The following is a 72,089-nucleotide window of genomic DNA, read 5'->3' as shown; positions in this document are numbered from 1 at the left end:
CAAACCATCAGTGGGATAATTACTGAGATGATGTCATTGTTAACACACGATGACATCACTGTGTGTATTATCCCTGTACTGTGACATCACTGTGTGTATTATCCCTGTACTGTGACATCACTGTGTGTATTATCTCTGTACTGTGACATGACTGTGTATTATCCCTGTACTGTGACATCACTGTGTGTATTATCCCTGTACTGTGACATCACTGTGTGTATTACCCCTGTACTGTGACATCACTGTGTATATTATCCCTGTACTGTGACGTCACTGTGTGTATTATCCCTGTACTGTGACGTCACTGTGTGTAGTATCCCTGTACTGTGACATCACTGTGTGTATTATCCCTGTACTGTGACATCACTGTGTATTATCCCTGTACTGTGACATCACTGTGTATTATCCCTGTACTGTGACATCACTGTGTGTATTATCCCTGTACTGTGACATCACTGTGTGTATTATCCCTGTACTGTGACATCACTGTATATTATCCCTGTACTGTGACATCACTGTGTATTATCCCTGTACTGTGACATCACTGTGTGTATTTTACCTGTACTGTGACATCACTGTGTGTATTATCCCCCCTGTACTGTGACATCACTGTGTGTATTATCCCCCCTGTACTGTGACATCACTGTATATTATCCCTGTACTGTGACATCACTGTGTATTATCCCTGTACTGCGACATCACTGTGTGTAGTATCCACCATGTACTGTGACATCACTGTGTGTATTATCCCTGTACTGGGACATCACTGTGTATTATCCCTGTACTGTGACATCACTGTGTGTAGTATCCACCATGTACTGTGACATCACTGTGTGTAGTATCCCTGTACTGTGACATCACTGTGTGTAGTATCCACCATGTACTGTGACATCACTGTGTGTATTATCCCTGTACTGTGATATCACTGTGTATTATCCCTGTACTGTGACATCACTGTATATTATCCCTGTCCTGTGACATCACTGTGTATTATCCCCCCTGTACTGTGACATCACTGTGTGTATTATCCCTGTACTGTGACATCATTGTGTATTATCCCCCCTGTACTGTGACATCACTGTGTGTATTATCCCCCCTGTACTGTGACATCACTGTGTGTATTATCCCCCCTGTACTGTGACATCACTGTGTGTATTATCCCTGTACTGTGACATCACTGTGTGTATTATCCCTGTACTGTGACATCACTGTGTGTATTATCCCCCCTGTACTGTGACATCACTGTGTGTATTATCCCTGTACTGTGACATCACTGTGTGTATTATCCCTGTACTGTGACATCACTGTGTGTATTATCCCCCCTGTACTGTGACATCACTGTGTGTATTATCCCTGTACTGTGACATCACTGTGTGTAGTATCCCTGTACTGTGACATCACTGTGTGTAGTATCCCTGTACTGTGACATCACTGTGTGTATTATCCCCCCTGTACTGTGACATCACTGTGTGTATTATCCCCCCTGTACTGTGACATCACTGTGTGTATTATCCCTGTACTGTGACATCACTGTGTATTATTATGTGGTTACTTCTCATACTCCGGGCCCCATGGTTACTTCTCATACTCTATAGAATGTAAGCCCTCGCGGGCAGGGTCCTCTCTCCCTATGTAAGGCCTGGTGGGCAGGGTCCTCTCTCCCTATGTAAGACCTCCCGGGCAGGGTCCTCTTCCCCATGTACCAGTCTGTCTTTTGCCTTCATGTAATGTTTTCTGATCTGGTATTGTTCCTGCCTGTTACCTATCTATTGTATAGCGCTCTGGAATTAAGGGCGCTTTATAAATAAATAATAATAATAATAATAATACTCCGGGCCCCATGGTTCCTTTTGATGCTGTGCACCAGGTAGAGCTCTTACTATCGATCTTCACTAATAGTAACCACAGACGTCTCGATGGGTCGTTCCTATATTGAGGTTAAAATGGGAAAGTAGAAGTGGTTGATGGTCACCTGGGGGCACATCCAGGCCAATGGTCCATTCTGGTGTAAGTGCGTTGATCCATAGCCATGCAATCACAGGAAACCCCCGTCCTCTCCTCTCTATAAACCACATCAAACCTCGTCTTCCTCCCGTCCCGTCACTACAGAGACAGCAGATGAATGGGATCACATTGGCGGATTCACGGCGTTCTCCATTAATTATAACATTTACGTTATGTAATTACTCTCCTTTGTCTCTTATGAGGAGCCCCCCCCCCCCCCCATCCCTCCACCCCCACAGCCGCTAGTCCCCGTATCGAGGGGGGTTGGATTCTCCTATTAAAGATGTCTTAATCAATTTAAAAATATACATTTTATACATTGCACTAAATGGAGATCAGATCCCGAGGGGACGACGTTCTCCTTCTATCTCTAAGGCAACCGCAGCGTTTAAAGGGAAAACAGGCTCGCATGGAAAACGGTGGATGTTTGCACCATGACGGCCGCGCCGCTTATGTTATTACTCTCAGGTCAGGTCATTGGACCCATAGGGCTCCTCTTCTATCTGCTTATACAGTACTGACGGAGATGCTGGTGGAGCAGCCATTGGTTTACATTATGTGGGATTCTAGGAAGCCCTTACAGCACATTATACGCTCAGCGGCTAGGAGGGGGTATATATATATATATATATATATATATATATCTACACTACCGTTCAAAAGTTTAGGGTCACCCAAACAATTTAGTGTTTTCCATGAAAAGTCACACTTCTTCACCACCATACGTTGTGAAATGAATAGAAAATAGAGACAAGCTCCCACAAGTTGGATTGGTTGGATGGGCACTTCTGGCGTACCATACGGTCCAGCTGCTCCCACAATGGGGTGGTGATCTGGTGACTGCGCTGGCCACTCCATTACCTATGATAGAATACCAGCTGCTGCTTCTGCTGGAAATAGTTCTTGCACAATTTGGAGGTGTTTAGGGTCATTGTCCTGTTGTAGGATGAAATTGGCTCCAACCAAGCGCTGCCCACTGGGTATGGCATGGCGGTGCAGAGTGATAGCCTTCCTTATTCACAATCCCTTTTACCCTGTACAAATCTCCCACCTTACCAGCACCAACCCCAGACCATCACATCACCTCCACCATGTATAACAGATGGCGTCAGGCATTCTTCCAGCATCTTCTCATTTCTTCTGCGTCTCACAAACCTTCTTCTTTGTCATCCAAACACCTCAAACTTGGATTCATCCGTGCACAACCCTTTTTTCCAGTCTTCCTCTGTCCAATGTCTGTGTTCTTTTGCCCATCTTAATCTTTTTCTTTTATTGGCCAGTCTCAGATACAGCTTTTTCTTTGCCACTCTGCCCTGAAGCCCAAAATCCGGCAGCCGCCTCTTCACTGTAGATGGTGACACTGGTGTTTTGCGGGTACTATTTAATGAAGATGCCAGTTGGGGACCTGTGAGGCCTCTGTTTCTCAAACTAGAGACTCTAATGTGCTTATCTTCTTGCTTAGTTGTGCACTGCGGCCTCCCACTTCTTTTTCTACTCTGGTTAGAGCCTGTTTGTGCTGTCCTCTGAAGGGAGTAGTACACACCATTGTAGGAAATCTTCAATTTCTTAGCAATTTCTCGCATGGAATAGCCTTCATTTCTAAGAACAAGAATAGACTGTCGAATTTCAGATGAAAGTTCTCTTTTTCTGGCCATTTTGAACGTTTAATTGACCCCACAAATGTGATGCTCCAGAAACACAATCTGCTCAAAGGAAGGTCAGTTTTGTAGCTTCTGTAACGAGCTAGACTGTTTTCAGATGTGTGAACATGATTGCACAAGGGTTTTCTAATCATCAATTAGCCTTCTGAGCCAATGAGCAAACACATTGTACCATTAGAAGACTGGAGTGATAGTTGCTGGAAATGGGCCTCTATACACCTATGTAGATATTGCACCAAAAACCAGACATTTGCAGCTAGAATAGTCATTTACCACATTAGCAATGTATAGAGTGTATTTGTTTAAAGTTAGGACTAGTTTAAAGTTATGTTCATTGAAAAGTACGGTGCTTTTCCTTCAAAAATAAGGACATTTCAATGTGACCCCAAACTTTTGAACGGTAGTGTATATACGTTGCTGCATGCCCTGACATACAACACCTGGGGACCACAGGTAAGAAACCGCAGCAATAAAACATGGTAAAAAGTAGCCGTATTGGCAAATGACCAGCAGGCCCAGTTACAGATGAGCCAACCGAGAGCGTCCGTGCACACTAGACCGGATATTCTGCATGCCGGACTAGCAACGTACTAAACATACATTATCTACATGCTAAGGTCGCACTGATCATGATCTGCAATGTGTCAATATATGTCAAGGATATGGTACGGATCTCCCCCATGGAAATCAATAGTGAAGGTAAAATCTGCACCAAATTTAAAGGGGCACTCTGGCAAATTTTTTTCTTCTGTCAAATCAACTGGTTTCAGAAAGTTATACAGATTTGTAATTTACTTTCATTTAAAAATCTGCAGTCTTCCAGTAATTATCAGCTGCTGTATGTCCGGCAGGAAGTGGTGTATTCCCTCCAGTCTGACACAGTGCTCTCTGCTGCCATCTCTGTCCATATCAGGAACTGTCCAGAGTAGGAGAGGTTTCCTATGGGGATTTGCTGCTGCTCTGGACAGTTCCTGACATGGACAGAGGTGGCAGCAGAGAGCACTGTGTCAGACTGGAGAGAATACACCACTTCCTGCAGGACATACAAAAGCTGATAAGTACTGGAAGATTGGAGATTTTTAAACAGAAGTAAATTATAAATCTATAAATCAACTGGCACCAGTTGATTTGAAAGGGGAAAAAAATGATGAACTACCCCTTTAATTGCAAACCACCCTGAACTGGAGACAAGAGCGGTGTTGTCTCTGGAAGAAAGTGACCATGTTTTGTAACACTCGAGAACTAAAACTCTGTACCAGAGCGATAATACTAGCACTGACAACCTATAGGGGAGGAAGTTGCATCCCAGGCCTGAAGCTTGACGGGATCCAAGGGCCACATAGGGAGAACCAGTATATATATATATATATATATATATATATATATATATATATATATATAATATGTGTGTGTCAGTCAGGGTGGGGGGAGGGATGGAACTGTTTTGGGGCTCTAAGGCTAAGAATTACATAACGCCACCAGGTCGCCGTTGTCAGGGCCATAAAACAGATTCTCGACTCAAGGTGGTTTACCGTATTGGTAGTAGTGAATATCGCTTTACAGCACTGCTGCAATATATTCTACCCGGCCCATAAATATTACAAGTGATCCATTCCCCTCTTATTGCCTTCACACAGTAACCATAAAGGGACACACGTTGCCTTCCATTTCCTCGTGGCTTTGAAGACGTCTCCTCCCCGTGAGGCCTGATACATATGTATTCCTCATATACATTTTATTGACATAAGACTTTTGCTGTACAAGGACGGCGGCGGCAGCGGCAGCGGAGTCGTCCGGGGAGATCGGCAGGTGTTCTTGCCTAGTTAATATTGTATGATACACAGGATGGCGTCTTGCTGACAGCTTCCTCCATTGTTCTAAGTATCAGTTTGTCGGCGTGTATCAGCGGTGAAGCCTTTGTTGGCGGCTCTGGTAGGTGTCGCCGCGCTGACGGTACGCGCGCACGGTGCATTCGCCGACATAAGCGATGCGATTATCAGACTTTGATAAGGCGACGTTATTATTTTATAACCCCATTAATAAATAACGTGCGACGCATCATCAAAGAGAATCCCTGACAATGAATCCGCCACCTCCGCGCCATCCGTCACTTTATATTGTCAAAAATGGGATTTTTATAAAAACCGATAGAGAAAGATCCCCGGTATGTGAGCGCATTAAAGATTCATAGGCATTGGAGGCGATACATCTGTCTTTTACGTCGGTAACACGGTTATAGCGGCGGTGTTAGATTAGCGCGGTAATATTATGACAGCTAGGGCTCTTATTGTCTGATATATGCTAATGGGAAAATCATTGAATTACTGTAATGGACTGATAGTGCCGCAGAATGGGAGAGAAAACACACTTTTGAATGACCTTTTAGGGAAATGTAAGTCAATAAAGGGGACCTCCCCTTAAAGGGGTACTCCACTCACACATAACTTGTGATATGTTGCTGCCCATGGTGAGACTAACAATTTCTTCCATACTTGTTATTATTTGTTCAGTCTCCTTCCCCCAGTTCTCAGCTGCTGCTTTCTGCTGAAGACACAAAAATCTATATGTGAGCTTTTCTCTCTGTCTCCCCCTCCTCCGACCTCATTCTGAGACAGCTGATGTAAACAAGTCCCTGGCTGGCTGTATCTGCAACATTGTAGCTTTTTGTAATGCCGGGAGAATTAATCACAGTGAGTTAACCTCAAAATAATCCTCCCAGCATTACAGAGAATCTACAATGTTGCAGATTAAGCCTGCCACGGACTTGTTTACATCAGCTGTCTCAGAAGGGAGGGGGAGGAGGGGGAGACAGAGAGAAAGGCTGACACACAGATTTGTGTCTTCAGCAGAAAACAGCAGCTGAGAACTGGGGGAAGGAGACTGAATAGATAATAACAAGTATGGAAGGAATTGTTAGTCTAACCATGGGCAGTAACATATCAAAAGTTATGTTTGAGTGGAATACCCCTTTAAGTGTCTCCAGCTCTATCCAGACTGTCTCTGTTTCTGAAGGACCCAGCATTAAATAGCTATAGTGGTGGTGCTGTTGGTGCAGCGACTAATCTGGATGAGTGAGTGTAAGCGAGTGGGTGGTCTAGCTGAGAAACTTGTACCAGTGGTGATACTGGGCCTTGTGGTGCCCACTATTGCTGGGCCATGACTCAACCCGGCTAATGATGTTAGGGTTCCCCCAATATTGAATGGTAGCTGTGCGTTCTGGACTGAAGCCTGTGCAGGCCCCAGACTTATAGATGTACTTGTGTAATGTCCACTCTCACTGGCCCTTCCCTTTGAAGGTAGCAAACTTTAAAAAAAAAAGTTTGAAACTATGAAGCCCCTGGGCTCAAGTCATATAGACCCCAACCTTGCTGGGTCATAAGGAGTGGAGCTAAGCCGCTCCTATAGTAGTCTGGAATATGGAGGTATTCACACCTAGCAGCATCGGATGCCTGCACCATCAGTGTATTATAGTGATGCCCCCATGACATCACCCTATTATAGCTATGACCCCATGACATCATCCTATTATAGCGATGACCCCATGGACATCATTTTATTATAGCGATGACCCCATAACATCATCCTATTATAGCGATGACCCCATGACATCATCCTATTATAGCGATGACCCCATGATATCATCCTATTATAGCGATGACCCCATGGACATCATTTTATTATAGCAATGACCCCATGACATCACCCTATTATGGTGGTGCCCCTATCACTTCACCCTATTATAGCGATGACCCCATGACATCACCCTATTATAGCGATGACCCCATGACATCATCCTATTATAGCGATGACCCCATGACATCATCCTATTATAGCGATGACCCCATGACATCATGATAGATAGATAGATAGGAGATAGATAGGAGATAGATAGATAGATAGATAGATAGATAGGAGATAGATAGATAGATAAGAGATAGATAGATAGGAGATAGATAGGAGATAGATAGATAGATAGATAGATAGATAGATAGATAGGAGATAGATAGATAGATAGATAGATAGGAGATAGATAGATAGATAGATAGATAGGAGATAGATAGATAGATAGATAGGAGATAGATAGATAGATAAGAGATAGATAGATAGATAGATAGATAGATAGATAGATAAGAGATAGATAGATAGATAGATAGATAGATAGATAGGAGATAGATAGATAGGAGACAGATAGATAGATAGATAGGAGATAGATAGATAGATAGATAGATAGATAGATAGATAGGAGATAGATAGATAGATAGATAGATAGGAGATAGATAAGAGATAGATAGATAGATAGATAGATAGGAGATAGATAAGAGATAGATAGATAGATAGATAGATAGATAGATAGATAGGAGATAGATAGGAGATAGATAGATAGATAGATAGATAGGAGATAGATAGGAGATAGATAGGAGATAGATAGATAGGAGATAGATAGATAGGAGATAGATAGATAGATAGGAGATAGATAGATAGATAGGAGATAGATAGATAGATAGATAGGAGATAGATAGATAGGAGATAGATAGATAGGAGATAGATAGATAGGAGATAGATAGATAGGAGATAGATAGATAGGAGATAGATAGATAGATAGATAGATAGGAGATAGATAGATAGATAGATAGATAGATAGATAGACGGAATACTCGCACATTATATGCGTTTAGTAAAGGTAACTTCTTCTTGACTGTTTTTTTTTTGTTTTGTTTTTTGTAAATTCTACCATCTGAAAGGAATAAAAAAAAAAAAGCGGAAGTGAAATCGCTTATGGAAATGGCCATTATAATGGAAACAGAATGCTCGGAAAATCAGAGGAGTGTAATCAGAAATTAATTTATATCTATAGCTTCAGGCGGCCGGGAGGCAGCGGGCATTAATTTAAATGTCACAAGTTGTCTTTGTCCTTAGGTAGACATTAGAGAGGCTGCCGAATGGGAGATAGCGCCAGGACTGACTGCGAGGAAGCCGCGATAAAACTTACAGGAATAGAGCCGACGTGTCTGACAAAGGTTACAGAATGGGCTTCACTGGGACCCACTTACCCTGGACGATGGCGGCCGGCGCCCTCCCAGCCCCCACCCTCACTCACAGCTGGATCTAAGTGAAAATATTTTTTTAAAAAATACAAAATACAAAAAACTGATTAACAAAATAACAATCTTCTTTCCTTGGCATACAGCACCTCTCTCTCAGCTCTGAATAAGACTAAGCTGCAATACCAGGCACAGACTGTGGAGGAGAGTGGCGCTGTTTCTGAAATCCTTTTTTTTTCCCCTTGTCTCATTGTTTTTTTTTTTTTTTTTACCCTGATATTATTAAAGGTCAAACATCAGGTCATACATCAGGTCATACATCAGGTCATATATCAGGTCATACATCAGGTCATACATCAGGTCTACATTGTCCTCAGATTGAGGAATATACGACATATGAAGCCAAATCACTATAGGCAACAGACTCCAGCAGAAACTGGCAGGTGATGACTAGTCATGTTTCAAAGGGATTATCCAGAATTAAAATCAGGTGGTATTACAATTTAGTTCCTTTCACTTCAGTGAAACTGAGATGCAAACCCCTCAGCCAACCTGAGGACAGGAGAGGCGCTGTTTCTGAAATAAAGTGGCCATGTTTTTCTAAGCCTGGATAATCCCTTTTAGGGTTCAAACACACACGGCATATACGCTGCGTATTTACTGCTGCGACACGCAGCAGATATGCAGCAGATTAGATCTAAATAACTGAACACAGTATTAAATCTGCTGCGTATCTGCTGTGTGTGTTTGTACCCTAAAAGGGTAATTCATAAAAAAAAATCAAATCATCTGGTGAAAGTGTCAAAGGTGTGTGATTCACTTCTGTTATTAAAAAAGAATAGAAAATCTCCAGTCTTCCAGTACTTATCAGCTGCTGTATGTCCTGCAGGAAGTGGTGTATTCTCTCCAGTGTGACACAGTGCTCTCTGCTGCCACCTCTGTCCATGTCAGGAACTGTCCAGTGCAGCATCAAATCTTCATAAGGCTGGGTTCACACTACGTATATTTCAGTCAGTATTGTGGTCCTAATATTGCAACCAAAACCAGGAGTGGATTAAAAACACAGAAAGGATCTGTTCACACAATGTTGAAATTGCGTGGATTGCCATTAAATGGCGGCCATCCACTCAATTTCAATATTGTGTGGACAGATCCTTTCTGTGTTTTCAATCCACTCCTGGTTTTGGTTGCAATATGAGGACCACAATACTGACTGAAATATACATAGTGTGAACCCAGCCCCAAACAAAAAACATCTCCTGCTTTCCAGACTTTTTAACAGGAGTGAATTACAAATCTCTGGCATTTTCAGGCACCAGTTGATTTAAAAGTTTTTTCTCTTTAATAATAACCAATAGAACAACCGGAGAATCCCTTTGTCCCCCTCCACCCCTTGTTTCCCTTGTAACACCAGTGGCTACAGGAAAGGTGTCTGGCCGTAAGCAACGTCCCCCCGGCATATAAGCTCCGGGCTGGAAATGCAAATATTATCAATCAAGCGATGACCCTGAAAGTGGAAGCTTCCTGAGGAGACCCCCTTTAATCCCCCCCTTTATGTATGCGGCGTGTCGGCCATTGCAGACTCTTCCCGCTTACTGATCGCACTTTTTACAGAAAATAGTTCATCAGAAGAATTTCCATTATGATCAGATTTGCTTCGCCTTCAGTTCATAAGGAGGCAGCCGCTTGGAGAGACTCTCATTATATTTCCCAGTCAGCTGAGGCTGAGAACACCTAATGACTATACGATGATATAGAGCGCACATTTACCGAGCGGGTGATCACTGGTTAATGTCACCGTCTGGGCACCGGGGTCCTGGCACACAACCTGCAGGATAGTCACTCCCCACCTTCCTCTGTCTTATATACCCAGACTGGAGCAATATACTGTATGTTTAAGGTAGAAACCAAGGTACTTGTATCAGATGCGGACGTTGTACAGTATAGCATGTATACAACCAAGGTACTTGTATCAGAGGTGGACGTTGTACAGTATAGCATGTATACAACCAAGGTACTTGTATCAGATGCGGATGTTGTACAGTATAGCATGTATACAACCAAGGTACTTGTATCAGAGGCGGACGTTGTATAGTATAGCATGTATACAACCAAGGTACTTGTATCAGATGCGGATGTTGTACAGTATAGCATGTATACAACCAAGGTACTTGTATCAGAGGCGAACGTTGTACAGTATAGCATGTATACAACCAAGGTACTTGTATCAGAGGTGGACGTTGTATAGTATAGCGTATATACAACCGAAGTACTTGTATCAGAGGCGGACGTTGTACAGTATAGAGTATATACAACCAAAGGGCTTCACTAACAACCTAAAACCAGCCTCCTACTGTCTCGTTAGATCACCTATCCAGCGTCCATTACAGCAGTCTCTATGCCGCTGCACTATCCTCTCTCCCATGTTTACTTTTGTTCTAAGATTCCGAGCAGTCCTACGATGGTCAGTGCTGCAAACTGGATGCTATACGTGTATGTTGCTGTGCTGCAATACCAGGTATGTCCACCGCCAAGTATGGCGCTGTTTCTAAAAAAAATCCCCTTATATGACCAATTGCTGCTACTACAGGCTCCTGTTGAGCATCTGTCAGGGGAAATGTAGTGTCCACTATTATCTTATCTCTAAACTAAAATATCTAGGGGTCCATGTTGTCCCTTTCACAACTGGAGGACATGACCTTCTTTTATTAAAGGGGTTGTCCAGGATTATAAAAACAGTTACCTTCTTCCAGAAATGGAGCCTCTTTTGTCTTCAGTTTGGGTTTTGCAAATCAGTTCCATTGAAGTTAATGGGGCTGAATTGTTATACTTCACAAAACCTGAGGATAGGGGTGGGGCTGTTGTCTCCATTAAAAGGAAATTATTATGTAATTGAAGGCTTTGATAACATGTTAGGATATTGTGGTGGAAGGCTGACATGGAAAAAAAAATTAACTTGTCTAAGGGAAAGGTGAGGATGGACACATCTGTAGGTGGAGGAATAGGAGAGACAAGAAGGACACAATGCATATGCGTGTACTGCCTGACACATGTACTTCACAGGGAGTAAAAGAGACAATCCTGCCCTCTTCAGGCCACCCTGTTCCTTTCAATTATCACTTGTTCTATCTCATATATATATATATATATATATATATATATATATATATATATATATACTGTATATATATATATTTGACATAAAGTGGAGAAAGGTTATCACAATTACCACATATGAGGCCCAATTCAGTCATCATGTTAAGGCCCATACTTAGATCACCATAGAACATTTGTTTGATTCAGGAAGTCTGAGACTTGAGGCCATAAAATCACTGTGAGGTCTAACACAGGGAGATTACAGTGTGGTGATTGGGGGGGGGGGGAGATTACAGTGTGGACTCCGGTGATGGGGGGAGATTACAGTTTAGACTGCAGTGATGGGGGGATATTACAGTGTGGGCTCCGGTGATGGGGGGAGATTACAGTGTGGACTCCGGTGATGGGGGGAGATTACAGTGTGGACTCCGGTGATGGGGGGAGATTACAGTGTGGACTCCGGTGATGGGGGGAGATTACAGTGTGGACTCTGGTGATGGGGGGAGATTACAGTGTGGGCTCCGGTGATGTGGGGAGATTACAGTGTGGACTCCGGTGATGGGGGGAGATTACAGAGTAGACTCTGGTGATGGGGGGAGATTACAGAGTAGACTCTGGTGATGGGGGGAGATTACAGTGTGGACTCTGGTGATGGGGGGAGATTACAGTGTGGATTCTGGTGATGGGGGGAGATTACAGTGTGGGCTCCGGTGATGGGGGGAGATTACAGAGTAGACTCTGGTGATGGGGGGAGATTACAGTGTGGACTCCGGTGATGGGGGGAGATTACAGAGTAGACTCTGGTGATGGGGGGAGATTACAGAGTAGACTCTGGTGATGGGGGGGATTACAGTGTGGATTCTGGTGATGGGGGGAGATTACAGTGTGGGCTCTGGTGATGGGGGGAGATTACAGTGTGGACTCCGGTGATGGGGGGAGATTACAGTGTGGACTCCGGTGATGGGGGGAGATTACAGTGTGGACTCCGCAGATGGGGGGATATTACAGTGTGGACTCCGGAGATGGGGGGAGATTACAGAGTAGACTCTGGTGATGGGGGGAGATTACAGTGTGGACTCCGGTGAGGCTTCACGGAATACAATTGATGTAATATTAGTTTTATTTACTTTTTTGTTGTAATTATAAAGAAACAAAACCCCCGGCACTTGCTGTATATTTCTCTTGGTAATCTGGCTAATTGAGAATCGCTTGAATTATAGGTCATCCTTGGCTGCGGTCCTGATCGGAGTTAAAAATAAGAATTGCATGAAGCATACTGAGTCCCTTCTGCCAGATCGCTGTGTTTGTCTTTGTGCCGGTGACCAGAGGTTACACATAGACAAGGACAATGGGGAGGGAAGCGAAGGTCGGGATAAGGTAATCTCCTCCAAGGAGCTTTCCGACACCCAAATCCACGAGCAATACCAGCAATCCAGCACAGAGCATTGACTTAAAAACAAAGGATTAGGTGGGAAAAATACAAAGTCTCGAGCAGATTGTCTTCGGCTTTTGATGAAACGGCCATTTTTCCTGCCAGTGATACTTTTAAAAGCTTCTGAAGAGATCAGGGGATCAGAAATTTCCTTCCTCCGTTAATAAACAGAGCGGCTCCTTTATCTCAGTGTGTTAGTCCGAGCGCTCTCAGATAAGAAGCAGAATTGGGAAGGAACTGAAAGTCAAGTGTCTTATTCCAGGATCTTTCTGTACGGGACATGACGGGGGAATTGTAATTCAGCTAATTCTTCCTGTGTGGAGCTATCTCCTAAAGCGTAACCCAGGCGACCTCGGCTCTATCACCACTGCCCGAGGAGGTTCCTGTGCTCTGACTCCTTTGCTCCAACACTCATCCTGTCCAACAATTAGTATAGGCATTCAGCCGTGTAACCTTTTTGATATTCAGGGTTTATTTTATCTTCCGAGCCAGTGGCACATATATAGCTCGCAACAAACTCGCTGCTTAGATGGGGGGGGGGGGGGGGGGGGGGAGGGTGGAGAATGTCAAAAAGAAAAAAATTAAGTTATTTTGGACTGTTTGGACAGGGCATATGCAAGCGGGTGATAAGCCGGTCAAATTCTAAGCTTCCCACCATGTTACTCAGTTTCCATAGAGATGGTGAAATAATTTTGCCACTTTCTGTTTTAGGGGCGAGCATTTGGGGCTAAGTCCTGAGTAGGTGAAAAGAATGAAGAGCTCAGAAATGTAACCTTTCCTCACAGTATAACGTGATATTGTATAGGAAGGAACTATTGTTCCTCCATGCTATTCATCAGGCTATTAAAAAAAATTGGTGGAGGGGCAATTGCTTTGCAATAGTATTGCGTAGTTTGTATCCACGTTTTCCAGGACTCCTTAGGATGGCATCCACCTGTCGTAGGCAGTCAGATGCCAAATGTTTGGGTTCGGAGAACATTGCTGAATCCAAATACTTTGCACCTTTAGTAACGTTTTGTAGACTGGTTGCAAATTAGAATTACTGAATTTTTAGAATAACAATGACCATCACCAAGTGATGACTGGGTGAGAGTCAAATTGACAAGGTATAGACACTGGAGGAAAGTCCTGAAGTAGGAGACATTCATATCTTGGTCTTCTTCAAAACATCAATCTGCTGGGTTAAAAAAAAAAAAAATTGTCAGATGCCATACGATAAAGGAGGGACCTGGCAGGGGGAAGAACCTGGTCCTCAGTACCTAAGATCTGATTTATCACTCTTGATCTTGGTTCTTAGGTCTCCATATATTTTGGTGAAATGTTGGCCAAACCTGACGACTTCAGCAGAACCTGCCAACTGTGTTAAGTGTATGGTAGCTTTTGACTGTTCTCCAATGGATGATGTAAGAGTAGAGAAGAAGAGGCCATGTTAGATTTCTCTCCATAGAGAACACATGAGCGTTTGGTCATGCCATATGCTCACGTGTATCGGGAGATCAAGAAACATACCTGTCGGGCGATCAGTCAGCTGAAAGTTCTCAAAAGTGTATAGTCACCCGTAGGTCTGGTGGGATTTCATACCATGAGATATGATGGGCCTTTTTAATCCTAATGCGGGTAATGGTTACATAATGGGATGGAGCTCCTCTTAGGGGACAGACATCGCAAAACCAAAAACTTTCACATTATGATTCTCCGAGGAATCGTCACAGGCAAGTGATCAATATCCCTGTGAACCAAGAATGAGCGATAGATCCTAAGAAAGAGTTGTCCTTGTAGATTATGAATTATTCGTGACGTTAACTATTTCAGCTTCCCCGTCACCTGTTCATTGTTGAGGGATTCGGCAGAACGCGGCATTGATCTTAAAAGCAATTCATTTGTGAGCGCATTCCTAAACGAAGTACATAAACTTAGTCTATATCCTCAAGAACATACACAGACAGCTTCAAGGGTTTCAAGGGCTTCTCGTTCCTCCAAGAACAAGGACTTCAATTCAGGTTTAAACCATTTGACTGGTTCAAGGTAAAACTGTTAAACAGGAGAAATGACAGGAGCGCCTCGCACTTGATGGAGCCGTGAAGTTTTTAAAACTCTAGACGGTTATCTAAATGCATGAAAAGCAAATGGATATGAAAGTGGGAACTGGTAATGGATAAAAAAAAAACATATAAATGAGCATTAGGAGCAACTACTGAAGTTTTTATTTTATTTTTCTTAACGTTAAACATGGAGACAGGATTAAGGATAATGTTGTCCTCCTTGTGGTTGAGCGTTTGTGCTATTACTGCACTGTGCTGTGGTCGGGTAACGTATTGTTTCATAGATATATATATATATATATATATATATATATGTGTGTGTGTGTGTGTTGCTACTTACTATGCTTGGAGTGTGACTCAAGTGGAGGGAGTTTACCATCTAAAAGGGGTAAAAAATTGCCTCTCCCAAGCAGGATTAGTCGACCCATCTTATGGCTTTGAATGATCAGGTCTTGTGGCCGAGTCTCTTGAAGGTGGAGTTTACCTTTGAAGGGAAGAGTATTGCTGTACATGAAGAGTAATGGGATTTTCCAGCATTCTTTATTGGTGATCGATCTTAATCACCATCGGTGGTGTCTGATATCTATGTCTGAGGGAAAAGGGCTGAGCTGCTGCACCGTTCACAGCCAACTCACCACATCTTCTCCACAACCATCCTACATGCACGGATACATCCGAGACAGACTGGTCCAGTCCATGTTGGGATTATACGGGGGATGAAAATTGTACTGAACCATCACAGTGATGGACTTTACTGGTAGGTTTAGGCTTCAGCCCTGAAGTCCTGTGTCCCTGAAGTGAAATCCCCGCCTTACGTATAGGTTAGGTTATCTGGGGATAAAAACTGTATTTACCTACCTCCACCCCTGCAGTACCCACACTCCTGGTGCCCGGTCCTCTCTGTTCCTTCCTGGTTGCTGTGTTGCCATCCCCTCTGAAACTGGAATAATCTCTAAGGACCATATAAGTCGAGCCAAGTTTCTCCGTAAAGCACACTCTTCTTGGAGATCGGCACTCATCTTGGAGATCGGCACTCATCTTGGAGATCAGCACTCATTTATCGAGACTTCAGAAGGCTTTTTAACCTTGTCAGACAACAAAGTCCTATTACACAGGGTGATATCAGCCCGTTTGGCTAATAACTACACCAAGTAATAGCCCTAAGGCGGGAACCACTGTGGGGCAGTTCTTAAAGAGGGTCCCGGGATGGAGAACCCACCTAGAACAAATGGTCATCAGCCTTATAATCTCCAATCCTGGGATTCTCCATTAAACACTAAAACCCAATTTTAAAAAAAATCCACCTTCACGTCGCCAATTGTGTAGCCTCATCTGTAATGTTTTTACGCCCTCGTATGGAAATAAAGTCATATTGCCTATGTAGTGGGAGAAATATTTGATGTGAAATTCCCGATACATTTGTGAAGATCTTTTTTCAGCCCCTTTAGTTTTACACATGTTTGTTTTATAGTCGCTCGTAGTAAGAAACCAAGTTGCCTAGCAACCACAAAGCGTGGGTCTTACAACATCAACAAGTGCTCTGGGGAGTACAATTAAAAGGTTGCCTAGCAACCAACAATCAGGGACCCGAGTGGAGTGCGCGATTAATCTGCCGCCTTCCGCTATTACCTTTACTATTACACTCTATTATTTTATCTCTTCGCCGAGATATGGAGAGGAGGCAGATGCCCCTATTAATGAATCCACATTTGTCCGGATATTTCCAGCCTGACACCTTCCGTACATAAATTATCCCCATCCCATTAATGGTTGCAGACAGTTTATAAATTTTAGGACTCGCAGGATTATTATTGGACTAATGTTTGCAGTTTGGGCTATTGTGGATCCTTCAAAATAAGTGTTTGAAATTTGCATGCGGCTGTCAGCGGGAATGAGCGGGAGCGGCCTTTATATCAGATGTTTCGTATGGAAAACGACAATATAATTGTCAGTTCTGGGGAAAGTAAATGCGAGATTGTTTCAATGCGTTTCTAAAATATAAAGCTTATATAATGCGAACGCTTTATAAAATAATAGCCCTTGTTTTTTACTTAAAAAGAAAGCGCAGACTGTGGGTGTTCCTTAAAGGGGAAATTTTTATTAAAGTATTGTATTGCCCCCCAAAAGTTATACAAATCACCAATATACACTTATTAGGGAAAATCACATATAGTGCTTTTTTTCCCTGCACTTACTACTGCATCAAGGCTTCACTTCCTGGGTAATATGGTGATGTCACTTCCTGGATAACATGGCGATGTCACTTCCTGGATAACATGGTGATGTCACTTCCTGGATAAAATGGTGATGTCCCCTGCCATCATCCTCTCCAGCCCACACAGCTCTAGAAGTCGTGACATCACCATGTTATCCAGGAAGTGACATCATCATGTTATCCAGAAAGTGACATCACCATGTTATCCAGGAAGTGACATCACTATGTTATCCAGGAAGTGACATCACCATGTTATCCAGGAAGTGACATCACCATGTTACTCAGGAAGTGACACCACCATGTTATCCAGGAAGTGACATCACCATGTTACTCAGGAAGTGACACCACCATGTTATCCAGGAAGTGACATCACTATGTTATCCAGGAAGTGACATCACCATGTTATCCAGGAAGTGACATCACCATGTTATCCAGGAAGTGACATCACCATGTTATCCAGGAAGTGACATCACCATGTTACTCAGGAAGTGACACCACCATGTTATCCAGGAAGTTACTTCACTATGTTATCCAGGAAGTGACATCACCATGTTATCCAGGAAGTGACATCACCATGTTATCCAGGAAGTGACAACACCATGTTATCCAGGAATCACCAATATATAATTATTACGGGAAATGCTTATAAAGTGCTTTTTTCCCTGCACTTAATACTGCATTAAAGCTTCACTTCCTGGATAACATGGTGATGTCACTTTATGGATAACATGGTGATGTCATCCAGGAAGTGACATCACCATGTTATCCAGGAAGTGAAGCTTTGATGCAGTATTACGTGCAGGGAAAAAAGCACTTTATAAGCATTTCCCGTAATAAGTATATATTGGGGATTTGTATAACTTTTGGGGGGGGGGGGCAATACAATACTTAAATACTTATATATAAAAAAGTATATATATGGTCTATAAAATGATGCTAGGAGATCAGACAGTAAGTACAATGCCACAGGTTCCCTTGGGTAAGAGTTATGGAAAATCAGTGGTCTTCTGAGCGGCCAATCAGTAGGCATAGCTCAAAGCACCTAGATCTCCTTACCAAATCTGTTACAAATTTACCCCCAGATTCGCTCATAGTATCTCTTTTTTTGTAATATTTGGGCTTTGCACACACTTAAAGGGGGCTTGTGGTCTCATTGACCTGTCTGTTTTAGCGAACACATGTATCCGCTCTGTAATTCTGGAACATCTTTCCTTACAGATCTGTATGGTGCAATTCCTCTCTTATTCTTACTCATATAGGAGTAAAAAGCTGGGGGGGGGGGGGGGGTCTCTACACGGTCAGCTATGATTGGATATTCTCTGACATTGGAAGGACACGCCCCCATTAGTCATAGTCAAACATAGGAAGAAACAGCACAACATAGAGCTATAAGAAAAGAGGCTCCGGAACTGTTATTTACCAGGGAATACAAATATTTAGTGACTCCCCCAGGTCAGGAGAGGTGACGGGTCCCCTTTAAATAATCCGACATGGAGAGAGAGGAGCGGCTGCACATCACACCTATGGCTGATACTAATGCTGCTAAGCCTATAAAAAAACTAAAAAACCAACTTCAGGATGTTGGAATATGAATTGATCAATCCATATCGCCTCATGTACCAACGTGCAGGTCTCCTGGTTCACACGGGTTCAATACTAATCATGTTGAATATGCAGGATATCTAATATGCAGGCACCATGTTTTAGAACATGTTTCTATTCATTCTGAGCTTAGGAGTCCAGTGGGCGGTCCTAACCAGTTATTTACAGCTATAGATATGTATTATTCTGCTCAGCTCTTTCTCCTCTATAACATGATTAATCTGCATTGATGGGTTTTCTTTAAGGCCAAACATTTCAAGGTTACTCTCTTTTCGCTGCACCCCAATAATTTCCACTAACATGTACAGAAGCGCAATGGTCATAGAAACTGTTCGCGTCCTGGATGATATTAGAGTCCATTGTGATAGCGAATTACCATTTATTATTGCGGGGAAAACATGGTGGTGGCTTTCTGTGCTGTGGCCTCAGTAGCGGCCTCTTGTGAAAAAATGAAGTATTACATGGCACCCATTGATGTTAGGCGTCCGCCAGAGTAAAAGCCACTTACACTGAGGTTCTGGGCTCCATTTTATTCTCAGAGTATTCTCCCTCTGTGAGGTCATATGCATAAGAGGGTTGTCTTCATACGGGAGGTAAAGGACCAGGCTCGACGTTAGGCAGCGGAATATTTAATGGCGATAGTTTTACAGATGTAACATTTAGTGAAGTATACAGTCGTTCCTTATTGAAATCTCCCAGAAAGGCCAATGTTTTTACTCAATGTTTACTAGCAGTAATGACTTTGCCCGTGGAGCAGTCACACAAAGACTCTTTATCTTAAGTTTAAATCAATGGTTCGTTGCAGGGCGATCATTAATCAGCGGGGGAAGCATTAATTCTTGTGTATGCCGCATAACGCTCGGATTATGGAAAACTTATTAATAAAGCCGACTAGCTAAGCTGATTTAATAGCGGAAAGAAATACATCTTCCTATGGCAAATTAACCCTATACCAAAGAAATCACCATGACCGCCAAATACAATGATGGGCGCCGTTGACCAATCTATGGGCTGCATACTGGAGTGTAGACATGTACAGGGATTAAGCTGGACTGAGACCACTGGGCATTGACTGGGACTAGGTCTGTGCATTGACTGGGACTAGGTCTGTGCATTGACTGGGACTAGGTCTGTGCATTGACTGGGACTAGGTCTGTGCATTGACTGGGACTAGGTCTGTGCATTGACTGGGACTAGGTCTGTGCATTGACTGGGACTAGGTTTGTGCATTGACTTGGACTAGGTCTTTGCATTGACTGGGACAAGGTCTGTGCATTGACTGGGACAAGGTCTGTGCATTGACTGGGACTAGGCCTGTGCATTGACTGGGACCAGGTCTGTGCATTGACTGGGACCAGGTCTGTGCATTGACTCGGGACCAGGTCTGTGCATTGACTGGGACCAGGTCTGTGCATTGACTCGGGACCAGGTCTGTGCACTGACTCGGGACTAGGTCTTTGCATTGACTAGGACTAGGTCTGTGCATTGACTAGGACTAGGTCTGTGCATTGACTGGGACCAGGTCTGTGCATTGACTGGGACTAGGTCTGTGCATTGACTGGGACCAGGTCTGTGCATTGACTGGGACTAGGTCTGTGCATTGACTGGGACTAAGTCTGTGCATTGGCTCGGGCAAAGCTTTGTTGTGTCCATTGTCATTGATAATGATTGAGCGGACCTGTCAAACATTCTCTAAACCGGAACATTCGGCATTGGATTCCCCATAGCTCGAGAAGCTGGATGCTGCTCTAGGGAGTCCTGAAAAACATGGATCCATATTATCCTGGAAGCCTTGGGGCTGTATCTAACTTCTTGAGCCCCCCGCAAATCCAATGTCATATGTTTGGGTTTAAAGAACGTTGCAGAACCCAAACAGTTTGACGGGTCTGCTCAACACTACATATGATCCAATAAGAGCCGCACATCACTTCCTTTCTATTGATGAATGAAGTGATTGAGCAGGAATTAATTTGGAATGTCACAAAAAATTGGATTTCTTACAATGCAAACTTTTTGTGACTTTTGTGATAAGAGGGTTGCCCTTGACAGGCGTCCCTGCTCCTGTAATTCTTTGTGTGTACAGTCTTACGGCTATGGGGCACTCACCAATCAGGTACCGAATCCTAAATGAATCTGACAATCAGATATACTGACTCAGACCTGAAATGAATCTTATGAGTGCCCCTTTTCTCTAATCCTTACACAGTGTATATACAGAGCTCATAAATGTGGGATTTCCTGCACTCCTATATCCAGGGCACATTGGGATTGACACATATACTTACTTTACTTGCATTTTATTTTAGGCTTTCTGAAGATTGTTTTCTGTTTAAAGAAGTATTCCGCTCAAGCATAATTTTTGATATGTTGCTGGCAGCTGCCCATGGTGACACTAACAGTTAATTCCATACTTGTTATTATCTTTTCAGTTTCCTTCCCCCAGTTCTGAGCTGCTGCTTTCTGCTGAAGACACAAAAAACTGTGTCTGAGCCTCCATTCCCTGAAGGCTCATGTAAACAAGTCACTTTCTGCCACTTTGTAGCTTCTATGTAATGCTGGGAGGATTAATCATAGTGAGATCAACAGCATTACAGAGAAGCTACAATGTTGCAGATACAGCCTGCCAGGGACTTGTTTCCAACAGCTGTCTCAGAAGGGAGGGGGAGGAGGGGAGGGAGACAGAGAGAAAAGGTTACACACAGATTTTTGTGACTTCAGCAGAAAGCAGCAGCTGAGAACTAGGGGAAGGAGACTGAATAGATAATAACAAGTATGGAAGGAATAGTTAGTCTCACCATGGGCAGCAACATATCAAAAGTTATGTTTGAGTGGAATACCCCTATTATGTACTTTCCCTTGAAGGGCCTTTTCAAGATCATAAAAAATCCCCCCCCCCCTTACATAGTTGCAGATATTTACCAATATACCTGGCACTCCCAGGTTTCATCATGGTGTCCGTCACTGCGCCACATAACACTCTATTATTTCTGTTACACGTAACAGAGGCTCCAACGTGGATATAAAAAAAATATTCATGGTTTTTCTGTATTTGTAGCATTGTGAGCAAGTAAAAAAAAAAAAGCACAAGTGTTAACCTGATCCGTCAACCTCAGAGAGAACCACATATCCGGCACAGGCGGCGCACCGGACAAGACCGGAAAGGTTTTATAAATGTCGCCTAAACCCAAGAAGCCCTCACTCCCCCAGGAACAATTCATCTTTTAGTTTCAATTTTTTCTAAAGACATTTGAAAACTTTTGTCGGCTTTTTGGTCAATTTAGTGGCAGGAGTCGGATTTGCTTGTGCATAAGCAAGACGTATGCTAATTGCGTTTTACAAGCGCTCGGAATGTTATTATTTCATCGACTCACAAAAGTTCCCTTTGCCTGCAGTAATATTTATGACCTTTATCACAAATGTATAGGAATAACTAAGCACTGCCCTTGACAAAGTCAGATTAATGTTCTTCTCTCCCTAAAGGGTTTCATGGCTGGGAAAAAAAAACAAAAACGCAAGTGTTTGAAAACGAGATAATTTGTATGGAGATTGCAAGTTAACAAAAGCAGTTTGTTGTTTCTCGGCGTAATTTCATGTGTTTCTTTGCAATAACTTGTAACAAAATGAGAAAATAATGTACATTCAAAGCACTCTGAAACAATATAAAAGAAGGATGCAGCGAATGGAAAGTACAACATCCATCTCCCAGCCGGCGCCACTCATCATGGATGGGGCTTCACCAGCGCCGCTGATATTTGACTGACTGTTCATCCGAAGGGTTAGAAAGCAATTTGCCATCTCTGGCTCCCTTATGTCTTAACATTTATTATGGTCAACAATGTGAATATCCTAATCCTTATTATTTCTGCAGATTTATTTTCTTTAAATTTAAAAGAATATTAAATAAAATTAAAAAAAATTAAAGGGGTATTTCACTTAAACATAACTTTGCATATGTTGCTGCCCATGGTGAGACTAACAATTCCTTCCATACTTGTTAAGATCTATTCAGTCTCCTTCCCCCAGTTCTCAGCTGCTGCTTTCTGCTGAAGACACAAAAATCTGTGTGTGAGCTTTTCTCTCTGTCTCCCTTTCCTCCCCCCTCCATTCTGAGACGGCTGATGTAAACAAGTCCCTGACTGGCTGTATCTGCTACATTGTAGCTTCTTTGTAATGTCGGGAGAGTTATTCTGAGGTCAAGTTACTAATGAACTCGCTGTGATTATCCCTCCCATCATTACAAAGAAGCTGCAATGTTACAGATACAGCCAGGCAGGGACTTGTTTACATCAGGCATCTCAGAAGGGAGGGGGGAGGAGGGGGAGACAGAGATAAAAGCTCACACACAGATTTTTATGTCTTCAGCAGAAAGCAGCAGCTGAGAACTAGGGGAAGGAGACTGAATAGATCATAACAAGTATGAAAGGAATTGTTAGTCTCACCATGGGCAGCAACATATCAAAAGTTACGTTTGAGTGGAATACCAGACAGTGCTTTGATATGTATTAGCACAAATTCCGCCTGGTTTGCCAATTGTGAATAGTCTATAGTGAGAGTTGGAGGGTTTTTTGTTGTTGTTGTTGTTGTTGTTGTTATTTGTAACTTAAATATTTTGGTCTTTATTTCAACATGAGTATTACTAGACTGCACAATGAGTGTGTATACATATATCATAGGAGACCTTACAATAACAATGGGTCACATTCCTTATTGAGGGTCTTTCCAAATGTTCTACATCTCCAATCATTTTGTTACTATACCTGTATTAGGGGGGGGGGGGTGTCTAGATTTCTTGAAATCTTCTTAATCATATAATTCTGGCTGCAGGAATCCACCACTAGGGGGAGCTAAATGTTTATGGATGAATACATCTGGCAAAGGAGCAGTAAAAAAACCTCTGTAATTGTGTTTGTTACATAGGCAACATTTAGATACGTTCACATGTATTGTATGGGTCATGGATTTTATAGATGGACACAGGTCTAAAAACATAAACTGGGCACCATCAGTCTGTAGCATAAAGTCTACAACTCGTATAGAACATACTCAAAGTAATAGCGCCCCTTCTTAAGAAAGATAGTAACAGGTGTAATGCAAGTCATACTCTCTATATACAGATGTCCGGGCTTATTATCTGCCGCTAGTTGTCAATTCTAGCTGACATATATTATCCTTCGTTGAAAGTTTGGTCTGGACACTTCGCCATCCCAGAAATCCTGCCCATGAGCACAGAGATCTAAGCGTGCGGTCATCAATCACAGTGTCATGTATAGATTAGGTTACGTCTAGAGAACAACTTCCCTGGGGACATCTATGTCGAAAAATAGTTCTATAATAAAAGTCAATGGAGAATTGATGTTTATGTAAGATGTGTATATGGTGCGCTGTGCTGTCCTTACCGGCCACTTATAGGAGTAAGTGACAGCTGTATAGCCGCTATACTGAGCCATAGAAAAAGAATGATATTTAACTAAGGGGCATAGATGAAAGCAAGAGGGTGGTCTTATCCAGGTTGGTTTTAATAAACAAAAATATTGTTTTCCAAAAACAGCGCCCCCCTTATCTCATGGCTGTGTCTGGTATTGCAGTCCAGTCTCAGGTGGCACAGAGGCTGGGGAAGTGGTGCTAGTGATAATATAGTATAGCCTAGTATCTATAGGTCTAGTATTATTGCTTCTCTGGAACCTTCCCACTCATAGGTAGCACAGCTAGATGGCACAGATGATCCTATGGAGATTGTGCACTGAAGCCTGACTAAGGAATCAGCAGTCAGGTGACACGGATGGCGTTGTATTGTTTTGTAAAATAATCACACAGTAAAAAACAATTATCCTTCATTTATTCAAGTCGAGTGTAAAGTCTGAAAAATGAGTCCTGATGAGGCATGAAAGCGCACGCCATTATAGCGGTGCCGAGGGAGCGCCTGAGCCATGTGACGCATAAGCAGGTGTCAGTATATATTCCCGAGGGCTGTCAGGAAGCCTTTGGGGTGCAAAATGATGTATAGGCCTGTCAAGTGGTCAATGTCAAGGGGCTAGGGGTCACTATAAAGTGGTTAGTGGTCAATGTGAAGTGGCTAGGGGTCAATGTGAAGAGGCTAGTGGTCACTATGAAGTGGTTAGTGGTCAATGTGAAGAGGCTAGTGGTCACTATGAAGTGGTTAGTGGTCAATATGAAGTGGTTAGTGGTCAATGTGAAGAGGCTAGTGGTCAATGTGAAGGGGCTAGGGGTCATTATGAAGTGGCTAGTGGTCAATGTGAAGGGGCTAGTGGTCAATGTGAAGGGGCTAGGGGTCACTATAAAGGGGCTAGTGGTCAATGTGAAGGAGCTCTGTGGTCACTATGAAGTGGTTAGTGGTCAATGTGAAGAGGCTAGTGGTTAATGTGAAGGGGCTAGGGGTCATTATGAAGTGGCTAGTGGTCAATGTGAAGGGGCTAGTGGTCAATGTGAAGGGGATAGGGGTCACTATAAAGGGGCTAGTGGTCTATGTGAAGAGGCTAGCAGTCATTATGAAGTGGTTAGTGGTCAATGTGAAGGGGCTAGTGGTCAATGTGAAGGGGACTAGGGGTCACTATGAAGGGGCTAGTGGTCAATGTAAAGGGGCTATGGGTCACTATGAAGTGGCTAGTGGTCAATGTAAAGAGGCTAGTGGTCAATGTGAAGGGGCTAGGGGTCACTATGAAGTGGTTGTGAAGAGGTTACTATAAAGTGGCTTATGGTCAGAGTGAAGAGGCTAGTGGTCAATGTAAAGAGGCTAATAGTGAATTTGAATAGGCTAGTGGTCACTATGAAGTGGCTAGTGGTCAATGTGAAGTGGCTGGTGGTCACTATGAAGTTGTTAATAGTCAGTGTGAACAGGCTGGTGGTCATTGTGAAGGGGCTATGGGTCACTATGAAGTGGCTAATGTCAGTATAAGGTGGCTAATGGTCAGTGTGAGGTGGCTAATGGTCAGTGTCAGGTGGCTAATGGTCAGTGTCAGGTGGCTAATGGTCAATTAAAAGTGATTATATTTAAAGAGAAACCACCCTAATACTGAGGCACCTATAACATGTGTCCAAATATTCTAAAATATTGGACATTATTACATTCTTCTTTGAAAAAAAGCCTCTGGTTTGATTGACAGGCTGAGACTGACATACAGTAGCTGCATATAGACCTTCATATAAATACATCGGTGAAGCAGAATATCCGCATTCTGGACAGAACAATTCCTTATTCCTGTTTTCTTAAGAAACAACTTATTTGTCAGCGACATTATTGATTGATTTGGATTGGACGTCATTGATCTTTGAATAATATCGATAATACTAATGTCAGTAGTGGTGAGGGCCTGGATAGGCTGTACGCCGGTGGATGCCAGTCAGTAAGGAGTGCCGTCCTTCAGATCCAGCACTGATGCCGCCCCGACATGGTAGATCTGGTGCTTTGAGAAACCCCATAACTAGAAGTCACAAGAGGTAAGACCGAGGAGCCACGATGGGAGACGTCCACTGATCCCCGAGCAGATACTGTGACTGATCCAGCACCATCTGCAGTTCTCATCGACTGTTGGGTCATGGACCCTATTGGAAGCAACTATTAAGCGTATACTTTCCCGGCAAATAAATTCACCGGAAGCCATTCCATGTGTATAAAGAGCCTAACGCTCCCCGCCCCTTACCTCTTACCTTGTTCACAATCCTTTACATCAATTATGTGCATAAATGTAGATGTAAGCCGAACCATGAGGATTAAACCAAGTCAGACATCTCCAACCACAAGCTGCAATATTTTATGGAAGTCAGTGCCACATCCCAATTCACTGAGCAATATATCCTGGAGCAGACACTGACTTGACATTTTGTTCATCTCGCATGCTACAGAATTTCCATCAATTCAGTGCGCGGTTAAAGGAACACAGCATGCAATTCACACATTGTGTTATACCTAGTGCAGGCCTCAAGGGGGCAGTGCAGAGCACAGGGATTCAAGGGTTTTTTAGTGCAGAATCTTTGTGCCATGCTCCATCCCCGGGGTAAGCGCTACAAACTCTAATTTCTGGACAGCGCAATCTTAGATGGACAGTCACCAAATAAGAAACGCTCATGTCTCCTTCCTCATCTTGGCTCGACAGATCCCAGCATAACCATAGGAGTCTTCTCATTGATTCTTTTCGCTTTTGTCTTCTGGTTCTGGTCGGAATTAACTTAGAGTTCTGGTCTGGGGTCTGATACAATGTTGAGATCCGATCAGAGATCTGCATTCATTTTGGGGTCTGGTCTAGAGATTTAATTTATTTGGGGGTCTAGGTTGGGGTCCAAATTAATTTCAGGGCACAGAATTTTGCAAATATCATAGTTATTTAAAGAAACTTTTGACCTCTGGGGTTTTAGGGAAAAGGGATAAGAAAATTTCTTGAAACTCTCCGTCTCTATCTCATAAACCTGGTCGACATAAAATTAGGAAAGTTCTCCAAATACCATCTAACATGTCGGACAACAATATTGTTGGGGTGCTGGTTGGTTTTGTGACTCTGGTCATGCTTAAAGGGATTGTTCAGTGCTACACAACTGTAGAGTACAGGCTTGGGCTGAGATCATCCACCATGTAAATCCCAACAGTCCCCGGTCCCAGCAACTGTCCTTCCTGCCTTCCTATGTGACTGCTAAAATATTCACTGGCTAAGCTAGGTCATTGCTATGGCCAGACAGTACATTGAGGTAAGGCAAGATGCACTGCTCAGCTAGTGATGGTGGTGGTCATATCCAATGATGGTCATTCCTAATGGAGGACGTTACCAATGATGGTCAGTCCTGATGGTGGTGATTTCTGATGATGGTCATTCCTAATGGTAGTTGTTCGCAATGATGGTCATTCCTGATAGTAGGGATTTCTGATAATGGTCATTCCTGACGGTGGTGATTTCTGATGATCATTCCTGATGGTAGTTGTTTGCAATGATGGTCATTTCTGATGGTAGTCATTCGAGATGGGGGTCATTCCTGATGGTAGTTGTTCACAATTATGGTAATTCCTGATGGGGGTTATTTCAGATGGTAGTCATTCGTGATGGTGGTCATTCCTGATGAAGAACGTTCATGATGTTCATTCCTGATGGTGGGCTCCACAGTTCTGCTACTGGATCCTTTATTTAATAGTTAACCACATTCATGGCAAATACACTAAAAAAACATGGGCCATGTAGAAAGGCTGTGCTAGAAGATGACATTGACGTGGTACCACATGCTCTGCCCTCCACTGATTCCAAACATGAAGGAACTACAGAACTTTCTAGAGCACCCAAGCCTCCCTGGTGCTGCTCCGAGACTTTCCACCCCAGGAAATCTTCAATACAATCTTCTCAACAGGCAACCATTGTCAAGCCAATGACTTCAAAAGTCCTTTGTTCTATTCCCTCCCTTAGCTTTTTCACATCTTCACTTAGAACAAAGACGAAAGTTCTAAAGTTCTGTAATTGTCGTAGAAGTCGCCTTGGAGTTTCCTATAAATGTATTTTGTTGAATCCATGTTAGCAAGTAATAAGTCTGCGCTGTAATGAATGGTATGTGCATAAATAACAGCTGGGGGATGTGCGTTAGATCTTTGTCATCTCACATTCGGGTTCGGTGTAGAATTAATTGATGCTCTATCATACTAAATGGGAATCATTTGCTTTCTCCCTCTGCTCCCAATCAATGGAAGCTGCAGAACGTGATGTTTGACAGCTTGTATCTTATACCTCCCCTGTTCCTGCAAAAGAAAAAGTTATGTATCCACAAGATGGAAGCGCGTGTTCTACATAGTTTATAGTCAGTGAAGCCGAAAACAGACAAGAGTGACAAGAGCTTCCTGCGTGACGATGGCAAGTTTTAGCTGGATGTTAATATGAAGCTCAGGGCCACCTTCATTACTACACTTTATACTTTCTACGGATGGGAAAATTTAATTAGATTTAGAAAAAAAAATTATACAAGTAAACAAAAAAATTACTACAATTATTAGCAATAAGAATACGTTAAAAAAATAACAACTCAAGACTATAATATTAGCACTAAAATTAAAGGGGTATTCCAACTTAAAACTCTTATCCCCTACGTAATGGATAAGAGGGTAAGAGTTTGATCATAGGGGGTCTGACTTCTAGAAACATGGGGGAGAGTATCCCATAAGAATGGAGTGTCAGGTCGCACATGTGTGAGGTCCCTCCATTGATCGTCTATGGCAGTGGCAGCGATAGGTGAAATGAATGGAGCAGTGGCGGCAGCGGCAAATGTTACCCATCTGGGGCTCAGTTACAGCTGTAACCCCTATAGCTATGCTAATGAGTATAGACCCACAGACTTTTATTAGACCTGCATACAACTATTTATACTAAGCTTTTAAGTGTCCATTCCTCAAATGTCCCCTGAGAAAGCCATGGGGGGGGGCATGTTGGGAATATATGTAAGTGTAGTATTGGGATATATGTAGGTTTAGTTTTGGGATATATGTAGGTTTAGTTTTGGGGTATATGTAAGTATGGTAATGGGTATATGTACTGTAGGTGTAGTAATGGGATATATGTAGGTTTAGTATTGGGGTATATGTAAGTGCAGTAATGAATTATACAGTATGTCAGCATAGGTATGGGGTATATGTAAACATAGTAATAGGTATATATAGGTGCAGATATGTGGTATACGGTATGTAGGTGTAGGTATGGGGTATATGTAAACATAGTAATGGGGTATAAGTAGGTGTAGTTATATGGTATACAGTATGTCGGTGTAGTTATATGGTGTATATATAGGTTTAGCAATGGGTATATTTAGGCTTGTGATTGATGTTTTATTGATAACTACCTGCTGTGATTGTAGGTGTTAATAGTGTCCATTGAGCGCACTCAGCAGGATGGCGGCCAGGCGCTCTCTACCTGACTACTTTATATTACAGTCATTAGGCCGTCCATATGTAGCAACCAAGCTTCTCACCATCTATCTAAATGAACTAAATATTTCCAAGAGCGGCTCTAAGAGAAGAAACCCTTTAAGTAAAAGTCAAATGCCCTTAAACCATGTCAGGGCTCTCCTCCTTGTTTATTATTCTGTCGAGTTATTAGCTCTTCCCGTCATAGTCAAATAGGCAAGAAGTAGGGCGTCCTCGGATGGGATCCATCCAAGGTAAGATTGTACAGCTGTTCCCAGACGCTGTAAATATCAGAAGTCTGCTGTCTATGCTGAGAGATAGAATATCAGCACTTCACAGCCAGGTAGGCAAGAGAGAGAGAGAGAGAGGGGGGGAGAGAGAGAGGGAGAGGGGGAGAGGGGGGGGGGGGAGAGAGAGAGGGAGGGGGGGAGAGAGAGAGGGAGGGGGGGAGAGAGGGGGGGAGAGAGAGAGGGAGGGGGGGAGGGGGAGAGAGGGAGAGAGAGAGGGAGGGAGGGAGAGGGGGGAGGGGAGAGAGAGAGAGGGGGGTGACAGGAAGAGTGAGAGAGGGAGAGAGAGAGGGGGGAGAGGGAGAGAGAGAGAGGGAGGGGGGGAGGGAGAGGGAGGGAGAGGGAGAGGGAGAGATAGAAAGGGAGAGAGAGAGAGAGGGAGAGATAGAAAGGGAGAGAGAGAGAGAGAGAGAGAGAGAGAGAGGGAGGGGGAGAGAGAGAGGGGGTAGGGAGAGAGAAAGAGAGAGAGAGAGGGAGGGAGGGAGAGGGGGGGAGAGAGAGAGAGGGAGGGAGAGAGAAGGAGAACGAGAGAAAGGGAGAGAGGGAGGGGAGAGAGAGAGAGGGAGAGAGAGGGAGGGGAAGAGAGAGAGGTAGAGGGAGAGAGGGAGGAAGAGAGGTAGGGAGGGGGGAGAGAGAGAGGGGGGAGGGAGAGAGAGAGAGGGAGAGAGAGAGGGGGGAGAGAGAAAGGGAGAGAGAGGGAGAGAGAGAGAGAGAGAAAGAGAGAGAGGGAGAGAGAGGGAGGGGGAGAGAGAGATAGAGAGAGAGAGAAAGAGAGGGAGGGAGATAGAGAGAGGGAGGGGGGAGAGAGGGAGAGAGAGACAGGGAGGGAGGGAGAGGGAGGGAGGGAGGGAGAGAGGGAAGGGGAGAGGGGGAGAGGGAGAGAGGGAAGGGGAGAGGGGGGGAGAGGGAGAGACAGGGAGGGAGGGAGAGAGAGGGAGGGAGAGAGGGAAGGGGAGAGGGAGAGAGGGGGGGAGAGGGGTGGAGAGAGAGAAAGGGAGAGAAAGGTTTCGGCATTCTCAATATCTAATAGAAGCGTTGCATTTGTATGTGTTATTGGTTTGTACAATTACAGGCTCATTACATGGACAGCCGACCTATTGCACTTATGTAAATATTTTTGATGAAGTCGGCAGACATTGCGCGGGCTGTCCCCAGTACACCAGTCAGCCTGTAAAACGCCAGCCTTGCTCTGTCACAGCTCTTTCTTGCTTATTGGACCAATAAATGAATTCACATTTGCAAGCTAGATAAATCCTTCAAATGTATTATTGATGCAAATAAATGAGGGTGCAGACTCTAGACAATACCTAATGGAGCTGACTCAAAGCCGACTGCTTCTCCTGGAACATGCCAGGTCTGCCTGCAAGAAAACTGATGCTGCTCTCATCCCCTTAATAACCTCGCTCTTTGGATCAGGCTATAGGAAGAGCATCAATTAGTTATTAGACTGTTGCTAATGATATCTTGCAGTGGATTTGTGCTGCGTCCACTGGGGGCATTTATAATGCAGAAACAAGGCTTTGGGTTATATATGCAATGGGCCTGTATTTGGCGATGCTAACAGATGGGTAAAGACAATATGGGCAGCCAAGTATCTGCTTATGGGGTTACAGGCGATGGACAACTTTAAAACGCAATTAGAGATTAAAATGTTTATAAAGTCATCAACCTTTATTCCAGCCTTCATTACATGGCATGTTCTCTCTGTAACACATGCTGCATGTGAGATCTATGTGTTGTCATCTCTACATCCTGTGTGAGCTGCCCTTCATATATACTCTCCTCTCTATCTACATCCTGTGTGAGCTGCCCTCCATGTATGCTCTCCTCTCTATCTACATCCTGTGTGAGCTGCCCTCCATATATGCTTTCCTCTCTATCTACATCCTGTGTGAGCTGCCCTCCATGTATGCTCTCCTCCCTATCTTTAGCCTGTGTGATCTTCCCTCCATGTATGCTTTCCTCCCTATCTCCAGCCTGCATTCTCTTCCCTTCATATATGCTCTCCTTCATATTTACAGCCTGTGTGATCTTCCTTCCATGTATGCTCTCCTCCCTATCTCCATCCTGCATTCTCTTCTCTTCATATATACTCTCCTCCCTATCTACAGCCTGTGTGATCTTCCCTCCATGTATGCTTTCCTCCCTATCTCCATCCTGCATTCTCTTCTCTTCATATATACTCTCCTCCCTATCGCCAGCCTGAATTTTCTTCCCTTCATATATACTCTCCTTCCTATCTACAGCCTGTGTGATCTTCCCTCCATGTATGCTTTCCTTCCTATCTACAGCCTGTGTGATCTTCCCTCCATGTATATTCTCTTTCCTATCTCCAGCTTGTGTGAGCTGCCCTCCATGTATACTCTCCTCCCTATCTACATCCTGTGTGAGCTGCCCTCCATGTATACTCTCCTCCCTATCTCCAGCCTGCATTCTCTTCTCTTCATATATACTCTCCTCCCTATCTACAGCCTGTGTGATCTTCCCTCCATGTATGCTCTCCTCCCTATCTCCAGCCTGCATTCTCTTCTCTTCATATATACTCTCCTCCCTATCTACAGCCTGTGTGATCTTCCCCCCATGTAGGCTCTCCTCCCTATCTCCAGCTTGTGTGATCTGCCCTCCATGTATATTCTCTTTCCTATCTCCAGCTTGTGTGAGCTGCCCTCCATGTATACTCTCCTCCCTATCTACATCCTGTGTGAGATGCTCTCCATTTATGCGATCTTACCTATGTACAACCTGTGTGATCTACCCTTCATGTATGCTTTCCTCCCTATCTCCAGCCTGTGTTCTCTTCCCATCATATATACTCCCCTCCCTATCTACATCCTGCGTGAGCTACCCTTCATGTATGTCCTCCCCTCTGTCCACACTTTGAGCTGCTTTGCACATCACTCTCAACCTTTCAGAACTGGAAAACCTTTAAGGAATTGTTCAACTTTGTCAATTTAGGTTCAATCTAATGCACTGATCACTGTCATAACATATTTCTGCATATTGATGGGGACGTTGTTTCTGATAGAGATCTCCATAGACAAAGCTTTCAAATAACAGTCAGAATGCCACCACTAGGGGGAGTAGACAACCCATTCCATACTATGTGATCTAATTTAACCCCTTTTTTGCCACAGTCACAGCACTTTTGTTCCCCCCCTCATTTTCTAAGAGCCATCGCTTGTTTTAAGTCAAATAAGGGTTTGGATTTTTGTCAGGTGTAAGTTGTATTTTTAGCCTTAGACTTTATGATATAATGTATCGTGAAACCGGATTGCCGTGGCATCTAGGGGGTTAAACCCTCAGAACCAGCACTAAGTAAGCCTAGACGTGTATAGTAAATAATATGTGTACAATAGTCAATGTTTCTATATATAAAGCTGGTGCTGAGCAAACAGCGGATGCTACGGCCCTCAATTTATAACCCTTGTTCAATGTCTTAAGAAGCGTGTTTTATAGCGCATATATACCATTAAAATGATGGGTTTATGGCCACAAACCTCATATACGACAGGACGTACTCAGGATCTCAATGACGGCTTTCCAAAGGAATCCCTTTAAGAAGCACCTAGTTAAAATCACTTCACACATTTTATCTATCTGAACGGAGGAAACGCAGCCATCAATATAATGGAAAGATGGGGCTGATTAATGATCCTGTTGCGTCTCCTCACAGCAGGGGCCCAATAGGAACATTGTTCAATTCCCGGCATGAGGCGGCGATACATCCCGACAGCAAAGAGAGATGACTGGAGGATTAAACAAGGACAGACTTTATTATTCACATTGTTATTTAACTTCTAAGAGGCAAAATCTGTGTGTAATATATCTGTATCCAATCTATCAATCTATCTATCTATCTATCTCCTATCTATCTATCTATCTATCTATCTATCTCCTATCTATGTCCTATCTATCTCCTATCTATCTATCTATCTATCTATCTATCTATCTATCTATCTCTCTCTCTCCTATCTATCTATCTATCTATCTATCTATCTATCTATCTATCTATCTCCTATCTATCTATCTATCTATCTATCTATCTATCTATCTATCTAGGTATAACATGGTCCCCCCAGTCTTAGTGGCGCCTCTCTTCTCCATAGAGATGTACCGCATCTGATTCTTCACCCCCTGTAGCTTCTCACACATTGGTTACTCTTGCAGTAATGGCGCCATCCAGTGCTGAGGCAATAACACTGTCACTATTACCTACATTACTTCTCCGTTGTACTCAGTATTATGTCCTGTTCCTAATATGACTCCATAGATGACAATGTAGCTAAGTTCCTCTGGTGGTCCGCTGTTTATTCTGGAACATCAGTGTGGGAGTGGGAGACTGGAGAAAAACTGTAATCCCACAGAATTATGATTGCAGCTCTGGAAGTGAGTGCGTGATGTGTCATGACACCTCTCTGTATCACTTTGCTATGAAATGTTCCCTATTTTAGCATCTCTGGTTCCCCCGCTATACAGGCTGGTGTTTCGCTCCAGCGGTGTCCACAACCTTTCCCGGGAGCGGCTAATGTCCTCCCCATGTATATATTGTTTATCACTTCAGCAGATCACTAAATAGATATCAATAGCAGACAATTGCGGGTGATTACTCCTTGTCTTCGGATCCTCTTCTTGTCTTCTCTGTTGTGCATCATTACCTCAATTTGGCCAAATTTCAGCCTGAATAATATATGTAGAATTTTTCTTTTCTATAGATTTATTGATTTTAGATTTTCAGGAGAAGAGGCGTAAAGGTTACGGGATAGAGGGAGAGTGTTCCTGGAGCCATGATGGATTGGCGCTCCAAAGGGAGCGGGGAGAGATGGCGCACCGTCTGCCACAGCCGAAAACAGCAGCAAAAACTTCCAGCCAATCATCAACCCTGTAATATGGAACATGGAATAAAAATATTTAAAGGGACTCTCCAGAAAAATTCTGACTGTTTATGTCTAATGCTGGATCTGAAGGGGCGGGGCATGACACAATAATTTGACTCAACTAATTTGCATATCAGGTCTTTAGTGTATATCTCTGGAAAGGAGCCGCGGATTAGAATACCGAAAGCAGCGATGTGTTCAGGATTAGAGCGGCTAGGACACCATACTAACAGGTCAGTATGTGGTACGGTGCTGATAAATTCCTTATTGCATTAAGTGCATTAAGGTAAGACGAACCAGATTAATAATTTTGGCACATATTGTATTCTTGGTGTGACATGCTTAGAAATCAACTCTGAGCCTGGATAGATTTCTGGTATAACTTAGGCTCCTCCCACTAAGCCACACCCATTTTTTCCAAAAGTGGTAAAAACAGCTTAAAAAAAGGCAAAGTGAGGCGTGCGCCCCATCACCTCCAAGCACTGTTATATTTCCCCCCCAAACAACCCTTAGCAGGTAGACAGGACAAGCGCATGTGAGCACATGGCTCGGCTAATGGTAAATCAATACTATATGAAGGTATCAGGCTGGATGTTTCTTTTTTAGAATTTATGTATCGGTTTTCTCTGCCGGCTGTGACACGGCGCTCTATTATGATATAGCTTTCTTTAAAACGTCGGGCTTAAGGGCTCAAAAAATATTATACTTGGGTTTTGGTAATAATACTTCCTATGAACTATGTGTTTCTCACACCATGGGGCGGTCGCATGTAGTCCTTACAAAAATGGATTTTCCTTGGGGGAAAAAAAAATGAAACACCTCTCTCCAGGTATAATGACAGAAATCAGAGGAGAGGCCGGGGGAGGTTAAAATAGAAGCCAGTTGGCAGAAAAATAGATTTATCATTTCGACATCTGTTCACGCTCTCCGAAAGGAAAAAAAAAAAGATGCGTGTCAGTTCAAGGCGACGTAGCTTTGTCTTTGTGTTCGGCTTTGTTTGTGTTTCAGTGATTTTTTTGTAATTCAACTACTATAGCTGAGGATAGAATTTTCTAACAAAAAGAAGGAAATTCGGCATGTTGGTGACTCGGCAACTGTAGGGTGTTTAACAGGAGCCAATGGTGGGAGATCCTTCAGCCAAGCAAACCTTAAAGGAGAAGTCTGGAGTTTTTTTAAATCTGGCAGCTGGCAGGGGCAGGGAGGGAATTTGATTACAAGTGTGAACTTACCTCTCCCTGTGCCCACGGTGAGCAGCGGGACTGGCCTCGGAACCCCGATTGGAAGGCATTTTCCCCTGAGCTGTGATAATGTCATGACTCGCAGGGAAAGGCCTGTCTCGGCTGATGGACTGGCTGCTCAGTCAGCCAGTCCATCAGCCGGGTCGTGACATGCTGGCGGGGGTCCTGAGGCCGGTCCCGCCACTAACTGAGGGCATGGGGAGAGGTAAGTTCCCCCCTGCCAGCTGCCAGATTTGAAAAAAAATTCCCGGACTTCTCCTTTAAGGTTTCTAGCTACAAGTCAACCCAGAATTTGCTCCACGTATCGCTTTACAATAAGTTATTCTGGCTAAAATAATCAGTGACTTGAACTATTGGAACCAGACAGGAATCTACAGGTAGCGTCTAGTTGAAATCTCCAAAAGAATTTTCTAATAAATTCTCAGGTGGTGGTAAAATTCCATCATATAATGTAACATCCCTGGGGCAAGTTTTGAGTAAAGTTTTGATTAAGTAAAACATTCTATCGTCTGCTATATTATAAGGTATATACAGAGGTACCAAGTGCCACCATACAGTCCCAATGCACCACGCTTTGCCCTGTGCAGGAAGTCAAAACATGCAGGATTCAAGGAATTCTTGAAAATATCAACATATATATGTATTTTACCGAAACATTTCTCAGAAAGCCAAGACAGGTGCATTCATATACATCAAACTGGATCCACAAGCATCTAACTCATTTCCACACATTTTAATGTCAGCCTACTACAGGAGCCTATACTTAATTCCCTCTGCCCTGTAAATTGATGAGCCAGCAAAATAAGTACCCTCTGATGGCACGCAGCATATAACTAACACAACAACACTCATTTACAAAGTTCACCACCATGAAAATGATTAGTCTTTCGAGACGTGACCTTTTTCACTTCAAGATTTTACTTATTTCTTCTCTTCTTCTTATTGGAAAAGGTATAAATCAAAATCTATATTTTAGCTGTGAGGAGGAGGAGGTAAGTTTATGTATATATCTTGTGTAAATTGCTGGAGTCTAGTAAATAGTGATTACCGGCAATGGAGGCTGGGTCTTCTTGGGTTGGGTTGTTTGGGTCAAGTTGACTTCTTGGTCGTAAGAAGAATTTCTTTCCAACAGTTTCTTAACCGTTTCATGGTGACTCTATAGATCCTTGTGGACTTACTTTGGAGCGCCTTTGGATGTTGAATGTTTTTGGATATTGGTAGTCTTTAAATGTTGGGTGTCTTTCGAAGTTGGCTGTCTTTGGATGTTGAGCGTCTTTGGGTGTTGGGCATCTTTGGATGTTGGATCTCTTTGGATATTGGGCATCATTGTAATGCTGTGTGTCTTTGGATATTAAAAGTCTTTGGATGTTGGATGTCTTTGGATGTTAGGCGTGTTTGGATGTTGGATGACTTAGGATGTTGGATGTCTTTGAATGTTAGCCATCTTTGGATGTTCAATGTCTTCAGATAGTTGGACATCATTGGTATTAGGCGTCATTAGATGTTAGATCTCTTTGGATGTTGGGTGTTGTTGAATGTTGCCCATCTGTGGATGTTCAGTATCTTAAGATAGTTGGACATGTTTGTATGTTAGGCGCCTTTGGAGGTTGGATCTCTTTGGATATTGGACATTATTGTAATGCTGCGTGTCTTTGGATTTTAAAGACTTAGGATGTTGGATGTTGGTATTAGGCGCCATTAGATGTTAGATCTCTTAGGATGTTGGATGTCTTTGAATGTTAGCCATCTTTGGATGTTCAATGTCTTCAGATAGTTGGGCATCATTGGTATTAGGCACCATTAGATGTTAGATCTCTTTGGATGTTGGGCATCTTCGGGGGTTGGACATCTTTAGATGTTGGGTGTTTTTGAATGTTGCCCATTTGTGGATGTTCAGTGTCTTAAGATAGTTGGACATGTTGTATGTTAAGCGCCTTTGGATGTTGGGAGTCTTCGGTTGTTGAACGTCTTTAGATGTTGGGTGTCACTTCAGTTAAAAGCCATTGTGTTGCCAAGGTCTTAGCATTAGGTACGAGGGTTTTTTTATCTGAACATTGCAAAGACAGGCAAAAACTGCCTGCATCTTTATTAGTTTCCTCTCACTGTTTGTCAGGTTAACTCATTACCTAATAACCCCGAGGCTCAGCATTTCAGACGAGGATTGTTTTGATAGTAAGCTGAAGTTTTCTGAAAATAAGACATTAGAAAGTGCAAAGATTTTATTTTCTTTGGCTGCGTAACACTGGCTGAGATCTCTCCCTCAGGGTATTTGCTTTTCCCTCTGAGTGCTCCAGGTTCACCTCAACAAGCCTCAAAACTCACAGAAAGATTTTGCTTTCTGAATCCTCAGCGGGAAAATTAGAGAGTGCCATGTTTACGAGATGAGCTATCTCTGCCATTCAAAGGAATGGAAACAAATTACCCAAGCATATTATTTTTATTTTACCAGGAATATTGATATGCGGGGGGAATAGCATTATTTTTTTCCTTTCACTTGTAGAGAAAGACTGAGGTTACAAATACAAATGTTACTCCAACACACGACTGAATTTATTGTTATTATTGCATTGCTATTTAGCATGGACCCCCAACAAAACCGTCCAAATCCCTTTGTGGAATTTCGAGATAAAGAACTTTGACAATCACTTTGACTACGCTCCCTGGTTTAGTCCTATGTCAAGTCTATTAGCAACTCAGTGGAGCCCGGTGGATCTACATCTCCAGTAGGAGACATGACAGGTCAAATATATACATATATATACTGTTTCGATTTCAGTAGACTAATCCTCACCGACTGATATGAACGGCCGTTGGGCTAGGAAGTTGAGTGTACCAATGGATGTGCCATACCTGCCCCAGTCATATTGCAGTGCTGCAGGTGACAAGGACGCTTTAAATCTGTATGAACTGAGCAAATATTGGTGGAAATAAAATAAAAAACTGCTTGCTCTGTGTTCTCCGGAGCTGAGATCAAACTTGTTAACTTTGTCGTTCTCTCGCCCTTTTTTTCTGCTGACAAAAAAGAAAACACTAGTGAAATGGATTTATTGTTTTCTAGTCTTGAGGCATCCGGCGGTGGATAAGAATGAGGAGTGTAAGATGAGTGAAGGAGAGGAGCGATGGGATGCGATGAAGTCTTAGACCGGATAGGGTTTACATGTATTATAACGCTATAATATCCAGGAGTTATAGGCTTTACCCTACAGTATTTTTATGCTCTTCCCTGTTTGTCAGTGGCTTCCATTGAAATGAATTGAGGAGGGGATTGTGCGGGTCACATGGTACATTTGGCATATGCGGCCATTCTGCCATTGTGGCCATGCAGAGCTACCAGTGCTGCAATATACAGGACTAGGGCAGCAAAGGGATGTATTGCCCTGGAGAAAGAACGGCCAGCATTGGCCAATAGCTGCCAGCTTTCCGCTGCACTTAGGCTTTCAACTTAAGAAGAAATATACAGTAAGGCTGGGGTCAGTATACTGATCCTGCATTGTGGTTCATATACTGATCCTGCACTGGGGTCCGTATACTGATCCTGCACTGGGGTCTATATACTGATCCTGCACTGGGGTCCGTATACTGATCCTGCACTGGGGTCCGTATACTGATCCTGCACTGGGGTCCGTATACTGATCCTGCACTGGGGTCTATATACTGATCCTGCACTGGGGTCCGTATACTGATCCTGCACTGGGGTTCACATACTAATCCTGCACTGGGGTCCGTATACTGATCCTGCACTGGGGTTCACATACTGATCCTGCACTGGGGTCCGTATACTGATCCTGAACTGAGGTTCACATACTGATCCTGCACTGGGGTCCGTATATTGATCCTGCACTGGGACTAACATACTGATCCTGCACTGGGGTCCGTTTATTGATCCTGCACTGGGGTCCATATACTAATCCTGCACTTTGTTTAGGGGCCCTTGTGCTGCTCTTGCCCGGGGGTCCCTCTACTACCTGCGCCTTACTGTTCAGTCCCTCATAGTATTCATACCTCTAGTTGAAGCATCTCCGGTCTTCACACCCTGTAACACAGTGAGACCTAATGGCTTCCTACTTGTATATGGAGTGTGGAAGTGGAGTGTGCCTAAACAATCTGAGCAATGATAACTCCCATCCCCATAATTAGTCTGACTAAGATGAAACTCCCAATAATAGAGCAGATTCATTCTCATTTAGCAGCAGAATTGTATTATGTCAGAATTCATTACCAGAGCGCTTCCACTCCATTAGCATTGCCAGGATGGCAGTCTCTCCATGTTTGGATCACTCTGTTGCTTCATGCACTCCCCATTTATTATTTAAACAATGTTAATAAGTTAGAAATCAAACTTTTTTTAGTAAATGGCGGAGCAGCCTCGGCGCGGAGAGAAGAGAACTGGCAGTAATTGGAGAGAGCGCCGCTATAAAGAGCAATTTACACCAGATGATAATGCATTATGTGATTCCGGAGATGATAGAAGCAAATGCAGATTTATTCTGTATACATATAGTCACTAGTGTATGATGGGAAACTGGCATCAAATTACTCATCATAGCTGAGTGGAGAGGGAAGGATCGAAATCCCCTCCAGTGTGCCAATGACCGTGCCAATCAGACCACTACTCCCCTTCTATTATCATCGTGCCAACTCCTGTGTGTCAGACTGGAGAGAATACACCACTTCCTGCAGGACATACAGCAACTGATAAGTACCGGAAGACTGGAGATTTTTTAATACAAATAAATTACAAATCTATATAACTTTCTAAAACCAGTTGATTTAAAAGAAAAAGATCTTTGCTGGAGTACCCCTTTAAGTAGCATATCTATGTAGTTTGTGCCTCAGATCACACAATGGTTGTGGTAAGAGCTAAGGTTCTGTAGTCATATATGTTCGGACTTGTGTGCCTCCCCCCCCCCATTGGTTTCTTAGTAACATTTGTTTTATAGCTCATATCTTTCAAAGCAGTAAGAAGATGACGTATAAAGGAGGCTCCCGACCCAGAGTATGAGGCTAGCGCCACTGCTGTCCCTCCACTGCAGGTCATATGTAATAGCAGAGACTTGTACCAGCATCCGCGCAGCCATGATCAGGGGCTTCATTATTTATTTACAGCCAATTTGTTGCTCACACTTTTTTTTTTTAATTCGCCGTATGACCCGACTATGAATCCGCAAGTTCATAATCACCCCCGACCCTTTAAAGTTTTATAAGCCGCTTCTAGCCGAGTCTGGAGAAGAGAGGTCAATACTTTCCAGACAATAATGAGGTTGGAAATAATGTCTTTAAAGCCAGTGATGCGGTGATGTGTTCCACCATCTGCAGAGCCCATCGACTAAACAGCCGCCCCTCTTCCCGACTCCTTGAAGAACTTTCCGGAAGGAGACGTAATAACTATTGGCCTTGTCTGCAATTACAACGGGAACTTTTACAAATATATGAAATAAAGCTAGTCTAATAAAGTATGAACGAGGACATTGTGAAGTTTAGAGTCAATTTTTACACAGTCTACAGCAGTGATGGGAAAACTTCACTGTGGCAAAACTACAATTCCCATCATGCATGGACAGCCAAAGCTAAACTACAGTACCCAAGCTAAAGCTTTGGCTGTCCAGGCATGATGGGAATTGTAGTTTTGCCACAGCCAGAGGGTCGAAGGTTCCGCATCCCTGGTCTACAGCTTGAATGGCCAAATAGTATTTCCCGAGCGCTGTCCGTGGTGCTGAAGGGGTTTTCATCGCTCAGTCATCTCTTTTATGCTCAATTTGACATACGGTAACTTAGTATGAATGGACTTCCTCCAAAATGAAACCTAAAGTATTATATATCATTCCTTGAACAGGGCTGAAATGCAATACCAGACACAACCAACAGAGAAGGGTGGCGCTGTTTTGGGGGGGGGGGGGGGGGGGGACAGAGTCTTTCTTCTATTTCATTTGGTCCATTGAACTCAATAGGCCTGCTGTAAGATCCATGAAGATCTTGATGTAGCAATATTAGAGCATATGAACGCTGTGGAGGTGGGTCCCCACTTCTATGAGCTGGAGAGAACCAGTGCGACTCCTATTGTGGCAAAGTCCATCCATGTATTACAGGGTAGCTGGTTCATCCTAAGTGCTCAAGGTTCCTGTAGCCAGATCCATGACAATCATCTTACCATCATGGTAGCTTGCTTTTGAGGTTGGGTCCATGAGATTTTCCCTTTCCAGTACTGAATTTACACCCAATTCCCAAACTATATATTATAACTAGGGTTGTCCAATAATCCAGAACATCATGCGTTGTGACGTCACTAGATGGGAGGTCGGAATCCCAGATGTTACGCCCATGAGCGATGATGATGGGTCTGGCCCCTGTAGTTGTTGACCTCACTTACTTCTTAGTCACCGTATTTTTATGTCTTCTAATACATTATGCAAACTCCCAAATGTTACATCATAACTAGGGCTGTCCTACAGAATACCACCAAAAGTTCCAGGATGTGACTCTTTGGGTCTCTGCGTGCTCCTCTTGTCGGCCTTGGCATGAAGCTGCTCCACCGTCTAATAACTGTTCACCAGCAAGGTAATGGCAGCAAGATGATATAAGATTGAAGATAAATTAATTCCCAGATGTATAGCAGCCGAAAAAAGGGGGGAAAAAAAAACCTCCCCGCTATATTACATTTTTTATTTCCGCTAAGAAAATGAGTTAAAAGAGAGAATGAAACTATTTTCCACTTCAGAAAGATCACTTTGGACCTCCTGGTTTTAAACTCTAGATCTCACCGACACCCACAGGTATTATAAATATCGCGCCGTCCGTTCCCTCGATTCAGGTGACAGTCAATTGACCACTCGGCGTTGAATTATTCATTAGGTTAAAAGCTTCAGAGGGATCGTCACATGGCAAAAAAAGGCCAGAATAACTATTGTAAAAGGTCAGGCAGCCGAGTGGCATTGTAGCAACTTGATTAATTGACTAAATCATTAAGGTCTGACCTACCTCTCCAAAGTTTAATGGATAAGTTGATGAGTTTCAGGAAGTTGACTTACCACAATAAAGATAAGAAGGTCACGGACGCACAGGAAATCTGACGAGGACACGTCTACTCCAGATGGAATGTCAAGTGCGGATTCAGAATAATTTCCTCTTGACAATAACAAGTATTTATTCAGAGGATTGTAAGATAAACAGGAGGATTGCTCACCGCTAGAACGGAGAGAATGGAATGGAGTCCTCCATCCCTTCCAAGCAGTATATAGGTTGCCTGGTCCAAGGGTTCAGGGGTCATCACACAAAATATATTGTTCACTCATTATAGAGACTGGTGTGGAGGTCACATGTCTGCTGTGCCAATCAAAGTCTATGGGACTGATGGAGATAGATGAATACTGTCATGTTAGTTTGGGAAGAGTGAAACCTGGCCCTTGCCCCAAACACTGGGACAATGGACAATATATGGTGACACCAAATGGGAGATGGTCAGTGCTCTGCAATACAGTGCAGAGGTGGAGAGAGGTTAGTAAGGCCAGGTAAACACCCAACGGGCAATATGAGCGGGACCACTAAGACAGAAGGAAAGTCAGATAGGTGCCAAAGGGTCAAAACTAGACAGTAGTGTTGAGCGGACTTGGTGAATGGTTTGGGTCCGGCAAGGTTCTCTGAAACACAAATGCTCAACATATGACTCGCAGTGGCTGGAGAAGTTACATGCCACCCCAGGGATGCCGGGAAACCATGGATACAGCCTATGGCCTATGACTGTATTTGAGTTTTCCAGAACTCCCAAGGGCCGCATCCAACTTCTCCAGCCACCAGGAGTCAAATGCTGAACATTCTGTTATGGAGAATGTTACCAAGCCCAAACAGTTTAGCATCTGTTCTCCATCTGTTCTTCTCTATCCCTTCCTGTTTCTTTTCCATCCCTTCCTGCTTCTTCTGCATCCCTTTTTCTCCATCCCTTCCTGCTTCTTCTCCATCCCTTTTTCTCCATCCTTTCCTGCTTTTTCTCCATTCCTTCCTGCTTCTTCTCCATCCCTTTTTCTCCATCCTTTCCTGCTTTTTCTCCATTCCTTCCTGCTTCTTCTCCATCCCTTCCTGCTTCTTCTCCATCCCTTCCTGCTTCTTCTCCATCCCTTCCTGCTTCTTATCCATCCCTTTGTCTCCATCCCTTCCTGCTTGTTCTCCATCCCTTCCTGCTTCTTCTCCATCCCTTTTTCTCCATCCTTTCCTGCTTTTTCTTCATCTCTCTCCTGATTTGAATAAAACATGGATTTACCTGTAATGATGCACAGGCTACAAAGTGAATTCCATTCCATTTAATGATTGATGGATATTGATATGGATCCTGAATATGAAATGTGGGAAGCTGTCTGTATTGACGATATTAATCCATTAAAGTACTACTGAGGGCCAAAGTAAAAGGGATCAGTGCCACTCGGAGCACTGGGGACTCTCCGGGCCGTGTGAGTATTGTCAGTAGATCTCAGGGACTGGGGAGCTTGTGATGTGCCTGAGATGGTGCTCCGCTCTCTGTGCTCTCATAGTGTCAGGCTTCACCCCTCTGCTCACTTTTTGGTTTACTTCCTATAAAAAGTGATTTGGTGATTGCTGTTGCCCAATGGGTCCTTCCTGTGGCATCCTAGTCGCCCTGGGCACACAGTGGGAATGCACTGACTCCTGTCTATAGGGATTAACGTAGGCTGGACAACCCCTATAATGGGTTAGTGTACACTGTTGATCTCCTTCTTCCTATGTCCTGGAACCATATCCTATTTAAAGGAATATTCCAACAACAAAAATTGGTCCAATAGTGACAAGATGGCCATTAGGTGACTGATTGCATAGGGTCAATCCTCAGGGACCACCCACGATGGTGAGAACGGGGACCTGACTGTCCCCGTTGAATGGAGAGGTGGGTTGGCCCGGACATCCAGATGTTATAGTTATTCTCTATGGAGTTGTACTCTGCTATCTCTGGCAGCTCCACAGAAAATAAAGGAGCACTCAACCCACCTCTCTATTCAACGGGAAGAATAGGGTCCCTATTTTCACGATCACAGAGGATCCCAAAGGTCAGATCAGTCCCCCGATCATTGAATTGTATGTTTTTCTCGCTGGAATATCACTTTAAATGACTTCTTGTGCTACTTTCCTTGCCTTGACAATAAGGTTCCATAGACTAGATAGCGAGATGAAAAACTTACCCTTCCCCAGTTTTGACCCTTACTGTTCTTTTAAAGTGCTGTCTGCCCTGACATTCTGCCTCTTACCTCCGCCTGCCCTGACATCCTACTTCTTACCTCCGCCTGCCCTGACATCCTGCCTCTTACCTTCGCCTGCCCTGACATCCTTCTTCTTACCTCCGCCTGCCCTGACATCCTTCTTCTTACCTCCGCCTGCCCTGACATCCTTCTTCTTACCTCCATCTGCCCTGACATCCTGCCTCTTACCTCCGCCTGCCCTGACATCCTTCTTCTTACCTCCGCCTGCCCTGACATCCTTCTTCTTACCTCCATCTGCCCTGACATCCTTCTTCTTACCTCCGCCTGCCCTGACATCCTTCTTCTTACCTCCGCCTGCCCTGACATCCTTCTTCTTACCTCCATCTGCCCTGACATCCTTCTTCTTACCTCCGCCTGCCCTGACATCCTGCCTCTTACCTCCGCCTGCCCTGACATCCTGCCTCTTACCTCCGCCTGCCCTGACATACTTCTTCTTACCTACACTGCCCTGACATCCTGTCTCTTACCTCCGCCTGCCCTGACATCCTGCCTCTTACCACCGCCTGCCCTGACATCCTGTCTCTTACCTCCGCCTGCCCTGACATCCTGCCTCTTACCTCCGCCTGCCCTGACATCCTGCCTCTTACCTCCGCCTGCCCTGACATCCTTCTTCTTACCTCCGCCTGCTCTGACATCCTGCCTCTTACCTCCACCTGCCCTGACATCCTGCCTCTTACCTTCGCCTGCCCTGACATCCTGCCTCTTACCTCCGCCTGCCCTGACATCCTGCCTCTTACCTCCGCCTGCCCTGACCTTTAGCCCGGCTTAGATCCATCAGTTCTTGCTACTGAAAACTATTATGAGAGTAGCCGCCTTGGGGTTTCCAGCAGCATAGTCAAAATCCCAGTACAGGGGTCAAAGGTGAAGACTAGAAGACACCTGTTTAATTAACTCCTTGACTCCTGCTTTCCTTGCTCGATCAATAAGGTTCCATACACTTTGTGAGCAGGGGCGTAGCTGGGATTCATGGGGCCCCATAGCAAAACAACGGACCATTAGGAACTGTTATGGTTAAATACATAGGTGCAGGAGCAGACTACCTTCTACTTAACCCCTTATGTACCTCTGTGTGTAGGTAACCCAAAGCTAAATTACATGCTGAACAAAAAAAAAAAGGGTTAAAAAACAGAAGACAAGGATATCTCTGCTTCACTGCTGGTGCACTGATAACCCTGACCTCTGAAGCAGAACAGAGGTCAGGGGTTATCAGAGCAGTGAATCAGAGCTCTCCTTGTCTTCTGTTGTTAACCCTTTTTTTGTGTTGCAGCATGTAAGTGAACATTGGGTCACTTGCACACACACAGCAGTACAAAAGGGGTTAAGCACTAGGGCACAGGATGGCTCTTATCTTCCCTGTGCATCCTCAGGGCCCCCCTCCTGCACAGGCCCCATAGCAGCTGCCTGGCCTGCCTCTGTGGTATCTATGCAACTGTTTGTGAGCTGCAAAGGGGTATTTGCCTTTGCCCAGTTCTGACCCAGCTAGGGTCCTTACTATTCTCTTTGTTGCCTTCACTGACATCTTATCTCTTACCTGCATTGAGCAAACGCTGCCTGCCCTGCCCTGACCTCCTGTCTGACTATGTCATCTGTCTACTCCTATTGGATACTTGGATACATCAGCTCTTGCTATTGAAAACTACTCTGAGATTAGAGACCTGGGGGTTCCCGGCAGCTAAGTCCAATACTCAGTAAAGAGGTCAAAGGGTGAAGACCAGAGGGACTCGGTAAGCCCTAGGATGAATCCAAAGCACTAGTACTGTTATAGGCCCGTGTCATCCAGCAATGTCTCAGATACAGGTCGTGAATTATCGACTATTTTCCATAAAAAAAGAATTTACAAGTCCTATTGGCTTCGACACGTCTCTTTCCACCCGGAGAGGTGAGTAGGACTGATCTATGAGTCGGTCTAGACAGTGAACACATTGTTTGCCGTTCCTACCTCTAGATCCTATCGCGGCCATTTCTCCTTATCTACAGGAAGTTGCAATATTATTCCATAATAATATCTCTCAATAGTTTGGTTGTGCGGTATATTTCATGTTGTCGTTTGAAGGACACGGCTTTTTATCTCCTCAACCACTTTCAGGTTATTATTGGTTTGTTCTGTGAAATTTCCAATGAATTCTTCCCCGAGGCGTTATTTATCACTGCGAGGGTTTTATCGCGCTGTATGGGCCGCAGTATGGAAATCACTGTGATGCATGAGCAAAAAAAGTTTCTCAAGTGGAGAAAAAAAACAGGACGGACATAAGGAGGGGGAGGGGGATTATAGCTTATTTTATGTCATCAATTTAATGGCTCCTTTATTGGATAATATTATAAACATATACATACATACATACATACATATACAGTTTTTTCTTTTTACCTATTTCATGTATTATTTATATTTATTACATGGTCCCATGGTTCTGGCACCAAGTCACTTCCATCCCAGATTAACAAAGTCTTAAAGGGGATTTTCCATTTATTATTATTATTATTATTATTATTATTATTATTATTATTATTATGAAGGAATGTAAAATTTTTCAAGCCGTGTGTGCAGTTTTACTAATTTTGTCCAACAAATATATAAACAAACTTTAAAATTTTAAAAAAGGTGAAAAAATGCGAATGATAAAAAAAAATTGCCATTATACAATAAAACGTTCTAAACATAAGTGGTAATACAATAAAAGAAATCCAAATCTGGTGTTTCTCCATCATACTCAGGTGCAGAATAATCGGTGGTTATTGCCTCTTTGTTTTGTTTGCCTTTATATGGTTTTTTTACATGCATACTTGTATTGTTTGATTTGGCCAGAGGTGGCGCTGCAGCTGTATAGAGCGCAGCAGATGTGAGAGCCCATGTAGGTAGCAGAGCTGGTTTGCTGTCATTGATCGGCTTTCCTGCTGTATTGTAAGAAAGATTATTCACAGATTTCCCTATAGTCCTGTATAATAACAGAGATTACATTGTGTCCAATCATAAACTCTGTTACACTGAAAGACTGATCTCTGCTATACTGCCAGCCTGATCTCTGCTATACTGACAGCCTGATCTCTGCTCCACTGACAGCCTGATCTCTGCTATACTGACAGCCTGATCTCTGCTCCACTGACAGCCTGATCTCTGCTATACTGACAGCCTGATCTCTGCTATACTGACAGCCTGATCTCTGCTCCACTGACAGCCTGATCTCTGCTCCACTGACAGCCTGATCTCTGCTATACTGACAGCCTGATCTCTGCTCCACTGACAGCCTGATCTCTGCTATACTGACAGCCTGATCTCTGCTCCACTGACAGCCTGATCTCTGCTATACTGACAGCCTGATCTCTGCTATACTGACAGCCTGATCTCTGCTCCACTGACAGCCTGGTCTCTGCTATAATGACAGCCTGATCTCTGCTCCACTGACAGCCTGATCTCTGCTCCACTGACAGCCTGGTCTCTGCTATACTGACAGCCTGATCTCTGCTCCACTGACAGCCTGATCTCTGCTCCACTGACAGCCTGATCTCTGCTATACTGACAGCCTGATCTCTGCTATACTGACAGCCTGGTCTCTGCTATACTGACAGCCTGATCTCTGCTATACTGACAGCCTGATCTCTGCTCCACTTACAGCCTGATCTCTGTTACACTGACAGCCTGATCTCTGCTATACTGACAGCCTGGTCTCTGCTATACTGACAGCCTGATCTCTGTAACACTGACAGCCTGATCTCTGTTACACTGACAGCCTGATCTCTGCTACACTGACAGCCTGATCTCTGTTACACTGACAGCCTGATCTCTGCTACACTGACAGCCTGATCTCTGCTACACTGACAGACTGATCTCTGTTACACTGACAGCCTGATCTCTGTTACATGTGAATCCTCTTCCGGAGTCTTGTGGAGATCTCCAGGCTTCTCTCTCCTCCCCAGCTTGGCCGCCGCTTATCAATAAAGCGATACACAATATGAGTGAAGATGTAACACCGTGTCTGATGGAATAATCCGGTAAGAGACATTCTGTGCGGATAAATCACCAACTCCGACCGCACCGACTCCGAGACGTGTAAAAGGATTAAACGTCTCTAAGATATTAATGTAAATATTTTACTGTTGGAGATTTCATAACAATCATCAAGTCCAACGTAATGAGGGATAAATGGCGCAATAACATATATCCTAACATCTATCTATTATCTATCTATCTATCTATTATCTATCTATCTATCTATCTCCTATCTATCTATCTATCATCTATCTATCTCCTATCTATCTCCTATCTATCTATTATCTATCTATCTATCTATCTCCTATCTATCTATTATCTATCATCTATCTATCTATCTATCTATCATCTATCTATCTCCTATCTATCTCCTATCTATCTATCTCCTATCTATCTATCTCCTATCTATCTATCTATCTATCTATCTATCTCCTATCTATCTATCTATCTATCTATCTCCTATCTATCTATCTATCTATCTATCTATCTCCTATCTATCTATCTATCTATCTATCTATCTATCTATCTATCTCCTATCTATCTATCTATCTATCTATCTATCTCCTATCTATCTCCTATCTATCTATCTATCTATCTATCTATCTATCTATCTATCTATCTCCTATCTAACTATCTATCTATCTATCTATCTATCTATCTATCTATCTATCTCCTATCTATCTATCTATCTATCTATCTATCTATCTATCTCCTATCTATCTATCTATCTATCTATCTATCTATCTCCTATCTAACTATCTATCTATCTATCTATCTATCTATCTATCTCCTATCTAACTATCTATCTATCTATCTATCTATCTATCTATCTATCTATCTCCTATCTATCTATCTATCTATCTATCTATCTATCTATCTATCTATCTCCTATCTATCTATCTATCTCCTATCTATCTATCTATCTATCTATCTATCTCCTATCTATCTATCTATCTATCTAGCAAAAGAGAAGAAGCAGCACTGCTTTAATGTGGTAATGGTGGTGCCAGCGGATCTTGATCCAGACCAAAGATCGTAGTGAGTATATATGCAGAGAATCCACAGCACTCCAGTGTAGTGAAAAAGCTCAATAAGCTGTGTTTATTCAGTCAATTCATAGTGCAACACTCCAAACGCAACGTTTCAGTGACTCTCTGTCACCATTTTCAGATAGATATCTATCTATCTATCTATCTATCTATCTATCTCCTATCTATCTATCTCCTATCTATCTATCTATCTATCTCCTATCTATCTATCTATCTATCTATCTATCTCCTATCTATCTATCTCCTATCTATCTATCTATCTATCTCCTATCTATCTCCTCTCTATCTATCTATCTATCTATCTATCTATCTATCTATCTCCTATCTATCTATCTATCTATCTATCTATCTATCTATCTATCTATCTATCTCATATCTACCTCCTATCTCTATCTATCTCCTATCTATCTCCTATCTATCTATCTCCTATCTATCTCCTATCTACTATCTATCTATCTCCTATGTATTTCCTATCTATCTATCTATCTATCTCCTATCTATCTATCTATCTATCTATCTCCTATCTATTTATCTATCTAGAATAATGTAATATTACCATGCATTTTGCCATATGAAACACTCAGCTCTGCTTCTTCTGATTCCTCATGTGCAGATTATCTCCATCACCTGTAAGCAGTCTCCTCTCCTCCCCATCCAGTAGAGAGGTCTTCGCTGTTGGTGGTCTCCTCCCCTTCCAATAGGGCTAGGGTTAGTGGTCTCCTCTCCTTCTCCTCCTCCTCCTCCTCCTCTTCTTCCTCCTCCCCCTTCAGTAGAGTGCTCTCTCCTGTAAGCAGTCTCCTCTCCTCCTCATAATCCTCCCCCTCCAGTAGAGCAGTTTGCTCTCCTTCCCATCTAGCAGAGCACTCTCCTCTCCCTCTAGTAGAGCGCTCTCCTCTCCTCCTCTCCCTCTACCAGAGCGCTCACCTCTCCTCCCCCTCCAGTAGAGTGCTCTCCTCTCCCTCTAGCAGAGCGCTCTCCTCTCCTGCTCTCCTTCTAGCAGAGCGCTCTCCTCTCCTCCCCCTCCAGTAGAGCAGTATCTTCTCCTTCTCCTCCTCCAGTAGAGCGCTCTCCTCCCCCTCTAGTAGAGCGCTCTCCTCTGCTCCCCCTCTAGTACAGCTCTTTCCTCTCCTCCTCTCCCTCTAGCAGAGCGCTCTCCTCTCCTCCCCCTTCAGTAGAGCACTTTCCTCCCCCTCTGGTAGAGCGCTCTCCTCTCCTCCTCTCCCTCTAGCAGAGCGCTCTCCTCTCCTCCCTCTCCAGTAGAGTGCTCGCCTCCTCCGCCTCTAGTAGAGCGCTTTCCTCTCCTCCTCTCCTCCTCTTCCCCTTAAAGGAATTTTTATAAAACCTATAAAGTTCAATGAACACCATGTAGTACCTTGCTTCCCCTGTGGTGGCGCTGCAGAGAAAGCAAACACTATTAGGTTCCCTCTTATATCTAATTGATTGCTACTCTGTAATCAGATCATTTAGCGGAGACCCCCTTTAATTGAGGGTTACTGCACCTTTAAGGCCCTCGTTCCCCCGTCCGGATGCACACGGCCGGTGTTATTTTTTGCTCTTTGGAGATAGGCATTGAGCAGTAATGAATTGCCGTAGTTCCCTACCGAGGCACAAAGAATGAATTCAGCCCTGGCCGCCCCTTGATGTTAGACCGCTGTTCTTTTCCTCTAAGGAATCTCATTAAAAATGTATTTAGTGACACTTGTTTCTCCAAAACTTGCAGACACAGCATTAACTCCGTCAGTGCTGAAGGACAGCCGGCTAAGCGGAGGTGACAGGGAGATAGCCGCCTGTCTGGAAAACACAACGCATCCCGGCTCCTGGATAAATCCTCAAGATGAAGAACAAGTCAGGTGACCGTAACGGGTCCTTATATACAGGCAAAGGCAAGATACTGTCCATCAAGGAAATCAATGGAAGAGGAAACTCATGGGCGGGGCCACTTTAAAGGGGCCGTCCTTATACCCATAAAACCCTAATACAGCATAAGGATATAACATGACTATGATTGGTCATTGATTTTACTGGGCACCGGACCCCTGACAATCAGCCGACCAATGGGGTTATCTGCATAGAACAGCGCTATATAGAAAGTATCTGCACGGCCATATTGGATTCAGGACAATGTTCTTGAAAAAACAACAAAAATAATCCAGCCGGACTGCAGGAAATGTGAATTTTCTTACAGTGCTAATTATGGCAGCACAATGCCACCGACTTACTGTAAAGGGGCGGAGCTTATGGTATGCAAAACATTTCTTAAAGGGATTATGTCATCAGAAAGTGACATGAAAGGTGACACCAGTGTATGTATATATTCCGGTTCTATAGTCATAGCTCTCTTCTGCCCACTCTCTGCACAGGTCACAGAGCATGCCTACAACAATCTCCTCTAGATGGGAATAAGTCATCTGCAGACACCAGTTTACTATGGTCTAAAGCTAAAAATACAGTAGAATGAAAAAAAAATCTAGTCAGAAAATTAACAAAATGTCTCAGTATATGATTCCAATTCTTAATGCAGCTCCCAAAAATAATATTTCAATGGGTTTTTCGGATTGCTGAATCCAGACATCCCTCTGATCAGCTGATCACCACAGGTCTGGCTCTTTGGACAATTCCTTTAAGTATAATATGGATTCCCTGCCATAGATTCCAATGACACTTTCCGTTTGGTCTTTATACCCCCAGTCATTGGGTTTCAGACATTCCGGACTATTGGAAGTTCTGAACTATCAGATGTCGGAAGAAGAACTTGAGGATGAGGATAAGATTTTTTTTTTTTTGTTATTATTATTGTTGTCGTAAAAATTTGCTTTGAAAACTTCTTTATGATGTGACGGAGGAAAAAAACCTCGTAATGTGAACATGTGTTTCAATTAGCGAAAGCGACGGAAAAGCAGATGATTATTTGCTGCTGATATCTTAATTAAAGCGAAATTAATAAAACAGCAGACGAGACGCACAGACCAGGCGCTGACTATTTATATATATATATTTACGGGGGTGAAAACGGTGAGAGGAGGCGGCGTCTCGTCCTGGCGAAAATATTTTAACGCCCGATTGCGCGGATCTGGAAAAATTATTTTTTCTGATGGGTTTAGTTAACATTCGGCGTCCTCATAAATAATAGAATAAGCGGCGGTGGAAAGGTCTCCGCTCCAATTAATATTAACAACCAATGTAAAGTGTATTTTACGGTAATATCCCAATCTAATGTGCTGCTTCTATCATTGTCAGTGATCTGGGCTGCCCTCTGCTGGTCACTGCTGGAATGACTCTACTGTATATAATGTATATATGGAACACAGAGAGGTCCACAAAGGGGGGGGGGGTTAAAGGTCAGCTATTCTATTTGTGGTCTTAAAAAGGAGTTTTTTCCAATACAGCGCCACTTTTCTCCTCAGTTCAAGTGCGGTATTGCAGCCCATTTCCATTAAGGTGAATGGAGCTTAGCTGTAGTACCGAACACAACCTGAGGACAGGTGTGGCACTGTTTTTGGAAAATAAGACCCAAATGAGTTAGTAAATCCCCGCATACACATAATAATACCCGATACGTATGCATGCTCGGCTCAGTGGAGTGTCCATGTTTTTGCAATTGGCTTATCTGCCCCATTGTCTGCTGTTAGGAGGTTGTCAGGGGGCAGTATACACATTGGATGGCAGGGTTAGTTGTCAGCAGACTGTAGCCAGAATCCCATCTTGGTGTTGAGTCTATGGTTACTATGGTTATGGGCTGTGAATAGGCCGTCATCTATGGAGGAATAGGCAGGTGGTAGTTATCCTGCAGCACCCCCATAGGAGAGATGAGGTATTACACAGTCAGGTCCTCCAGAGAGAAGATGCTTGTCATGGCCAGTCTCCCCTAGGTGAGGGTCCTGAACAGGGAAGACCCCATCTATTAGGACTCCAGTTCTTCTATGTATTTTGGCAGGAATGAATGGAGTGGAAATCTACGGCACCTGTCCCATCTGCCGAGGCGGCCTATAAGCCGGGACCCTGCGTGGGCCCTGGCGGTCGCAGCTCGGAGGAGTAGATTCAGCAAATATCCCTTAAATGTCTCCGCTTTGTAGAGATCTGTGTTTGGGATTGAGCCGAGCAGATGTGGTGAATCGCACCTGACAGTGTCCATGGCAACGGAAAATCCGGCTTCATAAATAAATCAGGGAAACGCCGCTTTTGTTTTCTTTGCAGTGAGAGACGGATCCTCGTAGATGGCGGAAAAGTTGTTGTTATTGGAAGTTCTGGAGTTTTATAGGAATGAGAATTGTAAACTCCGGGGACAGAACATCGAGGTCCTTCATAGCCTTCTGATCCCCACATGATTGGTGTCAGATGCCCAGCATTGAAACATGATTTTTCAATACTCTATAGGAAGTTGTGTATGCTATAGGTGTCTATATGAGGCCACCCAGTGGCTGTGAGGTGCATTACAGCATGTCTACAATATATCCATGTGTCCTTCCTTACCTTTCCTATTGGCCACCGCCTGACATATCCTAAAATGATTGGTGTGAGCTGATCAGCATTGAAACATGTTTTGTAAATACTCTATAGGTAGTTGTGTAGGATATAAGTGTCTATATGACCCAGTGTTATAATATGAACAAAGCCGGCCTGCTATGTATCCTTATCTTCTCTCTTCATGTGACATTTCCACAGATCAGCGCCATAGATTGACCAGCACTGAAACATGAATTGGAATATATAAGTTTATATTGTACGTGTCCACCCAGTGGTTGTGATGTGTATTGCGTTTTGTGTGCTATATATACTATTGTGTCCTTCCTTGCCTTTCCTCGCAGTTCAACATATCCAGAGCTGAATGACATGAGATGATCAGCTTTGAAACATAATTTAGTGATACTGTGTCCAGTGTTGTTTATGTTTTACATGTTTGTTTGTGGCCATCTAGTGGTTGTACTATGAGCTGCAACCTGCCTGCTATATATCCGGATGTGTCCTTCTTACCTTTCTTCTTCATGTGACATACCCAGAGATCAGTGCCGTGGATTGACCAGCACTGAAACATGATTTGGCATTTATTGACCTTTATTGTATGTGTCCACCCAGTGGTTGTGATGTGTATTACAGCTTGTGTATAATATGTAGGGTTGTGTCCATCCTTGCCTTTCCTCTAGTGATGACCAGCATGGAAACATGATTTTGTGATACTCTGTCCAGAGTCGTTTCAGTTTTACATGCCTGTATGTTGTCACCAGATTTATCCTTCCTTAGCATTCCTCCTGGTTTGCCATATCCTGAGATGTCATGAGCTGACCAGCATTGAAACATGATTTGTCAATACTGTAAACTCATCAGAACTCATGTATACTGTACTTGTCTGTATGTGGTTGTGATGTGTGTTGCAGCTTGTCTATTATACTTACAGCTGCATCCTTCATTGCCTTTCCTCCTGGTTTGACATATCCAGAGTTCAATGACACAAGATGACCAGCACTGAAACACGATTTTGTGATTATCCGTCAAGAGTTGTTTATGCATTACATGTGGTCACCTAGTGGCTGTGAGGTGTATTACAGCATGTCTACTATATACCTGTACTTCTTTATCTTTCATTTTGGCTTTTCATATCCTAAAATGAATGGTGTGAGATGACCAGCATTAAAACATGATCTTGCATTACTCTACTTAGAGTTGTTTATGTTCTCTGTGTGACCCCCTCACTAATTGTAACATGATGTGCATTACTCTACTTAGAGTTGTTTCTGCTCTACATGCCTATATGTGCCCACTCACTGGTTATAATATGATGTGCATTACTCTACTTAGAGTTGTTTATGCTCTCTGTGCCTATATGTGCCCACTCACTGGTTGTAATATGTGCATGACTCTACTTAGAGTTGTTTATGTTCTCTGTGTGACCCCCTCACTAATTGTAATATGATGTGCATTACTCTACTTAGAGTTGTTTATGCTCTCTGTGCCTATATGTGCCCACTCACTGGTTATAATACGATATGCTTTACTCTACTTAGAGTTGTTTCTGCTCTCTGTGCCTATATGTGCCCACTCACTGGTTGTAACATGATGTGCATTACTCTACTTAGAGTTGTTTCTGCTCTCTGTGCCTATATGTGCCCACTCACTGGTTGTAATATCATATGTATATGTGCATTATAGGCTTCGGAGGGTTTTGCGTTGTAGTAAGAAAATGTATTGAATTTGTATTGGGAGCCACCTGTCAGAGGACAACGAGAAGAACAATTCCACCTGTATAAGGTGGAGCAGCAGATTTGCAGTCCTGGTAGTTTATATTCTGGTTAGTGCCTCTCCCCCCGATGTTTTCTTGTACGTTTTTCCTGCCGTTAGTAATTTGAGTGAGTGGAGCGGCTGCGGCCCACCAGAGCTGCCCCCAGCGTGATGTGACTCACGTCATTTGCTACAATTGGAAGAAAAAACATCAAAGATTTCTGTTTTGCTGCATGACCGGGAGAGACAGATAACAGGTAATGGCTGTTCTTATACAAGATAGCGGCCGCCGAATCCGAGCGCAGGTTAGAAGTCATCAGCCAGCACTTCATTCACACAGATGTAGCAGAGCTGGGTTTGTCAGTTTACTCTCACAGCATGCAAGGTGAACCCGCAACCCTTCAGCTTTTGCAAAACTACAACTCCCATCATGCCTGGAAAGCCAAAGGTGCCTCTCCTGTCCTCAGGTTGGGTGTGGGTATTAGAGCGCCGTTCCATTGAAGTGAATAGACCTGAACTGTAATACCACACAACCTGAGGACAGGGGTGGTGCTGTTTTTGCAAGAAAGTAGCTGATTTTTAAAGGGGTACGCCTTTTTTGACTGGAGAGAGAGAGACTATTTGTAGCTCTGCTCTTGTTGAGAGCTTTGAGTGAAAGGGAAAGTAGGTTTTCTCAGCTACATCAGGTTTGCTTCTACCTGGATCAATGTTTGATCACTGGGGTCTAACCAGGACTTATTCATTGTTCACCCAGGCCTAACAGAGTCCATACTATTGATAGTCCATAGTCCATGGAAGAGGCATCATATGGGGGAGTGCGGGGACATCCCTGTCCGAGTATTGGCAGAGAGTCCTGGCCATCACTACTGGACCCTATAACACAGGAGACATGGAGTCGATATGGAGATCTCACTCTTCCTTCCCCGCACTCTCCGCAATCTCTCTTCCCATTGATTCCAGACAAAGTTTTGGAAAGTGCAAATGGTGGAATTTGTAACAAAGCGAAAATCCCACAAAGACAAATCAAAGTGCAGCTGCTCGTTCTGCACTTCATATCGCTGACCAAAGCTTCTCGCCCCGTCCTGATGAGGCCCGACGGGCTGCGATGGATCCGTCCGCAGGTCGGAGTTCTGCCTGTCAGCACTTACCGCAGTCGGAGTCTGAAAGCTCCTGGTGGGCGCGGTAATGACTAATAGGGGAAGCCCTGGAAATGGCGCAGTTATGGAAGCCATTATGGAGTCATTATAGAGAGGAGATTACGTAAAACGAAACCATGCAAAAATATTCTAATTTACATAAGAAATTGTTTCTTCAGACAAATCCAATAGTCATCAGGTCATAGGAAGGTGGCGGAAATATCAGAAGGTCCTTAAAGCGGTATTCCAACGAAAATCTTTTTCTTTCAAATCAACTTGCTTCAGAAAGTTCTATGAATTTTTAATTTACTTTTATTTAAAATTTTCCAGCCTTCCAGTACTTATCAGCTGCTATATGTCCTGCAGGAAGTGGTGTATTCTTTCCAGTCTGACACAGTGCTCTCTGCTGCCACCTCTGTCCATGTCAGGAACTGTCCAGAGCAGGAGAGGTTTTCTATGGGGATTTTCTACTGCTCTGGACAGTTCCTGACATGGACAGAGGTGCATGGACAGAGCAGAGAGCACTGTGTCACAATTTCCAGGACATATAGCAGCTGATTAGTACTGGAAGACTTTTTAAGTAAAAGTAAATTATCTATAAATCTTATTTTAAAGAGACAGCACTCCAGAAAATCCTCAATGCTTCTTTGGAGCTTCACTTTTTACTTTTTTTCCCCCATTTTTTTTAATTCCCCAAATCCATCTAATCAGGACCCAAGTGTACCTCAGTATTACACCAGTGTGTCCATAAGGCAAACGCATGCATCCTCACTTGGGCTGGCCGCTCTTGTTGCTGCTGTCATTGGCTATTCATTTCAAGAGTTCTTTCAAGTGTTAGTCCCTAGGACGATGATGTCAGGATGACGATGATGTCAGGATGTAATTTTAAATGGAATACCCCTTTAAAAAATCCTTCACTGATCTAGCGTGTACCATCTGGACCGTCAGAACTAGCCTGATCTAGAAAACTTATTTTGAGACCCGCAAAAACTATCTGAAAACAGCTTGAAGCAAGTACCTGGTTGTGTTTAGTGAACTTGACGCACTGTTCGGATTCGGTAACGTTCTCCAGACCGAACGCTCAGCATTTGACTCCCAGCAGCTGAAAAAGTTGAGAAGTTGGAGAAGCATTCAACTTCTTCACACATTGGGAGTCAAGTGCCAAATATTTGGGTTCTAGACTTGACTCTAGTAGGACTCTGGGGGACTCCAGAACCTCTATGATTGACCATCTTGCCTACATTGCCTGATCTCAGTAGAGGGGCTTGTTGTTGCCCTTCCTAGCACCCACTGGGAATATGCCCCATCCACCCCTATGAGTTCCGCCCCTGCTGTAATTTCATGACTACAAAGTTTTTGGATTTTTTTTTTAGAGCTTTCTCTTCCCCCATTTCTCTACACACATTGCTCTCCTCTCCTACATCTTATTCATTCCCCGCCGTCTCCTTTTTCTCAGCCACCATTGCCGGCAGGTTTAAGCCAGGTTTGCTCGTGACTCTCTTGAATGGTGTTCGGGATCCCGGAGGACGCTCTTTATGTGCTAATCATTAACAAAGGAAAAGGCTCATTCTAATTAAAGAGGTTAATAGTAAAGTGACCCGCGCTCTGTCCCCATGAAAGACGCGCCGGTTGGGTTTTTTGGATGTTGGAGTCTCCGGGATGGTGGGATATAGTAATTACTCTTGTGTTGTGGCCTAATGTCAGGGATTTATGAAGACGCAAGGCTTTGTGGTTGTTTGAATAAAGAATGAGCCTATTGTCTTGGATTGAGTGCAGGTCAGAAGGAGACCTCACCATTGTCCTTTAGTCAAGTTCCATTTCAGTTTTCAGTGGGAAAAAATTTGACAAAATATATCCCTATTCTATATTTATTCTCTATGAGCCCCCAGTTAGTCCATGAGGGTAGAGTCAGAGGGTGCGGAGCTGCTGGGCCACTAACTGGGTTGGCTATGAGCCACTTATGTGGGCAATGTCTAACTGGTCCTATGGATTTCATCCTAGAACCCTTGTGAAGGATCGGGAGTGATCTGTCGCCTCCTGATATGGGTCATGGCTGATCTTACGGGCATGAAAAACTAAAAGGAGAGTAGCCTGAGTACGAGCCGAGGTCGGGACTGGCAGAATTCTTACATAGTCAACGGACGGCCAGACAGGCCAGGGTGGGCGGCACAGGTTCATAAGTCAGAGTCAGGCCGGGATCAGACCAAGTAGAAGGCAGCAAATAAGCAAGTCTGGGTTATACATTGTATAACAGAATCACGTGCACTTTAATGCCTTTACAGGACACTGGGAACCTTTTTGCTCAGGTACCATGTGGCTTGTGAAGCTAACGTCAATATATGGGTGCACCTGCTGCCCCTTTAAGGGATGAGGGGGCGGGCATATGTGCCCCCTACAGACAGAGCCAGAAACAGCAAAGACAGGGAGTGCATGGATAAGAGAGTGAGGAGGACACAGTATGTATAGACTTACGCCTGCGGCCATTACAGGAAGTCCTAGCTCTACACAGGAAGGGGTGTGGCCTAATTTTTAAAGAAAGTTAGAGCGCCCCACAAAGAAGCAGTTACATTCTTTGCCAAGTCTGACTTTAACTTTGAAATGAGCAAAAACAATTTACCCATTGTAAATTAATTGTGGCTCATGGCCAGAACCAGGGACCCCGGCCCCAACCATTGTGTTCCATTATCATATTGAGTTAATGACTGGGAGTTAGGACCCAGGTGAGACCTCAATCCAGGATCCGTTATAAACCGACCAATTGACTTGTTACCTTTAAATCAGTTATCGGATGACGTCGTCCCCCCCCCCCGTCTCTCCCCCCACACCCCCACCCCGGTTGCGTTACGTTCCCGATTCTGACAACATAGACTTATTTTAGTAACATTTTATCTCATCTCGCCGGTTTACAAAATGATGAAAGTAAAATAAAAATTCTTTGCACAAAAAAAAACAAGCCAAGCGTGTTCCGGCGCGGCCTTAATTTATATGGCGTACGGAAAAGTGTCCTGTCCTGCCAGAAGGAGATGTGAAGGATTGCCGCATCCAGCCTGCCGCTATCTCTAATCTGGGTTATGATTTTTATGTGCAGTTTTCAGAAATAATTTACTCAGCCATGTGTCAATACCGTCAGCAATAACCGCCATTTAATTGTTTTCTATGTCGGCAGCGGCTGAAATATCTGAAGTTAAAGATAACCCCTTCTTTGTCCCTCTCGTGGATCGGTAATAAACTTCAGAGCCGAGCCCGAGCAGACAGCCTTAATGGGTCGCCTTTTCATTCAATGCTTATAACCATTTTTCTGCAGAGTTTAGATATTGATCCGGCCAGCTAATAATTCAAGGCGAAGGCGGATGGGAAAAAAATATTTTTCTTTACTTTTTTGAAAGGGGCGAAAATCTAAAACACGTGGCTGTCAATTAAAGATAGAAAGCTAAGGAGCCATCTACATCATAGGATGGGATGTCTCTGGGTCAGTGCACTAAGGGTTAAGCTTCTTGCTCTATGTAGATGTGTCATGAGATCAGTACTAACTGCAATACTCTGTCAGGAGTTGTTTATGCTATAGGTTTCTAAACGTGGCCACCCAGTGGCTGTGACGTGTAATGCAGCCTGTCTCATATACAAATATAGCACATGCAACCTCATCTTAGCAGCGGTACTTAAAGTGTAGCTGTTATTTAAATATTTTTGCAGAAATCAATAGTACAAGCGATTTTAAGAAACTCTTTAATAGCTTTTATTAGGCAAAAAAACCCAACATGACCAGTGTAATGCCTCATGTCACCAGTGGGGGTGCTGCAGGGAAAGTGTACACTTCCTGTCAGGTCCCTTTCACAGCTAATCCTGAGGTCTCACTATGTGATCACGTTATTCTCACGGGACCCTTCTGACAATGCGGGATTGTTCAGCGTGGACAACCCCTTTAATTTAATGACAATGGCTGGCGGGGAGAGCTGGCGGGGATCCAGGGCGTTTACTGCTCACTTTAATCCTGATAGTGTAGCTGAGGAGCATGTCCGCGGCTCCTATCCAGCCTGATAGATTGTGCCGCTCACTTTATGTAATCTGAAGGATGTGACCGCTCCCCCATACATCAAAGTGTCGAGTGTAATGTCACTTTATATCTATCGCCACTCAAACTTGTCCGAGGGAAGTAAAAGCCTCATATGTCAGCACAAAGTTGTCTGTTTCCTGCAGTTCTGTCACATCGCAGATGAAGCTCCAGATTCCCAGATAATAAATTCTCCGGAGATCACACACCCCATACTACACACGTCTTACATCAGCCGGCAGTGACATCATAGGAAAAGAAAGGATTTATAGAATGTAATCATGGAATGTGTGATGGAATGTGTGAGGTAATGTGTTATATAATGATGGAATGATAATGTGTGATGGAATGTGTGATGAAATTATGGAATGTGTGGTGTAATGTGTGAGGTAATGATATAATGATGTAATGTGTGAGGTAATGTGTGATGGAATGTGTGATGGAATGATATAATGATGGAATGTGTGAGGTAATGTGTTATATAATGATGGAATGATGATGTATGGTGTAATGTGTGATGTAATGTAATATATGATGGAATGTGTGATGTAATGACGTTTTCCCTTTAAGTGGAAAATACAAGTATTACAAATCGCTCTCCAGGTTATTGTCCTTACTGCTCTTCTATTCCTCATCTTTGCCGCCTCCCAATATTAAGGGGAACCAAGAACTATCTGGGGAGACTCCAAAGACTCCTTATTTCTTTCTTTCTCCCTCCTTATTCTTCCTTTCTTTCTATTATCTTTTCTACCCATTTTCCTCTCCCTCCTCTCCTCCTCCTTCCCTCTTTCCTCCTTCCCTCGCTCCTTTGCTCTCTCCTTCCTTCCTTCCAACCTCCCTTCCCTCCCCCCTCTTCCCTCCCTTCCCTCCCTTCCCTCCCCCCTCTTCCCTCCCTTCCCTCCCTCCCTTCCCTCCCCCCTCTTCCCTCCCTTCCCTCCCTCCCTTCCCTCCCCCCTCTTCCCTCCCTTCCCTTCCCCCTCTTCCCTTTCTTCCCTCTCTCCCTCCTCCCTTCCCTCCCGCCTCTTCCCTTCTTCCCTCCCTTTCTTCCCTCTCTCCCTCCTCCCGTCCCTCCCCCCTCTTCCCTCCCTTCCCTCCCTCCCTTCCCTTCCCCCTCTTCCCTTCCTTCCCTCTCTCCCTCCTCCCTTCCCTCCCCCCTCTTCCCTTCTTCCCTCCCTTTCTTCCCTCTCTCCCTCCTCCCTTTCTCTCTGCGCTCCCCCCCTCTTCCCTCCCTTCCTTACCTCTCTCCCTTCCCCCCTCTTCTCTCCCTTCCTTCCCTCTTACCCTCTTCCCTCCCTTCCCTTCCCCCTCTTTCCTCCCTTCCCTTCCCCCTCTTCCCTCCCTTCCCTTCCCCCTCTTCCCTCCCTTCCCTTCCCCCCTTTTCTCTCCCTCCCTTCCCTCCCTTCCCTTCCTCCTCTTCTCTTCTCTCCCTTCCTCCTCTTCTCTTCTCTCCCTCACTTCCATTCCCCCCTCTTCTCTCCCTCCCTTCCCTTCCCCCCTCTTCTCTCCCTCCCTCCCTTCCTTTCCTCCTCTTCTCTTCTCTCCCTTCCTTCCCTTCTCTCACCCTCATCCCTTCCTTCCTTCCCTTCATCCCTATTTTCTTCCTTCCTTCCCCCTCTTCCCTCCCTTCCCTTCCCCCCTCTTCTCTCCCTCCCTTCGCTCCCTTCCCTTCCTCCTCTTCTCTTCTCTCCCTCCCTTCCCTTCCCCCCTCTTCTCTCTCTCCCTCCCTTCCCTTGCTCATCTTCTCTTCTCTCCCTTCCTTCCCTTCTCTCACCCTCATCCCTTCCTTCCCTCCTTCCTTCCTTCCTTCCCTTCATCCCTATTTTCTTCCTTCCTTCCTTCCCCCTATTTATTATCCTTCCTATAACCTTTATTCTTGGGGAAAGCCTCTGTATATTCCTCTTTGTTGTTCAGATTAAAAGGAAAGCAACAATCAACCTCCTTGAGCCGCCCCCTAGGAGTACACCATTGCATTGTGGGTATCTCATGAAGCCCTATGTAAGGTGTTTTGCACGTAGAGTTGCCCTTTAAGGTCCTCAGTTGCCCTTTTCCCATAAACAGCTGCACAATGACAAATTCTCCATCTTCCCCACTCGAAACGGGCGCCCTATTCCCCCCCTCCCCCACCCGCCTATAAGCAGCGGCCTCCCTATAGCTGAACCATGCAAATCAATGAGCCGCCAATGGAGCATTTGCCCGTACAGTGTAATGATCTGCCATTCGTTCCATCTCTGACCATTATCCCTTCTCCTCAAGCATATAAATAAGTAACGTTACGAGCCCGATAAGTCAGCGTCACATTGGCAGCGGTTGCATGGTGGGACGCCGTAATGCCTACGCAGCCAGAAAGCTGATTTAGGGGTGTTTGGGGAGGGGGGGCTCCTCTCTCCTTACATGATAAGGATGCTGTCGCCATCTGTAGCTCTCTCTTATGGCGGCGGGCTGGGCCGGTTATAGAGTCGCTCTTCTTTAGCCAATTTCCAGTTTTGTTTAAGAATGCAGCTTTTCTGCTCAGCACGCGTAATGCGCCTCTTTTTTATCTTCCCTGAATATTTAAACAAGAGTAAAGCCGTAAAAATTCCCTTTTTTTCGCCCCCCCCCCCCCTTCCTTCTTCTGATTTCAGACGTCTGTTAGGCTAATGCATAGTTTGTATGCGAGTGTATGGTTGTGTAGGTAATGTGTATCCATCTAACAAGCTATTTGTATTTTTTTTTTTTTCGCCGGGTGCTGCCGAGCCGAGTGCTGACATTTGCGCGGCTCATCCTTGACATGATACCAATGTTTCTGTGACAGGTCTTATAATTTTTTCTCCGCAGCATCCGGCAACTCACTCACCCACAAATAGTGTCTGATTCCCCCGTCAGATGTCATGCAGCCCGAGAGGTAATAGAATTGTATTAGAATATTCTGATACGGGAAACGCTGATGATTTGACATTTCTTAGAATAATTCAAGTTCATTAGGAAATACAGGAGGACGCCATATCCCCGTAATATTAACCCTTGCGGTTACTTTCCTATTAGCACCTATAGAAGCGCTATAGAAGATGTAGGGAGATCAGTTGCCTCCATGTACTTCTGCATGATGCCAGTATAACATGCACATGATAGGTGGGGGCCTTGTAATAAATTTTGTGCAGGAGGTATAAGATATTACAATAAGATATGGAAAATTACGCTTCCCCATTTGATTCCTAACATATATGTTAATCTCTTCATTTACCGAAAATAGCTCCTCACCCTAGAAAAACAGCTCTAAAGTAATGGCCACTAGGTGTCTCCCTACAATCTGCTGTCCACTTCCTGTCATCAGGGTAAATCTGTCTCTAGTAACAGACAAAGCAGGACAAAACACAGGAAGTGAGGGCGGGGCTTAGCACATGCTATGTGCAGGAGGTGGGGCGGGTCTGCAAGATGACACAGTGTAGCCGCTGAAGATGATCTGCGCTGTTCCTAGATGGTAAAGAGTTCTTTCTGCAAACCCAGTGTATCAGTAACTCCTTCACATGTCATCTAGATTATTGTGTAAATCCTGATCAATGCTGTGATCGGCTGGGGGGCCCTGCAACCTTACTGGTTAAAGAGATTATCTATGATTAGCAGATTTCTTTTAAAATAGCACCACTCCTGGTCACAGGTTGGGTGTGGTATTACAAATCAGCTCCATTGGCTTCAATGGATTTAAGCTGCAATTCTACACTCAGACTGAGATCGAAATTGGCGCTGTTTCAGGAAGAGAGGTTTTTTCAAGACCTGGATCCCCCTCTTTGATCTGTTGATGTCTAAACAATAGCAAAGACCCAGTATAAACAATATAAAACGTTAACCTGTGGCCAACAGCACTGAAAAGCTGGGTAACTATAGCACAGAGGATGATGGTGTTCTCCCTACTGCAAGAAACCATTGAACGTTATTGCAGAACTGAATTTGTTTTTTTACGTCATCTATAAGTCTCTGAGCAAAAGACTTAATTAATCCTGTTGTAGCCCCTCCCCCGAGGAACCAGACTTTCTAGTGGTCTAAGAAGACTAGACCACAACCCCTACTAGTTCACCCAAAAATTTTCTGAACTGTCCAGAGCAGTAGCAAATCCCCATAGAAAACCTCTCCTACTCTCCAGACTAGAAAGAATACACCACTTCCTGTAGAACATACAGGAGCTGATAAGTACTGGAAGACTTGAGATTTTTTTTTTTATAGAAGTAAATTACAAACCTCTGGTACTTTCTGGCACCAGTTGATTTGAAAGAAAAAAATATGGTGAACAACCCCTTTAATGATGATCATTACATAGTGTATCTAATAGGAAGGAATGAACAGAGTTTGTATGAATTCGACAGAATAGTCAATCAAGAATTTTAGGGAATTTCAGAGAGAAATTCTCTTTACGAGGATGTTATCTACCAAGTAAGTTTTCCAAAAATAAAATCTAATTTTGTAACTATTCTATAAATTTATCCTTAGGAGATGAATGGCATTCATGAAATCCTTATTCCAAAAAGTTTCGAGTCAGGGCAACATTTGAGGGTCGAGGTTCCCGCTGTGGGCTCGGATCTTTGCACCTTCTCCCACTCTCTGATCTTGCCTCCTCTTTGCCCTCAGCAGACATCCCATGCATCTCCACAATGAAGACTTGATATATAATTCCATTCCTTTTAAGTTTACCCATTGTTTGACCTGGCGGCCCAGCAGGTCATTGAGACTCACCGATGTGCGGACCTGAAGGTCTTCCGGGGCCTCCTGTACAGTCTGAATCCCATTAGAAGGTAAAATCCAGCTCCGCATCTCAGTATTTCCAGACGTAGTCGCTAAGATTAGATGCACATCTGTAATTCTTCGGAGGACGCTCTATTTTTTTTTTACAGCATATGTTTAATCTTCAATGGGGAGAGTTGCTCGGCAAACGTGTCAATCATCCGTACACCCGGGTGGATGATGCCCCTCGTCTGCTTATCTCTTCACTTTTTTATTATATTGTTGTTAATGGGAATGAATATTCATAAGAAGCTCGGAAATCCTGTGGAAACGGCCATTCAGAATATATCCAAGGGTCAGAATCCTATACAACCCAACACTTGATGGTCCAGACCATCCCTCCAGTATAGTAATAGAAGAGATGGTGATTGAATGTGAGACCCCCAAGTCCCACATCAACCTAAGAAAGCACCACTGGTATTGTGTTATGGTTACACCAATGGGCATGCTGGGAGTTGCTGGAAACAAAGTTCAACCTTAAAGGGGTATTCCAAGGAAAAAGTAGGAGATCACGGGGCTCGACCTCTGTACCCCCACTGATCTCCGTATTGAGGTAAAGAGTTCGGATCCCCCGCTACCTCCTACTTTTTTTACTTAGTTTTTTTTCCCTGGAATACCCCTTTAAGTCCTGTGGTAAGCCTTAAAGAAGAAGTCCGACCTCAGGAATTTTTTTTGAACATGACATAGGGATACAGACTCCATGCCCCGCCCTCTTAGCCCCCTGCACTAGGCATTACACAGTTTTGCCAGGAGTGTCCCTTTAAGTAATAAATCTAATTTTTCCCTACGTACAGTATGTATAAAATAAAACCGAATGTTTGTCACTTCATCTCCGGCCTTGTCATTATTCTAAGGTCAAGTTCAATTTATGTCAGGAAGTGGTTTTGAGAAGCTGGAAACAGATCCCCCACTGCGATGTTTCTCTCATGCCCGATGTGATGCCAATTAATTAGACGGAGAAAAAAAAAATAAAAAGATCCACATGAGCGATGATTTGTGATGTGTCAGAAAGTGAGAATCCCAAGTTTACAACCATAAATTAGCAAACAGCTCCGTCCCGAAAAGATGAAAAACAGACAGTGTGATCTTCTACCTGGACGAGAAGAGGCAAAGGTCACCGAGACGCCAAAGCCACCTTGGTTCTCGGCCACAAGAATCACTTTATATAAAAGAGGGTCAAATCTGTATAAAGCGATTGGTGGAGTCATCCAGCTCCCACCTCAGAGAATAAGGGTGGGAATTGAAGGTGGTCGAATTGAGAAGAAAATTATTTTCATCAATCTTGGACTCCCAGGGGGAGGGCCCAGAGGGGTAACCTGCAGCCAATAGGACCCAGAGCAAAATCTGCCACATGACCCCTCACCTATAATGCTTCATCTTTAGTCCTGGCCTCCTCATATGGGGAGAAGAGATTATATGGGCCCCCTCAGGCTCTACGGATTGGGTGAAACCGAAAGCTTTGCAACCCTTATAGCAGGATATATGTGGCTGTATATAGGAGGATGTACTGTATATGGATGCATATAGGAATATGTACAGTATATAGGAGGATGTATATAGATGTTTATAGGAGGATGTATACGGATGTATATAGGAGGAGGTATATGGATGTATATAGGAGGATGAATATAGGAGGATGTATATAGATGTATAAAGCAGGATGTATATAGATGTATATAGGAGGGTGTATATAGGAGGATGTATATAGGAGGATGTATATGGATGTATATAGGAGGATGAATATTGATGTATATAGGAGGATATATACAGGAGGATATATAGGGATGTATATAGGAGTATGTATATGGATGTATATAGGAGGATGTATATAGATGTATATAGCAGGATGTATATAGATGTATATAGCAGGATGTATATAGATGTATATAGCAGGATGTATATAGATGTATATAGGAGGAGGTATATGGATGTATATAGCAGGATGTATATAGATGTATGTAGGAGGATGTATACGGATGTATATAGCAGGATGTATATAGATGTATGTAGGAGGATGTATACGATGTATATAGCAGGATGTATATAGATGTATATAGGAGGATGTATACGGATGTATATAGCAGGATGTATATAGATGTATATAGCAGGATGTATATAGATGTATATAGCAGGATGTATATAGATGTATATAGCAGGATGTATATAGATGTATATAGCAGGATGTATATAGATGTATATAGCAGGATGTATATAGATGTATATAGCAGGATGTATATAGATGTATATAGCAGGATGTATATAGATGTATATAGCAGGATGTATATAGATGTATATAGCAGGATGTATATAGATGTATATAGCAGGATGTATATAGATGTATATAGGAGGAGGTATATGGATGTATATAGCAGGATGTATATAGATGTATGTAGGAGGATGTATACGGATGTATATAGCAGGATGTATATAGATGTATGTAGGAGGATGTATACAGATGTATATAGCAGGATGTATATAGATGTATGTAGGAGGATGTATACAGATGTATATAGCAGGATGTATATAGATGTATGCAGGAGGAGGTATATGGATGTATATAGATGTATACAGCAGGATGTTCTAGAGCAGAATAAATGAGCAGTCAGTCTCCCCCATCAGTTCTTCTCCCAGGGTCCCCTCCGCCGGACGCCTCCGCCCCCGATCAATACAATGTTATTTATAATATTTCCCGCACCAGATAAGGTAATTTTAGCATTGAGTCTACACATAGAATTAGGTTAATTAAACCAGGCCAAACAGATTCCCCGAAGGCTCCGTCACATTCGCTGCTGTAGAGTAAACAGCAGATGTCTCCATTGTACAGCAGCTGCCTCTCTCCTCCCACTTGCTGGAGCACATTACTGTACATCAATAGGATAAGTATTTGTAATGAAGGCCTTTCAAGGAAAAAATAGGTTAATAGCATTGTTTATACGTGCTGGAGCCGCGAGAAGCGCACTCGTGTTACTCTTAAGGCAGGGACGGCGGTAACTGTATTACACGCTCCATACCCCGCCGCAGAGAGATCACTGGCTAGGATGCAAGGTAGATAAAGTACAGAGAAGCCGCATTGTAATGGAGAGTCCTTAAAGGGATTCCTTAAAGTAAAATTCAGTTTGCACATTCTAAACCTCACTGTGGCTCTTTATCCCAAATAATAGAGAAATTGAAGGTCAAAAAGTTGTATGAAATGAGTATAAAATGGCGCCATATGAGGTTGTCCGTTCTCAATACTATAGGGGAGGAACAAGTAGGTAAGCGGTGGGAGGCGGAGACAAGGAAGGAAGGAGGGGGGATCATTCCCAATGCTGCTCTCTCTGTTGAATGCTGTGTTAATATTCAATATGACTCAGGGTGCTGGCCCTTTAAGGGTCACAGTGCGAACCAATATGGTCAAAGGAGGAGTGATGTCACCACCCTGTGACGTCATAAACCCAAGATGTCAGCTATGTATCCTTTAACAACTATGCAGCAATACAACTTTAAGAGTTTGAGACCTGTACTATGTCACCTTGTGATGTCATAATTCCAAGGCGGCAGCCCATTGGTTCCCTTAAAGGGGAAACAAACTATACGACTGCAGCATTAACCCATGTTTAGACCCCTTTAACGTTATTGTGAGCTGCGACGACCCGTCTCAGTTAATAGGTGCTGTGAACTAAAGTGTGAGCTGCGGCCAGAGGTGATATTGAATATAAATCCTTCTGGTTAAAAAGGTTTCCCAGAAATCAACTGATTACAAATAATCCCACTTCTGGGACCCCATTCAGCGAGCTGTAATTTGCATGAGAACCTTGCCGGAAGTGTTAAGTTTTTCTGCAGTGCCTCCGCAGGGCAAATGAGGTATTACACCATGCACATTACCATCCTTTCACTCCAGATCGGTCCCTGTCTTGGTTCCTGCTTATCAAATGGAAGACTTAGGGTCCTTTTACACAGAGATTTGTCTGACAGATTTTTGAAGCCAAAGCCAGGAACAGACTATTGAGATCAGGTCATAAAGGAAAGACTGAGATTTCTCCACTTTCCAAATCCAATCCTGCTTTTGGTGTCAAAAATCTGTCAGATAAATCTGATTGTGTAAAGGCGTCCTTCAGGCCGATTCAGACGATTGTCGCTCCGTGTAATAGAGAGAACGATCAGCCGATGAAAAGATCATCAGCTGATCGTTTCTATAGGCCCTGACCTAAAATCATCGGGTGCGCATTGTTACCTGTAATGGATACGTGTAATAGCGATGCGCCGCAGATGACTATTGTTTTAATAAATATTATACATCACCTCTCCACGCTCCCGGTCTTCTCCTGCCCTCAGCTCTCTTCCTGGCTGTGATGACAGGCTGCTCAGCCAATCACTGGCCGGGACCGCCATAGAAGCTGAAGCCGCAGCGCCGGGATGAGAGCAGAAGGAGGGAGAGGAACAGAGTGTGGAGGGTGATGTATAACAGTGTAGGACAAGGCCTGCACGGACATCACTAACGATATATATACAGCCCTTGCTGAACAATAATTGAGCCGTATAAACGATAATCAAGGCTCAGTAACAAAGCGCCAATCTAACAGATCGACGATTGTTCACATTATTGATCGGCCCATCTACTAGGACCCTTAGGGCCCCATTACACGGGACGATTATTGTGAAAATTGTCGTTATATGGTTCAAATGTAAACAATAAACGTTTTGTGTAAATGCCGGCAACGATCAAACGACCAACGAGAAATCGCTCATTGTTCGTTTGGTGCTGACACCAAAATCATTGTTAATCGTCATGTCACTTTTCAACGGAATGCGGAAACTACCCGCCCATAGAATGGTGTCCATGGAGCCCGCGGAAAGGCGTGCCGCCGCGAAAGGGAACGGGCCACAAAATCTGCCGGAATTTATGCTAGATGGACTCATAAGTGGTCGTCTTACAGGAATGGGGAATCTTCCACCTTCCAACTGTTGTAAAACTACAGTTCCCATCATGCGTGGACAGCTGAAGGTTCCCCATTGCTGTAAGCCCACCACTTACAAGTCCATCTAGCGCCCCACACTGGCCCAAGTATGTAAATCACAGGAAAAAACTCATGGTCACACTAGTCCCCAGTCTTGGTTTTTGGGTCACACACATGACGCCCAGTCCATTAATTTAATATTTTAAATTAAAAAAATATACAGAAAAAAATGTATTTGAAAGTAGAAAGGGGTTAATGTGCGGTGTAAGCCGGGAGGAGGACGTCCCCGGGGACCAAACTAATGAAACTGCTGGTGCTAGTTGCAAAACAA

Source organism: Dendropsophus ebraccatus, chromosome 12 (genome assembly GCF_027789765.1).
Source record: "Dendropsophus ebraccatus isolate aDenEbr1 chromosome 12, aDenEbr1.pat, whole genome shotgun sequence".
NCBI lineage: Eukaryota > Metazoa > Chordata > Amphibia > Anura > Hylidae > Dendropsophus > Dendropsophus ebraccatus.
This window is presented reverse-complemented; position numbering follows the sequence as displayed.